Source organism: Solanum pennellii, chromosome 1 (assembly GCF_001406875.1).
Source record: "Solanum pennellii chromosome 1, SPENNV200".
Lineage (NCBI taxonomy): Eukaryota > Viridiplantae > Streptophyta > Magnoliopsida > Solanales > Solanaceae > Solanum > Solanum pennellii.
This window is the reverse complement of record NC_028637.1, coordinates 59,068,983-59,123,862: the sequence shown is the minus strand read 5'-3', so window position 1 is coordinate 59,123,862 and position 54,880 is coordinate 59,068,983. Positions and strand designations below refer to the sequence as shown.

The 54,880-nt window shown below is 36.3% G+C and overlaps 1 protein-coding gene across 3 annotated transcripts; it reads left to right on the top strand.

Annotated features, from left to right (window-relative positions):
- Nucleotides 1–12,683: 12,683 nt before the first annotated feature.
- LOC107018200 (alpha-ketoglutarate-dependent dioxygenase alkB homolog 6-like) lies at nt 12,684–27,995 on the top strand. 3 transcript variants are annotated; one of them, XM_015218795.2, is made up of 8 exons: nt 12,684–12,921; nt 13,018–13,078; nt 13,190–13,228; nt 26,264–26,367; nt 26,867–26,926; nt 27,014–27,119; nt 27,450–27,496; nt 27,604–27,995. In XM_015218795.2, the coding sequence occupies exons 1-8, from the start codon at nt 12,814–12,816 to the stop codon at nt 27,766–27,768; spliced, it is 690 nt and encodes a 229-aa protein (XP_015074281.1). In that variant the 5' UTR covers nt 12,684–12,813; the 3' UTR covers nt 27,769–27,995. The 3 variants fall into 3 exon arrangements, with proteins under 3 accessions (XP_015074281.1, XP_015074211.1, XP_015074139.1); XM_015218725.2 differs by having other exon boundaries at nt 26,867–27,119; nt 27,591–27,995; XM_015218653.2 differs by having other exon boundaries at nt 12,686–12,921; nt 26,867–27,119.
- The last annotated feature ends 26,885 nt before the right edge of the window (nt 27,996–54,880 follow it).

Here is a 54,880-nt window from a genome sequence, read left to right as displayed (position 1 = left end):
AATCACTACTCGGGGTGGTAAGCAAACCATTGACCCACCTATGTCGTCTAATGAGGAAAAGGTGAGAAAGGATAATGATAAGGTGGTAGAGGGTAGTGGTGAAGCAGAAGAAAGCACTAGAAAAGATGTAGAAGTCCCTATAAAGGTAATTCCCATGCCTAGGCAACCACCCCCATTTCCTCAAAGATTAGTGAAAAAGACCGAGGATGGTAAATATCGGTGTTTTATAACAATGTTGAAGCAACTTTCTATCAATGTCACTTTGGTAGAAGCTTTAGAACAAATACCCAGTTACGCCAAGTTTATGAAAGATCTGGTTACAAAGAAAAGATCGGTCACTTTTGAGGATGATGATAGAATGCAGCATTGTAGTGCTATTGCTACAAGATCCCTGGTACAAAAGAAAGAAGATCCGGGTGCGTTCACTATTCCTTGTACAATCGGGCTATTACATTTTGCGAAAGCATTATGTGATCTGGGGGCAAGCATAAATCTCATGCCCCTATGGATTTACAAGAAGTTGTGTTTGAGTGATCCAAAGCCCACTGCGATGCGGCTACTGATGGTCGATCGAACAGTAAAAAGGCCTATAGGGATAATCCACGATGTGCTAGTAAAAGTGGAGTTGTTCATATTTCCGGCAGATTTTGTTATTCTTGATTGTGAAGTCGATTTTGAAGTGCCCATTATTCTTGAGAGGCCATTCCTTGCTACGGGAAGAGCCTTAGTAGATATGGAAAAGGGGCAGATGAAATTTCGGTTGAACAATGAGGAAGTGACCTTTAACAGTTGTAGGTCCATGAGGCAGAGTGGTGAGCTCTAATCGGTATTTGCTATATCCTACAACATTGGTGAGACATCTGAGACACCAATAGAAGAACGTCTAGATGTAGAAGCATTAGCGGCAGTGATAATGAATTTTGATAGTGATTGCATTGAAGAGTATGAATCATTAGTCGTGGCTCTTGATCGAGGTGATGTTCTGTTTAAACCGAAGAAATATGAGTTAGATATCAAGAATCGCTAGTCCCCACCCGCGAAACCATCTATAGAGGAGGCTCCAAAGTTAGAACTAAAAGCTCTCCCACCTCATCTCAGGCATGAATTCTTAGGAAATGGTGACACTTTGCCAGTAATCATTGCATCAGACCTGAATGAACAACAAGTTGAGAGTTTGGTGAAAGTGCTAAAATGGTTCAAAAGAGCTATTGGGTGGACTATTGCAGACATTATTGGGATCCCTCCTGGTATTTGCTCTCATAAAATCCAACTCATGCCTGATCATAAGCCGAGTATTGAGCACCAGAGACGCTTAAATCCACCTATGCAAGAGGTCGTGAAGAAGGAAATCATTAAGTGGTTGGATGCCGGAGTAATCTATTCGATCGCCGATAGTAGTTGGGTATGCCCTGTTTAGTGTGTGCCTAAGAAAGGGGGAATGACTGTGGTCCCCAATGAAAAAAATGAACTTGTTCCAATGAGACCGGTTACTGGATGGAGGGTGTGTATGGATTACCGCAAATTAAATGCATGGACTGAAAAAGACCACTTTCCTATGCCCTTCATGGATCAGATGTTGGATAGACTTGCCGGAAAAGGGTGGTACTGTTTTCTTGATGGATATTCGGGGTATAATCAGATTTCTATTGCACCAGACGATCAAGAGAAAACCACTTTCACTTGTCAATATGGCACCTTTACGTTCAAAAGAATGTCGTTTGGGTTGTGCAATGCACCGGCCACATTTCAGAGATGTATGATGTAGATATTTTCCGATATGGTGGAAGATACTATAGAAGTTTTTATGGATGATTTTTCTGTGGTTGGTGATTCATTCGAGCGGTGTTTGAACAATTTATCTGAGGTCCTTAAGAGATGTGAAGACTGCAATTTAGTACTAAATTGGGAAAAATGCCATTTCATGGTGAAAGAAGGTATTGTTTTGGGTCATCGCATTTTAGAAAAGGGCATAGAGGTTGATCGAGCTAAAGTCGAGGTAATAGAGAGACTTCCCCCACCTATCTCTGTGAAAGGTGTGAGAAGCTTTCTTGGGCATGCAGGTTTTTACTGGAGATTCATCAAAGACTTTTCAAAGATTGCACATCCATTGTGCAAACCGCTGGAGAAAGATTGTAAATTTTGTTTTGATGAATCCTGTCTTAAAGCATCCGGCGAGCTAAAAGAAAAATTGGTGTCTGCACCTATCATTATTTGTCTGGATTGGAACAGTCCATTTAAAGTGATGTGCGTTGCTAGTGGGGTTGCTCTTGGTGTAGTATTGGGACAAAGAAAGAACAAAATCCTTCACCCCATTTACTATGCTAGTATAGCCCTAAATGAAGCTCAAAAGAACTACACAGTGACTGAGCAAGAACTCCTTGCAGTAGTCTTTGCTTTTGAAAAATTTCGCTCCTATTTGCTAGGTACTAGAGTTATAGTGCATACTGACCATTCAGCATTGAGATATTTGATGGCAAAGAAGGATGCGAAACCTAGGTTGATTCGTTAGGTATTACTGCTACAAGAATTTGACTTTGAAGTGCTGGATAGAAAAGGGACTGAAAATCAAGTTGCTGATCATTTGTCCCGTCTAGAGGATGAAGCTATGAGAGAGTTAGGGGATAAGACTAACATTGATGATACTTTCTCCGATGAGCATGTATTGGCTGCTTCACAAGACTTGATTTCATGGTTCGCAGATTTTGCGAACTATCTGGCTAGTGATATTGTTCCATCGGACTTGTCCTTTCATCAAAGAAAAAAGTTCATGTACGATGTGAAGAAGTTCTTTTGTGTGCCAGAATGTGAGATATTGAGTGTGTTAGAAGCATGTCATTCCTCACCCGTTGGTGGACATCACAGCGGTATCCGAACCGCTCATAAAATATTACAATGTGGTTACTATTGGCCAACTCTTCATCAAGATGCTCATGAGTTTGCTAAAGCATGTGATCGATGCCAACGAGATGGCGGCATTTCAAGAAAGCAAGAGCTCCCTCTAAACCCCATTCTAGTGATTGAGTTATTTGATGTTTAGGGTATTGACTTTATGGGCCCTTTTGTGAGTTCTCATGGAATGAAGTATATTCTAGTAGCGATTGATTATGTATCTAAATGGGTGGAAGCCATCGCCCTCGCAAACAATGAAGGGAAGAGTGTCACTGCGTTCTTAAAAAAGAATATATTCTCTCGTTTTGGCACCCCAAGGGCAATTATTAGTGATGGGGGATCCCACTTCTGCAACAGATTGTTCAAGGAGTTATTGGAGAAATATGGGGTTCGCCATAATTTGGCCACTCCATACCACCCTCAAACTAGTGGGCAAGTTGAAGTGTCGAATCGGGAGATCAAACAGATATTGTCAAAAACAGTGAACGCTAGTAGAACGGATTGGTCGAGGAGGCTTGATGATGCTTTTTGGGCCTACCGGACAGTGTATAAGACTCCCATAGGTATGTCCCCATACCAACTTGTATATGGGAAAGCTTGTCATCTTCCGGTTGAGGTAGAGCATAAAGCCATGTGGGCTATGAAGAAGTTGAAAATGGATTGGAGCGAAGCTACAGAACAACGGTTAACTGGGTTGAATGAACTCGATGAATTTTGCCTGAAAGCTTATGAAAGCTCAGCCCTCTACAAAGAAAATATGAAGAAGTACCATGACCAAAAAATTGAAAAACGAGAGTTTATGGTTGGGGATTTGGTGCTTTTATTCAATTCTAGGTTGCGCTTGTTTCCGGGCAAGATCATGTCCAAATGGACTGGTCCTTACTTGGTTACCCAAATATTCCCTCATGGAGCAGTTGAGTTGGAAACTAAGGAGGGTGTGCGGTTCAAGGAGAATGGACAACGCATAAAAATCTATTTCGGGCAATGCTGAATCGGCGAATGAAATGATCGAGGAATACCATCTTGATGAAGTCTGAGTAATCAAGTGTCCTCAGTCGTGCCACGAAGTTAAATCAGGTGCTTGTTGGGAGGCAACCCAATACTTATAGTTTTTCTTTCTAGTAATGGTAGAATTTTCTACTAATGGGTTTTAAATTTGCAGGCACATCACCAGGAAAAAGTTGCAGAAAATCACTCTGCAACAGTCACTGACTGATACATTGACGGACCGTCATGCACGCGACGGACCGTCGCATGAATCTGTCGTGCCAGGTACGTCTTTCTGTTATTTTCAAACTAGGGAACACGCGAAGGAACCAATGACGGAACGTCACAACTGAGACGGACTGTCGTTGGGGACTCATCGCGTCATTAATGAAGCGTACCTGATCCGACCCGGCTGGGGTTTTTTAAAAATTCAACATTTAAAACCCCCACCCCTTCATTTCACCCCATTCCTTCCCTCTTTCTCCCATTTCCCAACCTTTTCAACTTCCAAAGATCATAACCCCCCTCTCTTACAACCGATCACTTTCCCCAAATTCCCCAATTCCTAAAATTCACTATCTACTAGTCAGAGTCTGCCACTGTGGTTCTCTACTTGATCACCAAGTACCTTCCTCGCTTGTTTTTCTCATATTCTCAGGTATGTGTCTCTGATTTCTACCCATTCACTTTGCATTTTTGTTTATCAATTAGTACTAGCCTAGTTCTTATTGATGGGTTCATTCTTTAATACAAATTCTGTATGACCTAGGTTGAGAATCCTCAAAATTGCCGTGTTACAACTCTAGAAATAGGTGCTTTAGCATTGCTAGTTTACTTGGTATTTGGGTTAGACAAATGTAGGTTAAAACACTAACAATTCCATTTGGGTCATAGGGGATGAATGGGGCATCCCTAGTTCTGTCACTGAATGACAGAACGAGACCCCGATGACGGACCGTCGTACCCACGACGGACCGTCATTGGGTCCGTCCCAACATCCCTAACATCCCACTATCCAATTCTCTCCAAGTGTCCACCAACGGTCACATGTGACGGACCGTCGTTCCCACGACGTTCCATCCTGCACAACCGTTCTGGTTGTCAGAGACCCTATTCCTAAGTGTCTCTCACTTTTTTTTAGGTGTCCTCCAACGGACACATGCGACAGACCGTCGTTCCCACGACGGTACGTCCTGCACAACCGTTCTGGTTGTCAGAGACCCTATTCCTAAGGGTCTCTCTCTTTTTCTAAGTGTCCTCAAACGGACACATGCGACGGACCGTCGTTCCTACGACGGTCCGTCCTGCACAACCTTTCTAGTTGTCAGAGACCCTATTCCTAAGGGTCTCTCACCTCTTCTAAGTGTCCTCCAACGGACATCTACGACGGACCGTCATACCCTCGACGGTCAGTCCTGCATAACCATTATAACGGTCAGAGACCCTCTCCAACGGTCTCCATATTTTTTTCAAGTGTTCTCTGACGGACACCTACAACGGACCGTCGTACCTGTGACGGTCCGTCCGGCATATACCGTTATACTTGTCAGAGACATTTCTTCAGGGTTCTCCACATAAACATAGTTTAAGTAAGACATGACGGAACCCATGATGGTCCGTCGTACTCACGACGAGCCGTCACCTGGTCCGTCGTGTTTCACTGTTACTATAGAAATGTCATTACATCTTAACTCTTTTATTTATTTTGTGTGGTTTTGCTTGTCTTGTTTGCTCCTTCTAGTACTAATATTGATTCTTTACAGGTACTATCTATTATGGCACCAAAACAAGATCGAGTCTACGCACGCGGGCGATCAAAGTCTGTCGCCCTGTCTGCCCGCCTGGTCATTTGCTCTGATGATGAGCGTGACCCCGAGTACGTGACCCCAGACACTTCCACCCCATACCGAGCTGCACGTGCTACCAGAGCCACACCCAAAAAGGTGGCGTCTGGCGTAGTCACTGCCTCACAGTCTGATGAGGAGCGCACACTGACCGACACACCTTCTGGGTCAGCTACTATTAAAGAAGGAGCTTCTGGATCCTTAGGAGTTTCGTGGTCGGAGGAAGCCTCCGGATCTGCTGAGGTCCCTGCACCCGCCACCGCTGCACATTCTGCCTCGTCTGATGAGGCTGACAGTTCAGAATCCACACCCGGTTCACCGACTCGTGCTCTCACCCCGGTTGCCGGCCAGCCCAACCAGTGGTATGTCGACGGGCAGTATCAAGTCTATTCCGACGCAAAGTTCCTGAATGACAAAGGAGTCATGACACGACCACTTACATTGGAGCGGCACGTCCTTACGGGAAGTCTCCCGACTATGCCAGAGATCCACAATCTCTTCACCAGACATCGACTGGAGTGGACAGCGCGTTCGTTGGGATGTTATAATGAAGAGTTGGTCAGAGAGTTCTACGCCTCTTACGTGGCTACTCTCAGAACACAGATTGATAGGCGGGCTGCCCCCGCCAAACAGGACCCACTGGAGCATGTCCGAGTATGTGGCATTCAGGTTGATATCTCCCTGCCTGCCATCTGCCAGTATCTATACGGCGAGAATGTTGATGCCAACCGGACCCCTCTCACCGTCGAGTTTGACTACCGGTGGCAAATTGTCAAAGATGGCCAATTCCTGCGTGAGCCATCGCTGAGAGAGACCACCAAGAGGTGGATGTCCTTGCACTTGTCCGTTGATGGAGAGGGTGCTGACTGGGTGACCGAGCCGAAGGGAGCCATCAAGAAGGCTAAACTGACCTTCACGGCGAAGTTTTTGTGGTTGATTGTCCGCCACTGCCTTTCCCCCACAGCCGCTGATAATATAGTCACATGGGATCGTGCAGTACTGCTTGCGGCGATGATAGCCGGGTTTGAGGTGGATTTTTCTTGGCTTCTACAGGTTGTTATGCACGAGAGGGCTTTTGAGGCCACAACTACTTACCCTTTCCCATGCATGATATTTTCTCTATGCAGGTCCGCAGGTGTGCCTATATGGCACGTTGATCAGCTCAAGACCCCGCTGGCACTGTTGATATCGGCCTCATCAGGGATGAGGCCAATGAGTTGGCTCCACGTAGAGGGCCCCGTCCAGAGTTGCCTCCACTTGGTGACAATCTGGCCGATATGGTAGCACAGGCCCGCACGGCTACGCAGGCGACTTCCACTGACACTACCCCGGTCGAGTCTATCCCGGCTAGTAGCACTGCCCCGAGCTCCTCTCGCTCAGCCCATTTCCCCGCTCTGGTCCCGCTTGCTAGGGTCCAGAAATTAGAGGTACAGATGGCTACACTTCTGCATCACATCCATCCTTGGATGCAGAGGTCTATTGCTGAGGCAGAAGAGCGCTTGGAGCGGAGAACGGTCCAGCACACAGAGCGGAAGATCGCTGAGGTTCATCAGCGCTTGGACGCTTTTGAGTTGCGGGTGCTAGCCCGGCCATCCCCTCAAGTGGATGTGTTGACCCTTCAGGCTGCGGTCAACAGTCTTCGCGCAGACGTCGATATGATCTTAGAGGGTAGGGTGCCTGAGTCTGAGGCCCTTTCTGCAGAGCCTGCTGAAGACACAGTGATGGCGGCCCTATTCGCCACTTCTGAGATTCCACCACCTCCCCCTCGAGAGCATGCCAAGAGGCCTAGGGGTCGAGAGGAGGATAAAGCTCGAGCACGGAAGAAGGAGCGCCGTGAGATGGAGGCTACGAGCTTGCTGATGAGGAGGCGCGTCAGATGAGAGTAGTAGAGTTAGCTGCTGGGGCGTCTAGCTCCAGAAATGTGGAGATAGCGGGAGGCACTGCTGATAGTGCTGTTGATGCTGAGGATACTACTGAGGGTGTCCAGATTGTAGAGGTAGTGGGTTCCGGGGAACCGGACTCACCAGCTTGCTGATCGTCGGCGCTTTGCACCCCAGGTTTGCTTCACCTACCACTCTTGTATTTCAATTTTTTATGCATTGGGGAAAATTGCATGTATTTTTGTTGGGGGTGGGGTAAATGGAAAGTGAGTGCTAGGGTGAAGTCTGAGTAGCCCAATTCACTATCCTCTTTTGGGGTTTTCTTGCCTGTGTTCTTTTTCCCCAAGAGACTGATTATTTTTTTTGTTGAACCGGCATGTCTATATCTTGTGTACATAGTCTAATTCTGAATCATAATGGCTAAAATCATATCTTGATAAAATGAAAATGATGCATGACTAGGCATAGTAATTGATAAATGTATGGCTCTAAGCATGACATAGAGGTACACCACTGCATGACCCTAAGTTTAAAATTCGAACTAGGTGTCTGATAATCTGGTAGAGTAATGAGATGTCAAGTGAGTGTGAGGAAGATTTGAATAGTCCACTATTTGTACTGAGCTAGAACTTGCCTGGTTAGTCCTGCTAAAAGTAAGTTGTAATAGACAATTAGGAAAGGATCATAGGCCTTTGTTCAATATAGCCCATTTTTAGCCTAAATAAAGAAAACCAAATGAAATTAATCCTTCTTTGATCCAAATGATTTGAGCTTAAATTAGACCTTTCTTTTTCACAAAAACTGATCTTTTTTGGGAATAATGTGTTGGCCCTGGTCCCTCCTTGGACATGTGCACCTCAGCTTATGCCAAAAGCATAAGTTGAGGGTGGCTAATGCAGTAAACAACCTTTTTATGGCCCTGACCCAACTTTGGGTATTGTGTACTTTGACTCATGGCAAAGCCATGAGTTGAGGGTGGATATTATGAGGAATGCTCTGGAAAGTGGGGTTGAAAGAACAAAGAGAGAGAAAGAACAAAAGTAAAGTGACTCAAGAATTAGTTGAAAGAAAAGTGAAACAAAAAAATACAAGAAATACAAGCAAGAAAAGAAGAGAGTCACTTACACAAATGAAGAAAGAAGGGAAAATAGCAAGGTGAAAGAATATGAGAAATTGGGAGAAATAAAATGATGAAAACAGGTATGTTTAGCCGATATGTCAAGGAGGGAAACAAGTCACTAAAGTATACCTAAATATACCCTACCTAACCCTGAGCCTATATTACAAGCTAAGAAAGTCCTATCGTGATCCTAAAAGTTATATAGCGAACTTAAAGCAGTGAAAATAAGGGCAAGCTTATGGCAATATGTATAAATGAGTGTGAATTTGTTCTGTGAGTGAGTGTTGAAAAGTAATCCTTATACTCAAACTGAAATCATTGTGTGAAAAATGAGGATTTTGTTTTGAAGTGAGGACACTAGTTGCAATACCGGAAATATTAGCACCTTGGTGAGAAATTGAAGAGGATAGGTGTTAGTGCATGGTGAGTCTGTTTCATGGTCTGGTTCCACATAATTCAAGCCTAATAGTGATAGCATGCATAAATATAATGAGATTGATCGGGATTGATAGCCAAATAATTGCGAAGGATAGAACATGGATACTATTGTACAAAGATTTTGTATTGAGTCATAGTGCGTCTCTTGAGGACAACCAACGAATTTAAGTTGAGGGTGTTGATATACCGTGGTTCACGGTATTTTTATTACTTTTTCCTTAAGTTTAGTGTGTCCAAAAGTCTTTTTGTACTAATTTTTATGTAAGTTTCTCTTTATTTGTAGGAAATCTGTCTAAAAAATGAATGCGGAGGTTTTTGAGCAAGAAATACAGAAAAGTACCACCTACGGAGCTTGTGACGGTTCGTCGTGCCCGTGACGGTCCGTAGGTGGCATCGTTGTGTAGCTGCTGAAGGAAGATGGGGAATTCTGACCAAGTGTGGGGTTACGGAGTGCGTGACGGACCATCGTAGCCATGACGGTCCGTCCTACTGGTTCGTCATGAAGATCAGAGAAGTAGTCCAGTACCCAAATTCCAAGAGTTCAAGTGTTTTGGAACGGAGACCCTCGACGGACCGTTGTGCCTGTGACGATCCGTCATACCTGCCGTCGAGGGTAATGAAGAGAGCAGTAGAAGATATTGCACAAGTATGGGAGGACGGAATCCATGACGGCCCGTCGTGACCATGACGATCCGTCGCGAAGTCCGTCGACCTAGCCGCGTTTTGACAGATTTCCAGCAAATAGAGTCCTTACTTAATTAGGTTTTTATTTTTTATAAATAGTTCGAAAAACCTCATTTTTGGGGTTAGACTCTTGATTATTTTTTAGACTCTTAGTTAGACTTTTGGTTATTTAAACTTCTTTTGTGGATTAGACTTGGTGATTATTATTACACTTTTGGAGAATCTTTAGTCTTCAATTAATTGCAGTAATTGATTGTTGGTGATTTTTGTTGATTAATGAAGTGAATTTTGGATTTTACTCTTTCTCATTGAAGTAAGTGCATGAATTTTTATATCATATATTTAAATATTGTGATTATGACTATGGGTAACTAAACTCCATAACGAGGGTTGTGGAAACCATAGGCGAATAATGAGGTAAAACCTAACTAAAATAACAATTCTAGAATAGTGTCTTGCATGTATTGATAATTCTTTCGCTTAAAAGTCTTTTTAACGGATGGCCAACGTTAGAACTCGCCTTAATGCTACTTGTCGGACCAAGGAGGTAGATAATAGGAAAAGAATTATCAACATAGATTTGGTGTATACTATCTAATAGGCTAGTATTGATTGGTACAAGGTAATAACTTAGTCAAATATTGAATACGGTGCTTAATATGAGGTAAAGGTAAGGGTTAGTATAGCAACACACGTAGCCAGACCAAGGTGCGGAGTGAAATTTTTTAGATGCTGGACCAAGGATTTAGAAATACATAACTTATCACTTTGCATGCAAGATACTAGGAAAGAATTGTTATAGTTAGAATTATCAAGTTATGAACCTGTGGGGAACACGTAAACCCTAGTTTCTTTTATTAATTGATTAAACTCCAACATTTGATGCTGTTAGTTGTCTTCTTTAATTTCGCTAGTTGTTTTCATTTATTTAGAAATAGAAAACCCCCCTTTTACCATTTTTGCTTTCCAAGGAAGTAATTGATTGAACAATTGTAATAATAGATTGAAGTTAAGTCTAAACTATTTTCCTCGTGGAAACGATCCCAACCTCATTAGTTGGGTTATTTACTTGACACGACCGCTTTACTTCTTATTTGAGAAGTAAGTTTGAGCGTATCAGGTCTCTCTTTGTGTTTCTTAAGTGAGTCTTAGGATAGCTTTTAGTGTGAAGACTACATGATAGGAAGTGTCTAAAGTGAAGTGAAGGCACTTCACTGTAACAGTCAAGGAATTCACTGTACAATAAATTAAGGTTGCTGTAAAGTGGGTTTTAAAATGTGTTAAATTGCTTAAATGTTATCTTATGTGTTTCTAAGGTGTTAAAAGATATTCTTATGATTATACTAAGATGTTTTAATGAAAAGATGCATATTTCTAATGAATGTCCGTTTTCATGATTTAATGCATAATGTAATACTTAGTACAAGTGTTTGTACTAATTCCATACATTTTGTTATCTCTAAAGGTGTGAGTGAAAGGTGAGAAGGATCGTGAAGGAGAGCTTGGATTCTAGAGTCATTCAAGCAAAGTGAAGTATGTCCGCAATTGACTCGAGGGCATATATAGATGTGTTTTATTTCCTTTATTGAAGTATTGTAATAGACTAAGTATTTCTATATGTTAGAGTATAGGCTGTATCTCAAGTATTCTCGTGTCTAAGTTTTGATGAGATTGAGACTTAGTATTTCCTATGATTTCTAATGAAAGATGTTATTAAAGATATTCTAATGTTTTGTGAAAAGATTTAATTCCACACTACTTTTCAGCATATTAAACCCTGGGATACGGTCCTCATAATTACACAATTTAGGATCAACTTATGCTAGGCTTTCGCCCTTGAGCTGCCACTCTCCTATACTGATCTGGATCGACCCATGCTAGGCTTTCGCCCCTGGGCTACCACCCGTGATTATACAAATTTATTCACTTAGATTCTTTAATCTTTGGGATTGTTGTTTATTAATTCAGAACTCTTTTCGGATTGTTCTTTGGATAATCGTAACACTTTTGAGATCTTGTTTATGTATATGCGATGAACGATACGTAAGGGCTTGTATAAGACCTCCGAGAGGTCGAGTACGTCGATTGCACTCCGAGAGTGACATATCTTCTAAGGTGTGGTCTCGGGATGTGACATCTGCTCTATTTAATTTATCAAGTAAAGGTGAACATTGAACATGTAGAAACGCTTCCTTTCTGGTTTCTTCATGTACCATATTTGCAATTTAACTAGATGATTTTGTTGTTCTTTTGCTCCCACGCGAGTGGTTATCAATGTTTTAGTGACATTTTAAGCAAAATTTTGAACTTGTTTTCAAATTATCATAAGTAAATATTATTTGTAATTGTATTGGCTTGACACTTTCAATCTTAACTGAACATGTAGAAAATTGAAACTATTTCTCAAAAAAAAAAATTCATTATAACATCTACATGCCTGCATAATGATTTTATTTTTGAGAAATAGAATACAAAGATGTTATAAAATCAATTTAATTAAATAATATATGATTTAAGCGCAATTTAATTAAATCATAAATTTTTATGTTAATAATAATTAGGTTAAAAAATATTTCTTAAAATAATAAAATAAGAGAGTTAAGCATCATAATATACATTACAACTGGGGATAAGTATTGCAAAGCTAAACTTAAAGAGTGCTTTGTGTAATTACTCTCTTTAATTTGTTTGTTACAATGATTTCCTAGAAAAAATAGTAGTTTAATTTGACTAATTTTATATAAGAAAATCCACAAGTCAAATAATTTTAGTCATGCAAAACAAAATTAAACACTTTTACAAATAAGTTCTCATGTTTTGAGATATTTACTGGCAATTTAGCCCCAAAATGACACAATTTATAGCATCTCTTATCACTTTAAAGTGGATCAAAGTAGGAGTATTGTGAAATTGACAGGTTTTTGGCTTGCATTTCTCTGATAGTTGGTTCATCTTCTATAACAGAAAACAAATGGAAATGTCAAAAACTCTGAACGAGTTTAGAGTTGGGTCTGTACCCACTGTGTTCTACATTCCAGACTTCGTTACTGAGTCAGAACACCACCACTTATTGAAAACTGTAAAGTTCATCTCTTTACTCAATCACTTTATCTTTTTCTCTTTTCATTTTCTTCACAAATCTCTATTGTTTCATATTTTTTTTTGTGTGTTTTAGATATACGATGCGCCAATTTCTAAATGGAAATCCTTGACAAACAGGAGATTGCAAAACTGGGGTATCTTGTTTTTTTAATATGCCCTAGTTATTCCTCATTTGAAACAAAAAAAAAAATACTATTCGAGACTTAATTCTTTTGTTGGTTTGTGTTGGTATCATCCCATGGCAGGAGGCGTTGTGCATGAAAAAGGCCTTATAGCTCAAGACTGTACGTATACATTGAACCCGTCTCACTGTTAACATTTGAATTCAATATGAACTGCTTCTGACCCCCAAATTTTGGGGTTAACAGTTTTGCTTTTCCAAGTTGAATAAATCTAAGAAATTGTGCAGGTTGCCACACCCACTTCAGTAACTTCCATTAATTGACATTAAACAATTCTCAAGCAAATGTTCACTTAATTTGTGAATGACAAGCAAATTATTTGGAGTGTGATACTTCAGTAGGTTTAACATTTCATAAGCTATGAAGCATTAAGGCCATATTAAACTACAAACTTCAATATTGTGATATGCCTATAGTGCATAGCAGTACAACACGACACTTGTGTACATTTTGTATCCTACAAAAAGTTGAAATTTGTAATTTCTGAAGGCATCAAAAATCATAACTTGAGTATTGAAATTTCATAACACTTGACCAAAGAGAGCATTAAATTAGGGAGGAAACATTCGTATTGTAAGAGGGAAGATGATGAAACGTGTGAGAGTACATAAAGCAAAGAGAGCATTGTGGTACTCGAAAGAGGGATATGGGCTTACTATTTTGAAATTTGACCTTGGATTTCTTATATAGTTTTTATGTTCAAAGCTGTATGTTTTCTAGACTAAACCTCGTGACCTTATAGTTTGTTAGATCTTTTGTATCCAACAAGAAATTTCTTTTATATTTTTCAAATTTTCTGCTATTGAGCAGGCATGTGCATAAAATCAATAGGCTATATAGAGTATTTATTTTTTTATCAATCTTGTTTCAATATGGCCCTAAAAACAACCACAAGATTATGAAAGGAAAACATAGAAGTCTAGGTGATTAAGAGAAGATGGAACTTTGTAATAGCGTCCAGTTCATTACAACAATAGAATCCAAAAGAACCTCCAAACGATTGATAAATTATGCCCAAAATGAGCCCCAATGTTTTATAGTTTTACCTTTAAAAAGCCATAACATTGACCAGAAAGTCCCTTAGTGAATGTTTTCCCATGGATTGCCCATGACACATTGTGCATAGGTCCAATGCATTGTGTCTAAGCCTAGTGGGGTGAGTTGGTGTAACTTCTATGCATGAATTTGGTGCAGTGGTTGTCAGTTTGATAGAGTTGGTCATAAATCTTAAGATAAAAGTACATTAACAGATATTTATGTTAATTTGTTAATGATGTAAGAAGTGTATTAATAACAACGCATCCCGAGGATGCAAGGTTTACAAAAGTAGGGATAGTCAGCTCTAGAAAGGGAAAAAATAAAACCTATCACAATACAAGAGAGTTAACAAAATCCAAGAATTGTTCAGGGTTATACGCAGGAGTAAGGTTAATATAACTTTGACAGAGTATATACTATCTATGCTGTTACCCCATTTGAGCATGTCATTTTTCAGGGGGTTGACAACATTAGAATGCAATCTTCCATAAGTGCTTTAAGTTCTTCAAACTCCCAATCATTCTGGTTCCTTCTCAGTCTAAGGCACCAAGTATGCCCCTCTCAATTTTGTGAAACAGTGGAAAGGTTCCTTCTTAGTCTAGGGCACCAAGTATGCCCCTCCCAATTTTATGAAATAGTGGAATCGGGGTTGGAAGCAATAGAGAATAGGTTGAGCTCCTTCAATAGATTCTGACCAAGCCAAGGTTCTTTCCAGAAGAGGAAATGGTTCCCTTGCATATATGTACAGTTGTTAGAAGTGAAGTCAGTCCACAGTTTCCCGATTTCATTCCACAATCTACAACCATGAGGTAATATACTAGTGTTGGTAACCCAATGGCTATCATGTCCATATTTAGCTTGGACCTCCAAAGTCCCATGCCCTCTTGATTATACCTCCAATGCCATTTCAAGAGCGTGCTTTTGTTATGGAATGCTAGGTCCTTCACTCCTAATCCACCAAGTTATTTTTGGCTACTTACCTTATCCCATTTCATCAAGTGAATCTTGTGGGACTCTTTATTGCCATCCCATAAGAATAAGCACCTAATGCATCTGGTGCAGGGAATAAGGACATGAAATAAGTCGGAAAGCTGTCTAACACTCTGTTAATCAAAGTAAATCTACCTCCAAGAGAGAGAAGTTGTTGTTGCATGGTGGCCAGTCTTTTCTCAAACTTTTCAACCACCCCATTCCATACCTCAACAGATTTGTAGCTAGCCCCCAATGGGGTAGGTAGTTGGGAATGTCCCTGTATTGCAACACATTATCTCTGTCATTTCTTCCAACCCATTAACCATATTCACAGATGAATGATGATAACACTCTCAGGAGTAGTTACGAATCTCCATGAATAGAATCAGCTCGAACGACGTTAAGCAAGAGGGTACCTGTACCCGAAACCGACACAGGTGGGTAGTTAAACATGATGATATGGAGACCAGAAAGAGCCTAAAAGAGCATTAAGGTAATATTGATATATTGAACCTGTTACCTCTCTACAAAATATAAGAGTGTCATCAGCAAACATTAAGTGTGATACAGAGGTTAATTGACCAGTTCTGCTGCCCACATAAAAATCCTGCAACCAATTAAGTTCTTCAGCGTTGTCAAGCATCCTGCTAAGTCCCTCCATTGCTAAGATGAGAAGGAAGGGGGACAAAGGCCTGCTTGCCTTATTCCTCTCTTGGGGGAAAAGAATCCAACTGGGCTCCTGTTAACCAGAACAGAGTATTTAACAGTAGAAAAGGAGAACCTGATCCATCTGATCCACCTATCTCCAAAACCCTTTTGCCTTAAAATAAAGATCAAGCACTGCCTGTTGAGTTTGTCCAAAGCCTTTTCTTCGTCTAGTTTTAAAAGGTGTCCGAGGAACCAATTTTTAGTCTCCAATCGATGCCAGAATATAGGATACAAGCTAGAGGAAGGGGTTGAATCTTCGACCTTGTGGTTAACAACCACACCCTCCAACCAACTGAGCTACTCTTTTTGGCTCATGAGTTTGCTAGTTGATATTTTGGTGAGAAGGCAACTCATTTCTTAGAGTTCTATTTCTTGTTCCATTTGAACAGACCAAAAGGGGACTTTGAGGTATCTGTTTCATTATTGAATTTAGTGGCTATTTTACCCCTTTGTAGTAGATGTTACTCTCTATGATGATCAGGTTATAAGTCAGTTGTATTCGTCTAATCATTTATGGTATTTGTAATAGCTAACTATTCATCTTTGCGATGGAGATGTCTTTACATTCCATATGGCTCTCAATTGAATATCCTAGTAATGTAAACAATTTTTGTTAAATATTTAATAATATATAGAATAAAGACCTGTTAAACCTTATCTGTCTGTGCTCCAAAATTCACTTTTGAACTCAACTCTTTGGCATGTTGAACTTTCTCTTTCAGCCAAACTCTTCCTCAGCCAAAGATTATCTAATAATTATAGAACTTCAGCACAAAGGCTGTACCAGTTTCCATATTTACTGAACAAAGTGACAGCAAAAATCAGTGTATCCTTGATACTACTTACAAGGATTTCTATAAAGATTCTAAAACTTCTATCCAGATGCAGAATCATCTGTGAATATTTATTTACATCAAAAATGAAAAAGTAAGACATAATTCAACTTTATCTTCTTGGTGGAACTGAATATATTTTCATAACATCCATTTCATTCCTTCCAAGTGGTTCACCATATGCAAGCAAGTTCTATTTCCATCTCTTCTTCTGTTTGGTACCTCAGTCCAAGCTGCTCCAACATGCCAATAATACACTAGTCAGCCTTGGCATTGTCCGTCTAATGCCTTTCATGTTAAGAAAATTCGTCAAAGCTGGTAAGTGATTACACAGTGAATAAACAGTTGGCTGTTGCTTTCCGACTCCTGTCTACAAAGATAGCATTTGGAACATAGTTGATACTCCCTTCTCTTCAAGTTTTCTTGAGTCAGGCAGTATCCTTAAGCTACCAACCAAAGAAAACAAGCTACTCCCTCTGTCCCAATTTTTATGTGATGGTGTAAGACATGACACAGTTTAATCATGAAAGGAAAACTTTTGAAACATATGGTCTAAATTAAGCCATAGATATTTGTGTGATTATAAATCATCTCATTAAGGGTAAAAATGTGAAGTTCGACGTTTAATTGTTACTAAATATAGAAAGGTGTCATACTTTTTAGTACGGAGTAAAAGTAAAGAGTGTCACATAATCGAGACAGGGAGTGTACCTTGTATGGAATTTTTAACTTTCCATATATCTTTCCAGGGACACAACGTAGGTTGTTGACTAGTATGGAATAGATCATCATAAGATGATTGACTGTGTATACTTCTTTCCTGTGCTTCGGCCTACGAGCTTGTTCTCTTTTTCCTCAAAGCCTTTGAATTTCTCTAGGACAGAGATAAACTCTTCAACTTTTTGATTTCCCAATTAGGTAGCAGTCTTCTACAATTCAAGTGCCAATCCCAAAAGCTTGATTTAATGTTGCGTCTTGTTGCTGACTTAAACTTGAGATATCTGGAAACAGGATCTTTAATGAGTGAGTAAAGACCGCTATGCCGAGCTAGTTATCTTTTCAAACAGATGTTCTTCTTCCATTTGCCACTTGATACTGGTATTTATTTTAAATAGGTTCATAAACCTTTTATTATTCTCCATACACTTGTGTGGACCTATAGAAGTTTGTAGAAGCATCAAATCTGGTGTCTGAAATATAGGAAAGCCTTGATCTCCTTTGTAAAGCTCTCTCTCGAACTTGTGACCCAGACTACATTTACTGGGTTAACTATTTGTTGAGCCACTGCTATTGGCTGTGGAGCTAACACAAGTGCTGGCAATGGGATCTGTGAGCCTGGTGCAAACTGTTGCAATGGTGTATGAGTAGCTGGAATCTTTCCACCCACTGTATCCTGTTTATGTTAAGTAGCTGGAGGCACTATGCCATCTAGATGCGGAAGAACAGTCTCTAACTCTGATACTGTCCCCTCACTGATAACACTAGTGTACTGCAACTGAGACTCACCAGTTTATGTCCTGGAAATCTCCCTTTGCTGGAAGCTCGAATGGTGCCTGTCTAGTGTTTGGGGGTCCACCTATATCCCTGACTGCTGACTGTGTTGGAGCCGTCCTCATGACCAGGCTCTGCCCCTACTGTACCATGTGTTGCTGGTGCACAGCACCCCCTTGCCTGGCAGATGCGAAAGAATGTTTCCTAACAACCATCTATTCAAGAAAGAAGAGAAGGATTATTTCCTTAATCAATGCTATAACATGATGACAATCAGAAAGAAGGAAAATTTTTCCTAAAATGCTCGTGTAGCCTCCTGTTTATTGATATGGAGCCCTAAGGATCCATAAATAACTTTCTCAAAAAAACCGGAAAAGGCTTAAATTCCCCCTTGAACTTGTCCAGAAAAATCAGTTACACGCTTAAACTATCAAAGCTTAAACTATCACAGTGACCTTTTACACACCTGTACTATTAAAAGTGAATTTTCTGACCCCTAAAACTGACGTGGCAAAAAAAAAGTAAAAAAATAGGCGGGTCAGTTTGAAATTAAAGCAAAAAAAAGTTAGAATCCTCTTTCCACCCCTACCCTTACACCTCTTCTTCTTCACACCCCACCCATTGTCATCTTCTTCATTTTTTATTTTTTTAATCACAATCTTAAAGCACAATTATTATTTTTTTATTCGCAATTAGGTTAATTCTGGATAATGGTATTTTATCTAGAAAAGTTTTGGTTGGTTGCTTCTATCTTTCTCATTTTTTTTGGGCTTTGTTAAAGAAATTTTGGTTGTTAATCAATTTTTGGGTTTGATGGTGATAGCAACTTTATTGGTTTGGTGATGATGGGTGGTGAGTGACAAAAAATTTAAAAGGTAATTGCAGATGGTGAAAAAGAAAAAATCGATATTAATATTGGCGGTGGTGATATTTTGTGTTGGGTGACAAAGAAGAAGAAGATTTGAATGTGATATAGTGGTGGTGAAGAACAAATCAATAGGAAGGTGGCCGGATATGATTTTTCCGGTGAGATGAGAATTGAAATGGGTGGGATATAATGATGAAGAAGATATAGTTATTAGAGAAAATTAAAATGATTAATTAGGGATTAATTAGAGTAAAATATTGTTAACAAAAGAAATGTTAATTAATAAGGACAAGAAAACAAAAAATTATAATTTATGACATGGCGCTGATGTATTGCTAATATCGCAGCAAGTGTAATACATCACATAATGTGAGAGTGTTGTTACATGTCTCAGGGTGGTAATAAATTCACTTTTGAGTAGTAAGGATGTATAATAGGTTACTGTGATAGTTAAAACGTGTAACTAACTTTATTGACTTTTCGGGACAAGTTCGGGGGACCTATGCATTCATAAATAAGACTACTAGATACTGCTCCATGACTCCGAGGAATTTGAGGTGCTAGGCTTTGATACGAAGTTCATCACAATTCAAATTGAGGACTTAGACGTGAACCCTTATCAATATATGCTCATAATAGTGAAATAAGCACGATAGAAGAGATATCGCAACAGTCTAGCATAACGTAAATGCAGAAATAAGTACAACTATCTAATATAGTGCAGAAACCCATACACCCAAAGAAAAGAGACTAAGTCATGGAGCTACTAGTATTTGAGTACAAAGTATCAGACGTAGATCAAAAGTAAAGTCAACATTCAAGCTACTGTCAGAAAGACTTAAGAGAGCTATCGGTAATTTTATTTCTCATAATCAGAATGCTTTTATCGAATGAGTCAAATTACTGACGCTGCAATGGTAACTTATGAAAGCCTTGACAATTTGATGAGAAGGAAGAAAAGTGGGTAGCCTGTAAGATGGATTTAGGAAAAGTACAAGACCACGTCAATTGACATTGCCTATTCAATCTTCGAGGCTGATGAACTTTGGTGAGAAATGGATAGAATGGATCAGGTTTCGCATATCAACTGTGAGATTTCTCATCTTAATAAATGTGACGACCCCTAAGGTTTTTTCAACTCTTATTGAGGCCTGAGACTGGGATCCCTTGTCTCCTTAGTAATGGAAATTCTCAGTACAATGTTAAGGAAAAAAGAGAACCTTTGGTTAAGGGGTCTAAAGATAGGCAGAAAAGATCAGGAAGGTATAATGCTTAATCATATCTTTTTTGTAGATGATTCTCTTTTATTCTGTGAGGCTGATAGAGATCAAATTTTGTATTTGAGAGGGGTCCTTTTGTGCTTAGAGGCATTTACTGGCCTAAGAGTATCAGTTTTAGTATTAATGGTGATGACTGTGTTGAAGAGGTTACAGACATTCTGGGCTGTGAAGTATATAAATTTCCCACTATTTATTTGGGGCTTTAATTAGGGGTGACGAGAAAGGACAGATCATCCGGTAAGTGGTTTGGGCTTGGGACTTCCATGTTGGAGGTCTCATGTTAGAAACCCTTTGCAAGCGAAAGGCACACGGGGTTTGCCTTCTGGGTCGAGCTCGTCGCACTGGGCTAGCCTAGTGCGGATTACCTCTCCTGTGTGGTTTGCAAGCTATTGAATAGGAGAGGAGCGGCTGCGGGTTTCCCTTGCATAAAAAAGGTGTGGAATGAAGTTTGACTCCTTGGAAAAACATTGCTTATCTCTTGCGGGAGGCTTATCTTATTCAACAGTATCTTGGATAGGATCCCAACATATACAATGTCCCTATTTAAAATGCATGTAGCAGTTGAAAAGAAATTGGATTCCATTTGAAGACAGTTTCTAATAAGATGTAAAGACAAACCAAAGGAGAACTCATTTAGTCATGTGGCAGGTGGTTACTGGAGATAAGAAATCATGGGGGTTTGTAATGAGGAATCTGAAGATGCAGATGCAGAATAGAAGCCTACTTAGTACATGGCTATGAAGATAATAGTATTTCGGGAGGGGGGGGGGGGGTAAGGGAGGAAATTTGGCAAAAAATGTGAATGAAATAATTTGGGAGAATCTAGAGTAAAATAAGTGAAGAATGGGTTGAGTTCTTACAATATACAAGGCTGGAGGTTGGCAATGATGCTAGAATTAAATTCTTGATAGATACTTGGAGTGGAGATGAAAATTTTAAGAGCACATTCCCCTATTTGCTTTAAATAGACAGGGTCACTTAATTTATTTCTATCCAAATTCAGGCTGACATATTACTTAAAGGAGAAACTTGAATGATTGGGAATTGGAGCATTTCTGTCAACTGATACAACAACCGAACTGATAATTGATTGATTCAAAGCAGATGTTTTAGTTTGGGTCAGGGATATATTATTCTCAGTCAATAGTTATAAACTGTTTTTACAGATGATTCGTCAGGGGATGCCTAATTGACCCTGGAAGATGATTTGGTGAACCAATGCACCTATGAAAGTAGTCTGCTTTGGCTGGATAGCAGCCAAGGATGCTTGTCCCAGAATAACCTGCAAATTAAGGAGAGCCTACCATATGTGCATCAGATGTTATTCTTTAACAGGGAGCAGGAAACAGTTGAACATCTATTCCTCCATTATAGTTTCTCAAGGCAATGCTAGGCACTTTTTTCTGAATATTATTGGGTGTCTCGGGTAATACCATGGAAGATCAACAATCTGTTGGATGTTTGGCAAGCTCATAAAAGAAGTTTGAACAGATGTGTAGGACTATTCCCATTTGCATATTATGGATGTTTGGATGGAAAGGAATGCATGCTTTGAGAAGAAGAGACTGTAGATTGCTAGAGTAAAAAACAAATGTATCAAAAACTTGTTTATTTGGTGGTTAAAGAAGTACTCTAGATAGTATGGACCAGTATTTGGATTGTTACGGGGAAAATGTATTATGACTGTGGAGATGCTGTAGCTTTGTCTTGTACTTGGTCGTGTACCATCTTGGTATCTTTTACATAAAACTTCTACCTGTCCCCCAATAAAGTCAATATTAAGGGTGTGTTTGGTACATTTTCCATTTCTCATGTATGGTTGACTTAAATGTTCTGGAAAATGTTTTCTACATCAACTTATTTTTCTCAAATTTAAGGACAATTAGTTCTCTTAAGAAATTAAGAAAAACATTTTTCAAAACTCTCCTCCAACTTCAAATCGTAATTTTTTTCTTACCCTACCGCGAACGCTGACCCTCCCCATTCAGATTAAACAATAAAAAAATTTGTTTTATTCTTAAAATTATTTATTTTATCCTTACCCACCGACACCTACCCCCAAATCAACCCCTCCCCCAACCAAATATTCAAGTTTGGGTGTCGGGGTCAGGTCCTGGGTGGGATATCCGCTCTCAAAAGTCGAGAGTCGAAAGTCGGGGTCAGGTCCTGGGTGGGGATATCTTGGGTGTCGGGGTTAGGTCCTGGGTGTGTCGAAAGTCGGGGTCAAGTCCTTAATCAGATCTCAAGGTCGAGTTTTAGATTCGTCGTCGGGTTGTGTTCTACTTCGCATGTCGGGGTCATCTCCTAGATCTATTATCGAGGTTTTGTTTTCGGGTCATGTCCTAGATCTTAAAATTGTTTTTCATTTGCAAACAAAATGTTAAAAACTATTTATAGGAAAATATTTTCTAATCACCAACAAAATATGGGTAAATCATAAATTCACTTGGTTTTTAGGAAAACATTTTCCATCATACCAAGCACACCCTAAGGGCCTGTTTGGAAGGACACCTTGGTAATTGGATTTGGTGTAATTGGGTATAATTACACTGTCTGTCCTGTTTGGTTGGACATGTAATTACTTGGTTAACATGTAATTGGTGTAATTGGTTGGAGGTGATTACACTCTACAATTTACAGGCAGAGTGATTGTAATTACATGATGTAATTATCATCTAATTACTTTTTAATTTCATTTTTTTAAAAATTTTTTTACTTATATTATTTTATGTAATTTTTTATTATTTTAAAAATTTGTAAAAGTTTTTTCTAAATTATTATATTTTATTTTCTTCTTTGTTCTCAACTTTAGTTTACGTGATTCTATACAACGTATTATCTATTTCTTTATGTCATGCTTATTTTCTCATTAGCATAAATTTATTAGTATTATAATTTTCAAATTAAAATTGAATTCATTGTTAAGTAAGGCTATAAACTTACGGTTTCTTTATTAAGAAAAAAATAAAAATAAATCATATTTATGCATATGACGTTGAAATTTGTTATAACAGTATTATGTTTAATTTTTTGTTTTGAATTTATAAATGTTATATAATCAATTTCATTTATTTAGTGATATTGAATTCACATTGCACACCATTTTTTAATTAGACTTGATAGATTATATTTTTGGGCAAATTACAGAAATCACATACTTTTAAGGCAAAATTACAATCTATCCCTTAAAAGTTTATAATTACAGAAATTTCTCAAACAGATACAATAATATAAGCTTTGATATATTAGAAAGAGAGTCAGATACATTAATGGCCAAACAACCAAAGTGTTGATACATTACAAAGAGGGTCGGATACATTCACTGATACATTAAAGAGAGGGTCGGACACATTAATGACATTTTTGACTTAAGAGAAAAATGAGGGATTTTGGAGATTTATGAAACTTATAGGGGATAATGGTAATAAGTAAACTAAAAGGTGGGACTTTTGTAATTATTCCGTATATTTTTGTCAAACAATTATTAATTCATGACATTTTATTTATATATTAATCTTTTTATCTAACTTGCATTTCATGATGTTCATAGAAACTTCATACTTTTAGTTTTTACGATCAATTCAATTAAAATATATTAATTTAAAAAAATATAAATCAATTATAACGTGCACCCACATAGAACATGTCATTTATAACGTTTCTCATTTGTCTAGTATAATTTTTTAAATAATTGACTTTATTTTTAAAATTTAATATAATTTTATGATTGCAATTGTGCACCCACATAGAACATGTGTAATTACACTGTGACATTCAAACATGACTGACATGTGTAATTATACTTACACTGTGACAATCAAACAGGTTAGCGTAATTACTAGGCTTGTAATTACTACCCTAGTAATTACACCAATTCCAATTACCAAGTGGCTATCCAAACAGATTCTAAATGATAACTGAAAAGTATCAAAAATGCCGTTTAACTATTTGAAATCGAATAAGAAGGCCTTCAATTCATAGTTTGGTCTAAGAATGACCTTCAGTTTCCTCAAAGTCAAATTCTTTTACTAGTTCGGGAGTTGCATTGTACTTAAATCTGCGAGATGAGACCCATGCTATCAATAATTTGGTTTTAAAATGCCCCTATTGCTAATAGTTTGGTCTAAAAATGTCCTTTTTCTAACAAATATATATTTCATTTTCATTTTAAATTCTCTTCATTATAAAATTATTACTTTAAAGAATACTATTCTTATTTTTCTCTTTTAAAATCACTTTTACTAATAAATATGTATGAAGTAATAACTTTTTCCTCTAAATTTCATTTGTCAATTAAAATAAAATAATTTTTTGTACTTTTTAACCGATAATATAGGTCATACATATAAGATCAGAGTAACCCCATCATAAATTTTGAATTAGACAACAACAATAAAATCCTAATAAAATAGGAAATATATCATTTCTTAATCTTTTCCAAATTGAAGTAGGATAAGCATTTGCCAATAAAATAAATATTATTATTAAAAGAATGTGCTTAAAAAGAAAATAAATAATATATTTACTTAGAAAAAAGAGTATTTTTGACCAATTAAATAACTATAAATGTAGTTTTGGACCAAACCAATGATAACAAAAGTATTTTTAGACCAAAGTATTATGTGAGGGAATTTGTTCATTTTGACATAGTTTAAGGGCATTTGTCTACCCTGTTTTGAATAATAAAAGACTGTGTCTGAATAAGGCCTCCACGGACTAGTGGCAGCTCATTTCAGCTCTAAGCAGGCCTAGTATAGACTAAAACTCAGAGATCCACTACTGGACCATTCTTTCTTAGTCTTGCACAAAATAACACGAGCACTCTTATCTTACCTCTAGGACATGACTAGAGAAAAATTGTAGTACTGTACGATTAACAAAGACATTGTAGGCATAGAAATCAGCATAGTTATGCAGATATATAATACTCATGAACATAATCACATAGAATAATCATGCTATTACTAGTGTGCTAAAATATTATAGCTGCTACATTGTTATTGGGCATAGGTTGTCAATCCGACCTGCCTGGCATGGTGCATCAATCACATGTCTAACCCATCGTCCGTGCGTGGGTACCTATTTGACCTGTCTACCCCCTGATACAGTGCATCAACCACATCTTACATTAATGGAGGGTCAAATACATTAATGACATTTTTTACTTAACAGAAAAATGAGGTGATGTAAGACCTCTAGTGCAAAAGCACCTCATGATTTTGCAGTTCAAATCACATATAGATTAATTATATCATTCGGTTTAACCGACGGAGGTCATGCCTTGAATCTTAGCTCAAAACTCGGTCAATTCAAATTCCATGCACGAGCTCCAAATCCCCAAACTAGTGTAAAATGGCTATTGAAATTCGAAATAAGGTTTTATGTGCTACAGGTCCTCTTTCATGTTCCTGACCCTTGGGCTCACATTTGCAGTTCAGTCATTGTAGAGGCTTGCACTATTGCAGTCACCATCGCATAGAAGGCTTGATCGGGGTTTACCTGACTTCTTCGTCGTTGCACCCTTGGGCCTGGCAACTGTGATGAAAAATTCCTGTGTTCGACAATGGTGTTGCCTGGTCACGAAGAAAGCACCTGTACTAGAGAAATTTGCAGTTCCAACTGTCCCCAAATGGTGCCAAAGCACCCCCTAGCCCCTCGAGTCCCAACCCGAACATACAACAAGTGTAAAAACATTAGAACCTAAGGAAGTCCTAAATCATACAATGATACGTAAATACTCAAACAGATGGTCCTAAAACGTACTCAAACCTTGTATGCTTTACTGCTTGCTTTGGAATGAAGCAATCCCTCTGCGTCCACAAGAAAAAAACAATAGATACAGGAATAAAGTTTAAAATGGATGTTTATGTTGTGAGTGTTTGTTTACTGAAATCATCGGAGTTATTAGCGAAAAGTTATTATACCACTTTTCCTTTCTTATTTGCAGTGCCTCCTTGGTTAAATAGAATTACAGAGAGAATAAATGAGAAGTGGGGGTTATTTCCATCATCAGTTAATATCAATGAATACCTTCATAACCAAGGAATAATGGTTTGTTCTGAACTCGTCCAAGCTGCGTTGCTCATTTCATTTCCTTCTTATTCTTCTTTCTTCATTTTCCCCCATTTTCTACTTTTATCTCAAATATGTGTTTTGCAAATTTATCTCTATAGTTTTGTAACTCCTAATTCCTCACAAAGCTTTGAACATTGACATGCAGGTGTCTTGTCTTAGTTATAAAGTTACATGTTTAATCATGTTAGTTCTGGTTTCATAACTAGGAAGTCTGTATCGAAACCTATGTTGCTCAGACACTTCAAAAATGTCGACGGGTGCATGTCGGATCCTCCTAAAATAGTGTATTTTTGAAGGATCCGACACATGTAAGGCAACATTTTAGGAGATCCCGAGCAACTTAAGTTGAAACTGCTAGATTTCTTATATAGCCTTATAAACAGGAGAATAGGTTCTAATTAGTGAATCAAGATTGATTTCCTTGATTTTGGTTAACAATACATTAATTTTGCTGACAAGAACGCCTCCACTGCAGCCGCGTCAAGACGGACCAGCTTATTATCCAGTAGTGGCAATTCTTTCTCTTGGATCTCCTGTAGGTATTGCTTTCACTCCTCATTCTAATTTGAGCTGCCGTGTTGGTGCACATGGAAACGGTGCTGAGGAAAAAATGTCTGATCAGGAGGCTGGTGTGATGAATTCTTCTGAATGGCTTGATAACTTCCATCCCTTCTCTATCATATTAATGCCTCGCAGTTTGTTGATATTCAAAGATATGGTGTACTCAGGTAAAACTTTCTGTTAGAGGTGGTTTCAACAGAACTACTCAATTAATATCAAAGTACTTTGAATATATTGTCCTTGAAATTGAACTTCCATTTCTAGTAAAATAAAGGGTCACCTTCTTCCCCCATTCCCTCCAATTTTCTGATTGTTTTATTTGCCAAACCTCCAATACTAGTGGTCCAAATGCAACATAACTTGTCAATAAACTCCCACATCTTTATTTTCAAAATCCATGATTCACCTCTATTGATCTCTGTTTGCATTTGTAAAGACGTCTCAATTAGTTACACATATTTGTTACTAAGTATTTTTGATGTTTCTTGTTGTTCTAGAATACTTGCACGGTATAAAAGATTCTGAGGTGCATGGATGTAACAGGGTAAGATGAAAAGCATTCCTGATTGTGTAGTGGAATTATGCTCGATAACACTTTCTGTAAAATGAGTACCTAAAGTCTTTGTCTAATTGTACAGACTTCTTTCCCAGGTTGTAAATGTTACAAATGTTCAGAATCATGGAGTAGTTCAGCACTCGTCAGGTTCAGTGAAAGGGCTTGATAGTGATAACACTTTTATTTGCAGGGCTAACACCAGAGTTTCTTTGACCTGTCGAGTAGTAACAAAGGTTTATAAAAGTATTTTCAAATTCTAGTTTCATTTAGCTAAGAAACAAGTCAATATATGCAACTAAGGGTGTGTAGAGAATTGAGTCCAGGATAATTAAACCCCCTGCAGTTTGTAATATTAGTATGATTGATGTACGCCAGCTATTGTACAGTGAAAAACTCCATGATTTAACTATATAAACGTAGCGTAGCTAGATTAATCTATTCCTTTTCTTAGTCTGTGCATAGTTATAACCATGTATTTGTTCTCAGAGATCCTTTCTTGTTTCATTGCCTTCAAGAATTTTTTGTTGGACTTGCTGTCTAACCATGTGCAGGGAAATTTTTAGGTTTTATTACCTTCAGAACTACGGAGGACTTGATGGTGTTTGCGCCTTTATGAACATCAGCCAGACAAACACTTCATTAATACCCAAAAGTAAAATTTGTGGTCCTAGTTATCAGCTAGCAAACACACCCAGGTTGAGTGAGGTAACACATGACCCGATAGAACTTTTCCGAGGAAAAACGTTTTTTATTTCCTGTTATTAATGCACTTGTAATATAACTAGAGAGTTGCTCGAATGGTAAACACCATCCACTTCTAACCTTAAGGTTGTACGTTCAAGGAACAAAGAAGGTGGGTAAGTTCAAGGAACAAAGAAGGTGGGGAGAGGGGTCGAAAATAATGTACTTGTAATATGACTGCATGGAACAAATTCTATGAGTACAGTCGACAATATTTTTTCACGTTCTGAATCGTAGTTTGCAAACTAGTCTGACCTATTACCTGCAGTAGATCTGCACCTAAACTTTCGTAAGGCGTAGGGACTAGGGACAAGTATCTATTTTATGAAGAGATTAGCTTGGTTAGAAAACTTTAGTTGGAACCGTGAGATATTATTATTTTGTAGTTGTATTACTTAATCAATAAATTGATAATAATAGATTTATAGAGTGTTTTGAGACTCAATCTTGTGATGTTGGGATAATAAAATCATTCAGAACGTATTATCAGAATATATTTATTGTAGGATATCAAAAGACTAGGAAGTGAGACATGAAATTGATCCAGATTTATGTTTTGCATACTATCAATTTTTGCTATCGTGGCTTGGAAGACAAATGTACAACAAGAGTTAATAACAAATTATTTTATACTTTGCAAAATTTGTTTGGAGGATGAATCTCAAAGGACTTAAATGAACAACATTTGTGAACTTGAGGTGATGATTTATAATTTCAGTTACCTCAATAAAATGGATGTCGATAGCCTAATGAATTATCCAGATAAAAATGATACCTAGAGGTCTAGAGCTTAGACGAAATTTTGTATACAACAAAAAATAGTGTTGATGATGAAGTTGTAGATTATACAATACCGAAATCAATTACGTGTAAGGAAACACTTACCGTATCTAGAATGTCACAACACTAGAAACTTTTGAATGCAATAAGAAAAGCTAGAGATGAACTTCAATTAAATTTAAAGTTTAACAAACGACAAAACACAATAGAATCACATTTCATGAAATTGTCTTAGATATGTTTGTACTTTTAAAGAAGGGAAAATTACGCGGATAAGCAAACTTATACTATTTAATTACTCATCATAGCTATAGTTTGCTAAAATTACCACTCGCGACTAATATTATACATTAATTACGTGGACTGACTTCGAGTTTGTATAATTAGTCATGTTTGTATATGTATAATTTGTCAAGATATATAAATAAATATGCATAATATACAACTTTTTAGCCTATATACATATACAATTCACCTCTCTCCTAACTCACTCTCCTCTCTCTTTCCTCTCCCAATCTCTCTCACCTCTCTCCTCACTCTCCCAATCTCGCTTGCCATTTATACAAATGTATATGTATACTATACAATTATATATATATACAATTATATACATATATAATTCACCTCTCTCCCACTTTCTGCCCTCGCTCTCTTGCCTCTCTCCTCCCTCTCTCGATCTCGCTTGCCTCTATCCTCTTTCTCCCAGGCTCACTCGCCTCTCTCCTCTCTCTTCCTATATCTATTGCCATATATACAATTACATATGTATAATATACAATTATCTAACCAATAAAATATATATACAATTCACCTTTTTCCCACTCTTTTCCCCTTCTCTCTCGCCTCTCTCCTCTCTCTCCCAGTCTCGCTCGCCTCTCTCCTCCATATAACATGTAGCTACAAATTGTAATTATCAAACTATAGCTATGTAGAGTAATTAATTATTTTTAAGTGGCTATATGTGAAAGTTTCCCATTAAAGAATTATTAATTTAATAAATATTAATGGGACCATATATTTATATAAGGGTCTTCTTTAAACGCATTATCTTATAGATATAAGTAATTTTCTCCACTGTCCAAATTGAAATCGGAGAAAAATATTATCTTAGAGAAATTATTAATTTACTGATTATTAATTTAGTGAAATTTTGTTGTATTTGTTGAAGTGGGAGAATTGGAAGTTGTGGCAGGAATGGTTAGCAACTTAGCATGCTATAAGTCTCTGTTGGGGAAATATGTCATCACCCAAATACCTTAGCCGCTACTGGCACCTAACGAGTTAACATGCACTTGGTTAAACCATTTTCTCAAGTTACTTTTTCTAACGCAACTTCCACTACACCATCATGTCATAGACTATATAAAAAGGGTTAAAAACATTTTTGAATTCTATGAATATACATATATATATATATATGTATATATGTATATATGTATATATGTATATGTATGTGTTAATTTATTATAATACCCCCAATTAAAAACACCTATTTTAGTATATCGTATATATTTTATATTATATTAATTATATATTGTATTAAAAACAAACATCTTTTCTCATTGAATAATTGTGGTTTTTTCTGAAAGGTTGAAACTTTTTCTAAAGGTTGTACCTTAAGACTTTTTGGAGGTTTGAGGTATTACACAAGCAATGATTTAACAAATTGTAGCAATCATATTTTCTAAGTACACTAGGCTGCAATCATAGTAAAAAAGATCAATAAATGTGAATATGATGAGGTGTTATTTAAAATCATGCATCCGAAGTTGGAAATCGTAGCAAAATTGATTTTGTCTATAATTTTGGTATGTGACTTTATTCTTTACCTAAGTTAATTTTATTTGATTTATCTTATGTATCAACCTGCTACCCTTTTAATATTTTAGTTATATTTTTCCGAACTATTCGTGGATTAACCTCGAACAATGGTTTCTACTTATTCATATGCTCACTATCTTGATCCAACAATATTTGAATAAGGTACTTAGGGGGGGGGGGGGGTTGAATTGCCTTTTTCAAAATGACTTATAAATTAAAAGTAAAAAGTCATAAGTGGGAAACAAACCCAACTTTTGGCCTTTTTGGATACTTTTCAGCTTTAAGAAAAGTGCTTCAAAACACTTTTTGTGTTATAAACAAGAAAAAAAGTTTTAAAGCCAAAAGCCACTAAAACAAATTAATCCATACACCCACTAAAAGAAATGTTTTTTTGCCCTAAATTCTGATTTCACCTTTAAAAAAAAAATATATTTTCATGTTCATAATTTGAAATTCAGACTAAAGTTGTAATAGTACAGCTCAAGGTGTCAATATTCATCCTCTAAAATCATTTTACCTCTGTTTTGATGCCTTAAGCAATCACTTTATGAACATAAACAAGCACCCATTCTATACAGGACAAACTAATGGAATATTACAGTTTATGAAAAAAGAATTCATTCATACTCACCAAGCGGTGATTAGCCGACTCCTCACTACTAAAAGTGGCCGTCAGCTCATTTCCTAATTCTAATATAGTATAGGTTGGATAAATTATTAGAAGAGGACGATTTAATCCTAGAAAGAGCGAAAAAATAAGATTTCTTATCACAAATCTTTTCGTATTTCTTAGACGTTAATTACTTCTTTGTGATGACAATAAATATCAATCTAATAGGGTAATCATTCATCAACTCATACTTGTGTTTTCGTCTAAGATTTTTTATTACATACATACTTCAATACTATTTGTATCATTGTAAAATGTGAACACAAACAACTCTCAAATGTAACCAATTAAAAGAGACATCGATCATCATCAATAAAAAATACCAAATTAAGAGTCAAGATCAAATCCCACAGAGAATGGTATATCATATAAAATTCTTTAAATAAATTTGGATTGTATAGTCATTAATTTGTAGTAGTAAAAACAAGTGGGTGAATTTCACTAATTTAATAAAAATATTTGATCAATGGTCACAACTAAACTAAAATTTTGGGAAATTTAAGAAGTAACATGTAATCTAGGGGTGCGAGATTGGAAATCAATATCACATAGGGGTAATTATATTTCTAGATGGACATTCATGAATAGGTTGGGTCATCTTCAATAACACTAATCTTCTTTTGATCTCATAGCATCTTTCCGTAAAATTTCCTTTCGGTATAATCTGTGTTCTATACTAAACAACCCAATACCTTACTTATTGTCTCTTTCACTACAAAAATAAAGCAAATAGATCCGACCATAACCTCTATTTACAAAAAAGTTTACAAATTATAAAGCTAAATTGTTAGTATCATATTAATTACCCACTCCATTCAATCTCTTTCAAGCATCGAAGGAGATTGAGAGTAGGAATTAAGCTTGCAGCCTCAACCAATAAGTTAACCCTATGCTAATTTAGCCCAAATTCATATCTGAACAAAAACAAAATAGAGCATAACATAATACCCATTACATTAAATCAACGCACAACCTCATAATTGCACCCCTAGATCTTGGAGTTTTTGCCATCCATCAGAAAAAGCCAAAAATTTATACCTTTCATGAAAGAAACCATGAGTAACATGAAATTAAGAAATTACATGCAAACCAACTTTCGATTAAACTTAAATTTATTAATTTAAAGAATAAAAGTTGAAAAATCCAAAAACCTAGAAAGTGTTTTTCACTAGGTAAAAGTGTTTTCTCTCAGGCTTCTCGCACCTAAATTTTCTCACTTACACTATCTATTCCCCCCCCTCCCCCCCAAAAAAAAGCTACTTTTTATCTCTCTTTAGGATATTTTTAATTTACCAAAATTTGGACCAAAACTCAATGCATGACCCATTGAGCGATGTTAGTTGGGCTTGCCAATTACATTGTACGGATTGCCAAATGATATCCAGCTCACCTTTCTCTTGCTCTATGCTTCAGGTGTTTAACCTCAGTCAATGAGCTTTTTTGAGTCTAGCTTTCACATTTGATGTATCACTGAGTACCACCTTAGTTTGCCTTTCAAGCCTTCAACTTTTCTCCTTCCACTATCTTTTTTGGCGACGATCAACACATTCTCCTTCTCATTCAGCGAGTTACCTTTCCGTTTGGAGTTCTCCGACTTGACTCAACAATGAAAGTGTTGTGCACTGTTAATTTGGGTGAGGTCATACCGGTTAGGCGATCTGCCTTTCTTGTTTGGTGATTAACAATGTAAACTTTACACTTCTTTTTACATTTTTGGCCATTCATTCAATCATTCTTTCTTTTCTTGTCCTTTAGCTTTAGTAGCTACAAATCATCATAATATCACTAGAATATGACATAATTATTCGTTGAGGACACTAATTGATGAGCTAACTAGCTCTTACATGACTGTAAATCTACCACTCATCAACACCCCTAACTTAAACTTTGCTTTTCTTCAAGTAACTTAAGAACACAATTAGCTCAATAATGGTGTCTACAGTAGTATTCAGTGAGAGCTAACATGCAAGTTCTATTACAAGAATACTCTCAACAACATGCAATACTCATTCATGATAAAAAGCTTCAAATGATGACTAGTCGGTGTCAACACAAGCTCAAGCTCACTATAGCTTCTTTACTAATGCAAGACTATGTTTAAACATTTTATTTCTAGTGCCCTCATATTAAGAACGATTTCATGCTCTCACAAAAAAACAGAGAAACAAGAAATCAATGCAACTTCATCTTTTCAAAGCCTTGTTTGACTCTTCACCTGTTCTCAAGTTCTTGTCCTTCTTTTTAATTTGAGAGCTCAAATTTTGACTCGTCAATCACTTTATTCGGAACACCCTTTGTTTCACAAACTTTTCCTTTTCGTTTCAAATTTTCAGAACTACTCATCACAATATTTTTATTTTATTTTAGAAGGAGGGATTACTTCTTTTTGTAACAAACTTCAAAGTTAAGTCTCATTTCATCTTTCTTTGCCCTTCACTTGATCTTCATTCCTCCTTCCTTTCCACATACTCAACTTAGTCTTTTGGCCTATATTGGCTATTAAAACATAACAATACTTCAAAAAGGATTTTAGGTGAGAAGGTGGGAATAATTTTGGCTCAAGAGGTTTCAATGTGGTTTTGTCAACAAACAATTTAGGCTCAAATAGTGCCAAAATGGATGCACACCCCCACTATGTAGTCACAAAGGATATGGAAGTATGGGTTTCCTCTTTGAATTGCTGCCTAAGATCATGCCTTTCACTTACCAAGACTTAGACAATTAGACTAACAAGAAAAATGCAAGGATTCCACACATATGATTTGAAGTGAGATCTCACCACACATGAAAATTCAAATTCACTCATTTAGCACAACTTAGAATGATAAAAGATGTATATGCAATATTCATTGCAATGTTCACATCAAAGTGCAACTAGTCAAAAAAAGATTCAAAGAGATCATTCAAAACTGAAACCACATCGATTTTATTCTTTCAACACCAACACAATACATCATTCTAATCATGAGTACTATTGAAGACATCAATATAGAACACACTCAATCCTCGAATAGTTATCAATGAAAATGCAAGAATTTCTCGATTTTTCAAAACTAATGGGGTAGTTGTAAAATTTGAGAGAAAACAAAAGATATAACAGAAGACAAGCCAAACCAGTCTTAATACTATATAAACAAAAGTTATGTAACACCTCAAATTTGAATAAAGTAAAAATTGTCAGTTTTCTAGAACTGATGTCTTTTACCGACAGACCCCATCGACGGATCGTAGGCTCACTGTAGGAGGAAAGTTATATGATTTTCCAATGCAAGTTTTAATACCATTTTTAGGATTCACATGGATGGTCCGTCGTTCAATGTATGAGTATTAGGTAGGTCTTGTAGGCAATCCGACTTAGTGAAACTTTGAGGGTCAAAGTTAATACTATGGTTGGGATGTACGGTTTGTAAGTGGACCAACAAACCATTCATAGGTCTTGTCATTAGAAGGTCCGAATTCAAGTCCCTTCTCTGCAACAACAGTTGACATGGATGGTTCATAGTTGGACTTACGGACCATAAGTCGAACGTTGGTGGAGGTTCGACAATTATTTTTGAGGGCTTTTTGGTCTTTTCCCTAATTGTTTTAACCCTACAATATGGAGTTCTCCTTTTACCCGAAGCCCTATATAATTATTTTCATTTAACCCTAATTTACCCAATTTTAATTCATTCTTTTAAATTCCAAAAAGTAGCTCAAGTTCATTCTCTTAAGTGTAAGGAAAAAGAAGAAGCCAGGGTTCCATTCAAGCATCATTTTCAACCATAGCTTTTGTGCTTTGAACTCCAAGGTATGATAATATTCAACTATGGAGATCTTTCCTCCACAAGGTTTCCTAAAGCCCCAATTTTGTAAAGCTAGATCCCCTAATAAAATTAGGGTATTATTCAATTGCCATGGATTTCTTTCAATTATGATCAAATTGATTGATTATGTCTTTTCATACATGAATTAAAGTAATTGCATGTTTTTAATTTGAATTTCCATGAACTTGATTTCTGGAGTATGATAATATGATGTGAGTTTTAAACTATGAAAGATAAATTTGTGAAAATATGCATGTTTCTTTATGAAATTGATGAAAATGGTTTAAGGTTGATTTGAGTATAAAACATCAATGTTGTTATTTTTGTGAAAGAATTTCTCACATACGACTCGAGCATGACTGGGAAAGGATTTTCTCATACAAAGGGTTCGTAAGGTTGAACGAATTTTTAAGGTTGAACGAATTTTTCACCTAAAATGAATCATGATTAAGGAGATGTTCTAATGAATTCTATCTTGGATTGACTACTTGATGTGCACTTCCATAGATGATTGGACAAGTGACAATTACCCATATTGCAACATGACAATAAAATTAAGATTAATGACTTTCTTTTAGGATTTATGCTTATCACCGAGTGAACAAGTGGTGATTACCTATGTCCAATAACAATGTGTCACAAAGGTTTGTCTTAGATAGACACTAGCTAGTGGATTCACTTAAGATAGAAGTTTATAGTTCTTACCTTGGCAAGTAAGGAGATCTCTTTTCAGTGTGGGATAGACACAAGATTCCATGTCATAGTTCTTATTGTGTATGTCACTTAATGGAATTTTCCCCACAATAATGAACTAAGGTTACTTCTAGAAGTATTTTTAGAACATTTTAAAGGTGTTTAACTTGCATTGACCAAAATATTGAGTTATGTTTTCTAACATATTATTTTATGATTTAGTTTTGTCATTGCATGTCATACAAAGTCCTTTTAGCATGATTTCACGACTTATGTATTGCTATCATACTTGGTATATTCTATGTATTAACACATACTTTTTCATTTATTATTTCACTAATGCAGGGTCCGACATTTTTTTGAATACTCATGGCTAGTGATCCCTTATTGACATTGAAGATTGGTGAATCCTCATGTTCTGAGGACCAATAATCATTTATTGCTTTCACATCCTTTTATTTCAGATCTTTTATGTATGTGATGCATGGGTTATGTCCCAATAACTTTTTGGTGTAATAAATGACTTTAAGACTATATTAGACTTCTAGTACTTTTTGTCAAACTCTTTATGATATTCAAACTATCTTTTGAACTCTTTCCATTGTATTATCTTTTATGATACATGCTATGTTTCTTGGGTAGGGACTCTCGGGGTCTTATACACCATATTACGATTAGGCTACACTTTGGGTCATGACAAACTTGTTATTTAGAGCGCAAGGTTTGGAAAGGTTCTAGGAAGTCTCTAAGCCAAGTGAAGTAGAATTTTTTATGAGTGTGAAGCGCGCCAAATTTATGAATAAGAAGCTATAAGATCATTACCTAAGTTGTGCGCTAAACTATATCTCTATATGACCTTCTCCTAATTTGAACATGATGCTTTTAAGGATATGGCCCCTTGAAGAGAATATGTTAGAAAAAATGCAAATGAGAGGGCTGATTTCCAAGAACGAGAACCTCCTCCTCAAGATCCTCAAGTTCCGGTTCATCCTTTGGGTTAGCAAGTGACTAATTTGAGTTTAAGGTTGATTTTAAAGTAATTGCCCAAGCCATGATGGCTTAAGACGATAGAGAGGTTGTTGTCTCCTTGAACCCAAATGTGTACGTCAACATCTGTAGTGAGGGACTTCACTTGAATGAATCCTCTAGAATTCATGGTTCCAAGGATTAGGAAGATCCTCAAGTGTCTGATGAACTGTGTTGATGATCATGGGAGTGACACTGGTGGAAAAGAAGGAATTGGTCGCTTACCAACTTAAGGGTGTTCGTCAAGTTTAGTTTAACAAATAAAAAGGAAAGAGGGCTGTTGATGCAGGTCCTCTCGATTTGGAAAGGTTTATAGTTGCTTTTCTTGATAGGTTCTATCCTATCGAGAAGAGGGAGGCAAAGGTAGTTGATTTTATCAACCTTCTTCAAGGAAACATGAGTGTGAAGGAATATTCTTTCAATTTCACACAATTGTCTATATATGCTCATACTATGGTTGTCAATCCTAGGGAAATAATGGTAAGTCTATTTTGGGAGTGTCTGAGATGGTAGTTAAAGAATGTCGTACCACCATGCTCATCAATGATATGACATTTATCCTAATTGTGCATGCTCAAGAAATAGAAGAAGAGAAACCTAAGAATTATATAGAGAGGTAAAAAAGGAAAGAACCGGTGATGGTGACTTTTCACATTCAAGGTCTACTGGACATGGTCGTTCTAAGTCTCGACAAAGGTTTTTTGGTCAAGGTTCCTCTAATGCTCCTCCTAAGTTCAACAAAGATAGGGTTTCTAACCCTAAACCTCAAGGAGGAATTGGTGGTGGGTATTCATCATCTAATTTTTCTAAATGTGGAAGAAAGAATGAGGGCAAATGCCTAGCCGGTGCTATTGAGTGTTTTGTTGGTGGAAAGACAAATCACAAGATAATATATTGTCCCTCAGTTTACTAAGTTTAAAAGAATTAATCGTTGATAGACTCTACCATATCCTTCATCAAGTTCTAGTGGGAGTTTGAAGCAACATAAATTTTATGCACTCCAGACTCTTCATGAGCAAGAGGGTTCTCTCGATATGGTTACTGGTACATAAATAGTCTTATATCTTAATGTTCATGTTTTCTATGATTTTGGTACTGCCTTGTATATTTTTAATCCATATATGGCTATGAGGTTTGATATTCTTCTAGAAGTATTGTTAAACCCTTTTCCGTCTCTATTTCTATTGGTGAATCTATTATGGCTAGATGAGTCTATAGAAACTGTCTCATCTCCCTATCTTATAGAGTCACTCATGTTGATATTATAGATCTTAATATGTTAGATTTGAATGTTATCCTTTGTATGAATCTGTTGCATTTTTGTTATGCTTCTATTGATTGTAGAACCCGTGTAGTCAAGTTTCATTTTCCAAGTGAACTCATCCTAGAGTGGAAGAAGGGAATTTCTTTGCCGAAAGGTCAATTTGTTTCTTGTATTAAAGCAAAAAATATTAACCTTCTCCCATATATGCAACCTATCTCTATTTACTGCAGATGGACATAAGGAATTAAGTGTGAAATTGGAAATTTGTTGGATAATAGTTTCATGAGGTTGAGTATCTTCATGCGTTGCTCTAGTTTTGTTTGTTTGAAAGAAAGAGGGTTCACTTTGAATTCGCATTGAGTACTGTCAGTTCAACAAGGTAACCATTAAGAATAAGTATAATATCCAAAGGATATATGACTCTTTTGATCAACTTCAAGGAGCACATTACTTCTATATGATAGACATCCAATTCGTCTATCACCAACTGAAGGTGAAAGAGGATGAAATTCTGAAAAAGACTTTTCAACCTTGATGCTCATTGGGTTGACTAATGCTCCTGCCATATTAATGGGGTTTATGATTAGGGTGTTTAGGTAATACATTGATATATTCTTAATCCTATTGAGTAATGATATCTTGATCTATTCAAGGAGTGAAGATGAGCATAAAAATCATTTGATGATTGTGTTACAAGTCATCAAGGACCGAAAACTCTTTGTAAAGTTTAGAAACTCTGAGTTTTGGTTAAGATCTATTGCTTTTCTTGGACTAAGAAGATGGATGCGGTTAATATTTGGCCTATAACTCTATAACATTCATATATTAGAAGTTTCTTCAATCTACCTGATTATTGTAGAAGGTTTATAGAAGGGTTTTTTTCGATATCCTCTCTGCTGATTGCATTGAACCAAAAGAAAGTCAAATTCTTATGGTTGGAAGGTTGTTAAAAGAGTTTTTAAAGAATTGAAAAATAGGTTCACTTCCTCCCCGATATTTTTATCGAAAGAAACTAATGGGTTTGTAGTTTATATTTTAATGCTTCAAGAACTGAGTTAAGAATTATCCTACCCATGACTTAGAACTAGTGGCAATTGTATTTTCTTTAAAGATATGGTGACATTACTTATATGGAGTTCATGTAGATATTTTTAGCAACCAAAAAACATTGCAATATGTGTATAAGAAATAAGACCTAAATCATCACCAAAAAGGTGACTTGAGTTACGAAAGGATTATCAAATGTGTGTTCTGTATCACCTTAGCATAGCGAATTTGGTAGTGGATTTTCTTAGTCGGTTATCATTGGGAAATGTTACGCATATTGAGGATGGTAAGAAGGAGTTGGTTCGAGATATTCATAGATTGGCCCGATTGGGTGTTGGATTAGTTGATTCCACCAAAGTCGGTGTTATGGTTCACAATTTTAACATCACATATTCGAGAAAGGAAAAATTCCATATTTTCAAAAGTTGTTGGTGCCATCGACGGAGGCCACATATAGAATGTCAATTGACTTACGCCCCGCGAGTCAACTCTGTCAATGTTCCAATTGACTTTTAGTTTCAGAACCATGATTTCATCCCTCTGACAGCCAAACAATAAATGACCGGACGGACTGATACGCTCAAACTTACTTCTCAAATAAGAAGTAAAGCGGTCGTGTCAAGTAAATAACCCAACTAGTGAGGTTGGGATCGTTCCCACGAGGAAAATAGTCTAGACTTAACTTCAACCTGTTATTACTATTGTTTGGTCAATGACATCCTTGGAAAGTAAAAACAATAAACTGGGGGGTTTCTAGTTCTAAATGAATGAAAATAACTAACAAAATTGAAAGAGACACTTAACAGCTTTGAATGTTGGAGTTTAATCAATTAATCAAAGTAACTAGGGTTTACGTGTTCCCCACAGGTTCATAACTTGATAATTCTAACTATAACAATTCTTTCCTAGTATCTTGCATGCAAAGTGATAAGTTATGTATTTCTAAATCCTTGGTCCGGCATCTAGAAAATCTCACTCCGCACCTTGGTCCGGCTACGTGTGTTGCTATCCTAACCCTTATCTTTACCTCATATTAAGCATCGTATTCGATATTTGACTAAGTTATTACCTCGTACCAATCAATACTAGCCTATTAGATAGTATACACTAAATCTATGTTAATAATTCTTTTCCTATTATCTACCTCCTTGGTCCGGCAAGTAGCATTAAGGCGAGTTCTAACGTTGATCATCCGTTAAAAAGACTTCTAAGCGAAAGAATTATTAATACATGCAAGACACTATTCTAGAATTGTTATTTTAGTTAGGTTTTACCTCATTATTTGCCTATGGTTCCCACAACCCTAATTATGGAGTTTAGTTACTCATAGCCATAATTACAATATTCAAATATATGATATAAGAATTCATGTACTTACCTCAATGAGAAAGAGTAAAATCCAAAAGTTCGCTTGATTAATCAGCAAAAATCACCAACAATCACTGATAAAAGTCTAAAGATAACCTAATAATACAGAGCATAACCATGGTCCAGAGTCTAACCTAATAATCAAAGGTCCATACTCCGACATCTAAAACGAGTTTTTTCGAACTATTTATAGAAAATAAAAAACCTAATTATACAAGGACTCTATTTGCTTGAAATCTGTCAAAATGCGGCTGGGTCGATGGACCACGCGACGGATCGTCATAGTCACGACGGACCGTCATGGAATCCGTCGTCCCATACTTGCGCAATTTCTCCTGCTGCTCTCTTCATTACCCTCGACGGCAAGTATGACGGACCGTCATAGGCACAACGGTCCGTCGAGGGTCTACGTTCCAAAACACTTCAACTCTTGGAATCTGGGTACTGGGATTACCTCTCTGAACTTCATTACGAACCTGCAGGACGGACCGTCATAGACACGACGGACCGTCACAAGCTTCGTAACCCCACACTTGGTCAGACTTCCCCATCTTCCTTCAGCAGCTGCACTACGCTGCCACCTACGGACCATCACAGGCACGACGGACCGTCATAAGCTCCGTAGGTTGTCTCTTCTGCATTTTTCGCTCAAAATCTCCGCATTCATCTTTGGACAGATTTCANCACGACGAACCGTCATAAGCTCCGTAGGTGGTCTCTTCTGCATTTTTTCGCTCAAAATCTCCGCGTTCATCTTTGGACAGATTTCATGCAAAACAAAGAGAAACTTATATAAAACTTAGGACAAAAAGGCTTTTGGACACACTAAACTTAAGGAAAAAGTATTAATAATACCGTGAAACCATGGTATATCACGGACCATAACTATACTTAGGGCTCATCAGTCAGATCTATCGATGGGCCAATCAACTTTTAGTTTAGGGGTAATAGGGTCTTTTCCTAATTATTCAATCCCTGAACTAATTCACTTTGGTCAGATTTAGCCCATTATTCTAGTTAGATTTTACCCTAAACTGTAACAACCGAGAGCATCTCCTAGTCATCACACAGAGTACTTGAACTTGAAGGGTCTTATTAATGTACCGTGGTTTCACGGTATTTTTAATGCTTTTTCCTTAAGTTTAGTGTGTGTCCAAAAGCCTTTTTGTATTGATTTTTATGTAAGTTTCTCCTTATTTGCAGGAAATCTGTCCAAAGATGAACACGGAAGTTTTCGAGCGAGAAATGCAGGAGAGACCACCTACGGAGCTTATGACGGTCCGTCAAGCCTGTGACGGTCCGTAGGTGACATCATAGTGAGGAGAGAAGCTGCTGAAGGAAGTTGGGGAAGTCTGACCTAGTGTGGGATTACGGAAGTCCATGACGGACCGTCATTGCCACGACGGTCCGTCCTGCTGGTTCGTCGTAATGATCAGAGAGTAGTCCCAGTACCCAAATTCCAAGAAGTTAAAGTATTATGGAACGGAGACCCTCGATGGACCGTTGTGCTTGGAACGGTACGTCATACCTGTTCGTTGAGGGTAATGAAGAAAGCACCAAGAATTTGTGAAGTATGGGACGACGGAGGCCATGATGGCCTGTCGTGACCACGACGGTCCGTCGACCCAGACACGTTTTGACAGATTTTCAGTAATTAGAATCCTTCTTTTATTAGTTTTTTGTTTTTATTATAAATAGTTCGAAAAACCTCATTTTTGGGGTTAGACTTTTTGATAGTTAGACTTTTTGATAATCTTTAGTTCTCTTGTTCAAGTATTGAAGGATTAATTTTAGCAATTGTTACACTATTTCTAGAAATGATTGTTGGTGCTTTTGTTGATTAATCAAGTGAATTTCTGGATTTTATTCTTTCTCATTAAAGTAAGTGCATGAATTCTTATATTAAATATATGAATAGTGTGATTATGACCATGGGTAACAAAACTCCATAACTAGGGTTGTAGGAACCATGGGTGAATAATGAGGTAAAATCTAACTAAAATAGCAATTCTAGAATAGTGTCTTGCATGTATTGATAATTCTTTCTTTTAGAAGTCTTTTTAACGGATGGACAACGTTAGAACTCGCCTTAATGCTACTTGCCGGACCAAGGAGGTAGATAATAGGAAAAGAATTATCAACATAGATTTATTGTACACTATCTAATTGGCTAGTGTCGATTGGTACGAAGTAATAACTTAGTCAAATATCGAATACAATGCTTAATATGAGGTAAAGATAAGGGTTAGTATAGCAACACACGTAGCCGGACCAAGGTGCGGAGTGAAACTTTCTAGATGCCGGACAAAGGATTTAGAGATGCATAACTTATCACTTTACATGCAAGATAGTAGGAAAGAATTGTTATAGTTAGAATTATCAAATTAGGAACCTGTGGCTAACACTTAAGCCCTAGTTACTTTTATTAATTGATTAAGCTCCAAGATTTGAATCTGTTAGTTGTTTACCTTAATTTAGTTAATTATTTTCATTAATTTAGAAATAAACCCCCATTTATTGTCTTTTGTTTTCTAGGGAAATAATTGACTAAATAATAGTAATAATAGAATAAAGTTAAGTCTGAACTATTTTCCTCGTGGGAACGATCCCAACCTCATTAGTTGGGTTCTTTACTATATACGACCGCTTTACTTCTTATTTGAGAAGTAAGTTTGAGCGTATCAGATTTTGGCGCCGCTGCCGGGGAAAGTAGCTTTTAGTTTAACTTAAACTTATTACTAAAATTTAGTCAATATTTTCTTAATTTTCCTTTTCTATGGTTTTTGATTCTTGCAGAACTATCTTCCTTGTATGCCAAATACACGAAGAGGAAGAGAGCCCTTGTTTCCCTACGACCACGAATTAGAGCGTACACTATGCAATATGAATCGAAACTTGGGTATTAACGTTGATGATCCAAACCAGAACATCCCAGCTCCGGTTGATGTTCATGGTCATTTATTACCTGATGATCCTGGTGAAAATCAACAAAGGGGACAAAATCCCGCTCCACGCCCTCAAGAATACTACTGAGGTTATGATAATATTGCAGACTCTGATGGGAAACTTGTCTTGCCCCCTCTACCACAAGGCCACACCTTTGTGGTAACTAGTAGTCTGATGCAAATGCTCACTGATAGTGATTTGTTTTCAAGGCTACCTTCTGAGGACACACATGCCCATTTAGCTAAGATAAGGGCAGTGTGTAAAAGCTGTGTAGGGAGGCCTGATTTGGATTTGGATGTAATAGGGCTAAGAGTATTTCCTCTCTCACTAACGGGAGAGGCTGCTATTTGGTTCACTAAGCTCCCTTATAACTCAATTTTCACTTGGAACCAACTAAGGGGCGTTTTCTTAGCACGTTACTACCCGGTCTCCAAGAAACTAAATCAGAAAGACAGAGTGAACAACTTTGTGGCACTACCAGGAGAGTCAGTTAGCAGTTCTTGGGATAGATTCACTTTATTTTTGAGAAGTGTCCCCAATCACCGCATAGATAATGAGTCACCGAAGGAATACTTCTATCGAGGACAGGATGATAATAATAAAGCGGTATTGGATACTATAGTGGGTGGTTCTTATGGGGAGTGTCCTTATGCCGAGATAGCCTAAAAGTTAGAGAAAATTTCCCAAAATAATAAAGCTTGGAGTACTAGGAAGTCAGATACTGGAAAAAATACCTTCACAGTGCAATCCACATACAACCCAGCCACAGATGAGATTCGTGAAGAGATGGCTCAGATGAGAACTGAGCTTGGGTTGGTATTAAAACATATCACTAGGGTGCAGAAAAGATAAATGCAGTTAACTACTTGTCTAAACCACCACCACCAAATGACGAATGTTATTATGAGGAGGATTCCTATGCGGTAAATGAGCAGACGAGGGGTTTTCGATCGAGTGCCCAAGGCTCAAATCAGGAGAATTGGCACCAAGGTCAAGGAAACCAAGGTAGGATCTATGGTAACTATAACCGTGAGGGTCATTCTGTCCGAGATGGAAATTACAACTGCGACAACAACTTCAACAGGGGTAACTATGGTAACTAAATGATAGGAATGGTCCCTATGTTCCTCCTCAAAATCATGAAGTTACTTCTAGGGATGGTGGAGGTAGTATGGCGCGAGTTAAGGATATGTTGCACAAAATGATGAGGAGGTTCGATGCTAGTGATGAGCACATTAAAGAGTTAAGGAGTGATTTAGCGGGTATTGGGCAGAAAATGATTTAGCGGGTATTGGGCAGAAAGTCGTGACCACGATGGTCCGTCACGAGGTCCATCGACCCAGACACGTTTTGACAGATTTTAAGTAATTAGAATCCTTCTTTTATTAGGTTTTTGTTTTTATTATAAATAGTTTAAAAAACCTCGTTTTTGGGGCTAGACTTTTTGATAATCTTTAGTTCTCTTGTTCAAGTATTGAAGGATTAATTTTAGCAATTGTTACACTTTTTCTAGAATTGATTGTTGGTGCTTTTGTTGATTAATCAAGTGAATTTCTTGATTTTATTCTTTCTCATTAAAGTAAGTGCATGAATTCTTATATTAAAAATATGAATAGTGTGATTATGACCATGGGTAACAAAACTCCATAACTAGGGTTGTGGGAACCATGGGTGAATAATGAGGTAAAATCTAACTAAAATAGCAATTCTAGAATAGTGTCTTCCATGTATTGATAATTCTTTCTTTAGAAGTCTTTTTAACGGATGGACAACTTTAGAACTCGCCTTAATGCTACTTGCCGGACCAAGGAGGTAGATAATAGGAAAAGAATTATCAACATATTTATTGTACACTATCTAATAGGCTAGTGTCGATTGGTACGAAGTAATAACTTAGTCAAATATCGAATACAATGCTTAATATGAGGTAAAGTTAAGGGTTAGTATAGCAACACACGAAGCCGGACCAAGGTGCGGAATGAAGTTTTCTAGATGCCGGACAAAGGATTTAGAGATACATAACTTATCACTTTACATGAGAGATACTAGGAAAGAATTGTTATAGTTAGAATTATCAAAATAGGAACCTGTGGGGGAACATTTAAGCCCTAGTTACTTTTATTAATTGATTAAGCTCCAAGATTTGAATCTGTTAACCAGACTCAGTGACAACAATGGAAATAAGAAGGCTTGTATTAAATATACAAAATTTTACATTTACAATTGAGGTAATAAAAACTGACGAAAATGTTATTGCAGACTACCTATCAAGACAAAAGAACCCAAACTGAGCCAGAAAAAGATAGAATGGAAGAAATACTCAAAGCCATTACTACACTTTCTACAAAAGTGGATAGTATGGATAAAGAGTTACAAAAGACGAAAAAGATAAGTCAGCAGCATGACTATAAAAATGCAGAGCTATGTCGATCGGAAGACAGAAAAATTCCAGAGCTACAAGGAGACGTTGGGAAACTCCATAAAACCCATGACAATGTTTGTTTAAATGCAGCTACAGCCAGCACATCTACAACAAAAGGAGTCAGTGGAATTGCCTAGAATATAAATTACAGCATGATATAAGTTACAACATGAATCATAATGAATAAAGAAGAATTTGCAGTAGACGAAAAAACATATGAAAATCAAGACGGATTAGTAATAAAAATAATATTTTCAAATTTAGGAAGACGATTTAAAAAAAATAGGAAATAACTTGTATTTAATGTTAGAAAAGGAAACAACAAAATTAGAAGATAGTTTAACAGCTATGGTAAGAATAACAAAGGAAAACGAAGAAATAGATAAATCAAAAGAGATTGAAAAAATAAAAACACAAGCAAAGCAGGAAGTACAACATCTAGAAGAACTAAAAAAATACAAAAATAAGTGAATTAGAAAAAGAATTAGCTAAGCGAAAATTATTATATGAAACCAAACAAAAAGAAAAACAGATAGAAAAAGATAAAGAACTTGAATTGACTAATGAAATAAATAAGATGAAACAAAAATTAAATGAGAATCTTGAAATAGACGAAATAGGCGAAACAAATGAATCAGATACAATAAACGATAAAAAATCAGAAATAAGTGATATAAGCAAAACATACACAATTTAGGGGTGGAAGCGGAATTAAAAAGAAGTGAGAGTTGCTTTGAAGGACTTATTTTATTATGAGGGGAAACCCTCTTTTTATACAAGAGAAAACTTACTATTTTGGCCAAGTGGCCGACACTAGAAAACAAAAACTTTTACATAATGACTCTTATTATTTACATATGACTCTTACTATTCACATATTTTACATAATGACTCTTACTATTTACATATGACTCTTACTATTCACATATGACCTTTCATGAACGACCTTTTCTGTTCATAACTTTTTCTTTCTTTCTTTTCTTCTCCTTATCTTCTTTGTTGCAGCTGTCCACGTCTCTATGTCCTTCTTTTTCTGCTTTCCACGTATCTTTATTCGATTTGGACATCTGGTATGACATTATCTTCTCCCTGACATTTTGAACATATATGGTCGGGGTATTTTTGTCCAATAATTTTGCAATATCTTGTTAATAATTCTTCCGAAATAAACTCTTTCCTTAATGCTCTTGTTGTTGGTTTTTGCTCCGGCTTGAGTAAACTGAGTATCCATTGGCGTATCTCCTCCATATCTTGTTCTCGAATTTCCCTAGAATTTTAATATATCATAACTTGTTCCCGTACATAATAGCTCCATACTGAATTTCCGTTTAAATAATTGTTAGTTAGTTCATTTAAAATAGTTGCGAGTCCAATAACTCTCTTGTTGGCGTAGAATTCTGGTATCTCAATTCTTTGTATTTCTTGCTGTGTCCCGATATCTTTCGAAATTATCATATCTCTGGTCAAACCAATTTTTATAACTTGTATAATTGGCTTTATCTCATCAAATAATATCTCTGCTGGTGCTGAATAAAACTTTATATAAAATAATGTTCCTTTAGTAATTCTTTTATAGTTCATAAAGGCTTTGTATAGCTCCGGAATGGTCGATATTTCATCTCCTGTTTGGGTATAAACTGTGTTGAGTAATCCATAACTATAACACGTTTTTACTAGATTTGCATTGGTGCCTGGTTGCGCTATTAACTTATTATATCCTTGTAGCTTTTGGGTTATAAAATCAGTATGAGGGTCTTTGGCAGTTGGAGATCTTGGTGTTGAGTTTAAATAATTTTGGATTTTATAAAGGTTTTCAATATATGAGCGGGTTATGTGGTTGTAGGCTTTTTTTTATCTTGGTTTAAACTTTCCGAGTAAGTAGTTGTTTGTGGTGGCATAAATAATGGGTCTTTTTGTTTTTTTGGAATAAATGGTTTATCAAAGATTTTGTTCATATTTGAATTTGTATATCTTACTCCACTGACTCCTTTTGTTGTAGATGTGCTGGCTGTAGCTGCATTTAAACAAACATTGTCATGGGTTTTATGGAGTTTCCCAATGTCTCCTTGTAGCTCTGGAATTTTTCTGTCTTCCGATCGACATAGCTCTGCATTTATATAGTCTTGCTGCTGACTTATATTTTTCATCTTTTGTAACTCTTTATCCATACTATCCACTTTTGTAGAAAGTGTAGTAATGGCTTTGAGTATTTCTTCCATTCTATCTTTTTCTGGCTCAGTTTGGGTTCTTTTGTCTTGATAGGTAGTCTGCAATAACATTTTCGTCAGTTTTTATTACCTCAATTGTAAATGTAAAATTTTGTATATTGAATACAAGCCTTCTTATTTCCTTTGTTGTCACTGAGTCTTGTATTTTTCGCGTTATCCACCATTTTACTTGCGTATTATCTGTTCTTACAATAAATTTGTTATAAACAATATATGGTTCAAAAGCTAATACACATTTATACAATCCAAATAGTTCTTTTCTATTTATTTCCCATTTTAATTGTGCTTCTGTATAGGATCCTGAGTGATATCTGCAATGGTGTTCTATTTTTTCTTTGTCATATTTATATTTTAAGAGTCCTCCATAACTGTGATTGCTCGAATCTGTTTCAACAATATAAGTAAATAATTTATTTTTCATTGGGAAAATATAGTTTTGGTAGTTTTTTGCATAAGTTTTTAATATGTCTTATATGTTCTTTATCTTTATTGTCAAAATAATATTCGACATCTTTCTTAAGTTTTTTGTGTAATGGTTTTAAATAATCTGCTAATTTTGGTATGTATTCCCTTACTTGGTTTACTAATCCTAAGAAGGATTGTAGTTTCTTCTTTGTATCTACATTTTCATCAAGGGTAATTATTTTCTGTACTATGTGGGTTTGCATCTTTATCCCATTTTTTTTATCTATTTGTATTCCTAGAAATTCTATCTGAGGTTTCATAATTTCTGCTTTCTTTTTACTTAGGCTTATACCAGAATGTTTAATTATGTGTATAAATTTTTCTAGTAACCTGATATGTTCATCTTGTGTTTTTGAGTATAATAATATATCATCTATATAGACAATACAATTTTCTAATTGATTAAAATATTTGTCCATGAAATGTTGATATCTTCCATGTGCATTTTTATATCCAAATGGTAGAACATTCCATTCATAAAATCCTTGTGGTACAGTAAATGCTGTTAGTTGTTTAGATTCTAATTCTAGTTTCAAGTGATAAAATCCTGATTTACAATCGAATTTACTGAAATAATTATATCCTTGTATCTGTCTTATTTTTAGTATCTTATTTGGTATTGGGTAATTATATGTTTTAGTTTTAGCATTCAAGTTGCGATAATCGATGACCATTCTACTTTTACCTCGTTTTTGTTCACTATGTTTATTAACTATAAATGCTGGACTTGTATGTTTACTATTGCTTTCTTGTATATAAGTATTCTTCAATAGTTCATCTATATGCATTTTAAATTCTTTTAAATCATCAAAATTATATTTTAATGGTTTTTGTGTTATTATACTATTTTCATCTATTAATTCAATATTTACTTTCATCTTATGCTTTTCCCATCCTGGTAATGGATTTTCACTATATAATAATTCTAGTTGTTCGTTAATTATTTTAACTTTATCTATTGTAAATATGATAATTTCTAATTGTGTTATTTGATTTTTACTTATATTTTCCATTTCCTGGTTTATTTTTTCACTTCTCTTTATCCATTCTGTGGGTTTACGTTGCTTGTTATTTACTCTTTTTGCTCTTATTTTATTTCCACATGGTGTAGTAAACCACCAATGTGTTTTTGTCATAATATGTGGGTAAAATCTTTCTAAAAACGGCATTCCTAATAACATATCTTTGGTTGTAAATTCAAAATTGTACATTTCTTCTATTGTTAGTATTCTAACCATTTTATTCCTAGGGTAATGTTCTGGCTTCCTTGGTAGATTTTAAATGGTATTCCTCCTATAATTATTTCTTTTTCTGTTATTTCTTCGTTTGTGGTTACTATCTCACTAGGCAATCCGTGGCATAAATGTCCTATTTTTATAATTTCTGTTTCTAACACTAATTCTCTCGTTATATAATTCTCTTCTTGTCCTGTGTTTATTAAAATTTTATATCTTCTCTGGTCTATTATTCCTGTTACAAAATAGTGGTATGGTGTTATTTCTTCTCTATTTAATGAATTTTGCAAAATTTCATAGTTTCTTTTAGATGTGCTCATTCTTGATGAGGTAGTTCCAGTTAATGTATTCGGTACATTTGAAGTACTCAATCTTTCTTTTACAATTTCTAAATCTTCTTCTATGTCAATTTCTTTATAGCTATAGTCATTGTTGTCTATTATAGTAATTATTCTTTCAAAAGGATTTTCTATTTTTATTTTATCAATTTTATTTCTTGCCGTTACTTTATGTTTTGTTGTTAGTATATATAAGTTTTTACATCTTGCTGTAAATATTTTACTGCCTGGTGCTAGTTCTATTCCAGACATTTTCCAATATAGAACTAATGATTTATCTATATTCCTATCTGTTAATGCTACTGAGTAGTTGGCACTTATTATAAATTTAAATTTTTGGTATATTAAGTTTCCCCCCTTTACTGTCTTTTGTTTTCTAGGGAAATAATTGACTAAATAATAGTAATAATAGAATAAAGTTAAGTCTGAACTATTTTCCTCGTGGGAACAATCCCAACCTCATTAGTTGGGTTCTTTACTTGATACGACCGCTTTACTTCTTATTTGAGAAGTAAGTTTGAGCGTATCACTTATACGAGCCTTTACCATAATAATCATTGCATAAAGACATTGAATAATCCAGTCAATGTCAGAGTCTATCATATTAGATAATTAGTGTCTAAATGTCGTCTCATGAAATTATCTAGTACAATATCGAGTCTCAAATAGGGAACATATCCCTTACAATACAAAAGTCTTTTAGAAAAGAGTACATAAGTAGTCTATTACAACAAAATAAAACATAGTGGAATTATAAAGTCCTCGTATCTTGAGGACATACCCATGTCTTGGAGAATGAAATCCAAGCCTTCCTTCCTTGAAACAAGAACCTAAAAGCAGAACCTACACTTAGTAAAAGAATATAAGAAATATGGGTTAGTATGGACCACATGTACTAAGTATGGAAGCAATGCAATTAAAAACAATTAAAAACATGCATAAAAGAGACCTTTCTTGGAAACATGCTATTTCAAGTTAAAACCTATAATGCACATTCAAGGAATATACAATCAACCCAAATAATAAGATAAAAAGACATTCATTATCATACGTAACATTATACAATGCTATAATTCACATCTTACATGCTTGAGTTCATTTAATATTACACCATAAAGACACCACCCATAACCCCCTTTGAAGCTCGCTTGTGCAATGTACATATGAAGTCCCATACCCTCACATATACTAAGTAAACCATCAAGAAGTCATATGTATAGACACATTCTTCATCAATAATCACAATAAGTGAAACAATTCTTAACATCATTCATAAGTTTCCATACATAAAGAACTCACACAAGAACCCCTCTTAAGAATCACTTGTGCAATGCATAGGTAAAGTCCCATACCCTCACCTACACTAAGTATCCCTCAAGAAGCCCTAATTAGAATTCATGTCTTTATCTTAGTTTATTCTTTAACTTTAGGGAGATTCTTGCCATAACCGACATAGACCATGTGATCTTACATGGGATGAAGTGTCTTCCTCCAACACCAAAAAGAGAGTGTCCTACTTGCCAAGGTAGGGTATACATAAATTATAGCATCTAGGTGGATCCACTAGCTAAAGTCCTATGTTGGCACATATTTGCGGTATATGGAGATTGCTATTAAAAACCTTATACTTGCTAACGTGTGGGTATCCATCTCATAAGATATCATAGTGGGAACCTCCCTTACTTTGGGATGGATCCCATCTTACTTACATATCCACTTGGTGCTAAGCACAAATTCCCTTTTTAAAGTAACCTTCATCCTTTACTTAACATTAGTTCTTACCCCTCATATATCATGTAACTCAAGGGTTTCAAAGATGAGAATAGCCTTTCATCAAAGAACCAACATCATTTGATATTACATCTTTCATATCATAGTCATACAGTGTTAATGAGAATTACCTCCTATTCACATAAAAACACTGCCATAAACATCTCACAACATTCATATTCATAGCATATCATTCTTGACCATAACTAGGGTATAGGGAAGATAAATCATAATTCAACTTCACAATACATTAATCTATTAAGCACCTCCACCATAAGTGGATCAATAATTCAACATAACAAACCCATCACATTGAAGGCCCTTACCATACACTTCAAGGACTCCTTCAAGATTCAACCCTAGTTCATTGATATTCATACAAACTATAACAATATCATCAAATAATAATGCATTACAAGATAACATACTAAATTCTCATCCTTTAATCATCATCCAACACAAGCTAGGATTTAGAATTGAGAAAGAAGGGAAAATCATGGGTCTTTTGGTGAATTCTTCAAAAACCAACAATACTACATAAATTCATCAAAACATTCATATAAAATCATAAATAGTCAATTTATATGAATAAAATTATCTTTAGATAAGGTCAAAGAATTGGATTGAAAACCTAGAAGTTGGCGAACTTTGTAATTACATTATTAGAGGGACTCTTGGGTAAAGATTCCCAAGATTTTAAAGCATCCATAACTGGATAAAATCCTTTTAAAACAAGAGAGAAAGTAGTGGTCTTGGAGTCCTAGGTGAACCTTGGTCTTCTTCTTCAATGTACTTGTAACACAGCGGAAGTTTCATGACATAGACTAGAGCTTCACCTATTAAATAATGTTTAAAATGATTTTTATAGACCTAGATTAATTAATTAAACTCAATTAGAAAAGGTTATATCTAAAACGACAAAGAAAGACCTTGACGTTCGGAAACTAGCTAAATTGAACTAGTAGACGTCCCTATGTTTGGTGAAGGTTTCGGAGTTGAAATTAAGTTCAAAACATGTAAAAAGACTTTAAATAGGTAAAATATATTACAAAGGGTTCAAAATTCTGGACTCGCGAAGGACCACCCGAAGGGTCCTTGAGGAGGACCCAAACATTGGCGAGCAAGCTGCCAAAACAGCATGCGATAGCCAATATATGGAATCCCTTGCGCGTCGCGCAGCCAGCACTGGGTAGGCAAATTTTTCCTCGTGATGCAGGTCCTACACGAGGCTCACTGCCTCGACCCAAAGTTTCAAAAAAGGAATTGAGATTGGGCCCACGACGCGCAACACTTCCCAAATTCGTCTGCATCGTTTTTAAGTAAGTTTAACTTCACAAAAAGGCAAAATTAAGGGATGGGTCTTTTGAGTAATTTTAGGGAAGATTTTATGTTGGGTTTAGGTCAGTTTTATACCATTTACACGCACTCCAAATCGGCATTACCAAATCCCTCTCATCTCTCTCAAAACTCTCTGTCCATTTAACCACCATTGAAGAACAAGAAAGCTTGAGGAGGCAGACAAAGTCTCCAAGGTTTTTATTCAAAATTCATGGATAAATTCATAAATAAGGTATGAGTTCTTCACTCTTGGGATTCCTTTTAAAAAGAGGTCCTTTCAAAGACGATATTTAGCAATTCTAATTCCTAGGGTTTTTACTCTACAATTTAATTATGCTATAACTTTCACTTAATGTCATGTAATGTTGGGAATGGAAGGATTGTTTGAATAAACTCATAAATGAACCCTTTCCCTTACCCTAACTATAGAGTTGTCTTGTATATGACTAGAGTGGTTTGTATTGGTCATGTTATTGTGTAATTTCCTAAATTATTGAATTACTGTGGTGAATTGAATGTAAGTTCTTGATGAAGATTCTTTGAAGCAATTGGTAAGTTCCCTAAAGTTATGATTTCTCTACTATGTTGAGGTTGGCCTATAACTGATGTTGTTATGCAACTAAAGTATGTATGGTGTTTCTATGCATATATGTTGAGCTATGAATATGTTAAATGTGAGATAATGGTAAGCATATGATATTACAAGTTGATGAGGCCCTCTTGTATGCCTTACACAATATGACTATGATATGTTAATTTCACTAATGAAGGGTTGTAATGAAAGGAAATTCTCATTCTAAACCTAATGAACTATTTATCATGTTTATGCAAGGATTTAGTCTCCTATGGACTATGATAAGATTTATGATAAATGATAACTTAAAGGTTATTTAAAAAGGGACATTAGCTTAGCACCGAGTGACCCAGATATGAGAGGTGTCCCTTCCCAAGTTAGAAGGTAGGTTCACAATGACTCTCATGAGATAGAGATGCATGTAATGTGGAACTATGGGTCTCTAATATATCTCTTAGTTGTTAAACTATGTTGCCTCCATAGGAATACTAGCTAGTGGATCTACCTATAATGCTATGTTCATGTTCTGGTTCTACCTTGGCAAGTAGAACACCTTCTCTCGATATGGGGTTTGATGACACCGGATTTCATGTTTAGCTCACATAGTCTAAGGTAGGTTAAGGCGATTGTTCTCTCAAGTAAAATGAAAGGCTAAAGCAAATGGATATTTGTAACGACCTGTTTAGTCGTTTTGAGCAGCAGATTTTATTTCTGGAAAAACTGAGTGAGTCGACGGAACCCACGATGGACCGTCATGGGCACGACGGGCCGTTGAGGGTGTCTCGTTCCAAAAGACTTAGACTTCTGAAATTTGGGTACTGAAATCGACTCTCTGAACTT

Bases quoted from the DNA above. Each gene is read 5' to 3' on its own strand.
- LOC107018200 (XM_015218653.2), top strand. From the start codon at position 12,814: ATGGAAATGTCAAAAACTCTGAACGAGTTTAGAGTTGGGTCTGTACCC. The intron at 13,229-26,263 runs GTACGTATACAT...TCTTATTTGCAG, and splicing joins AGGCCTTATAGCTCAAGACT to TGCCTCCTTGGTTAAATAGA. The intron at 27,497-27,603 runs GTAAGATGAAAA...CTTCTTTCCCAG, and splicing joins AGGTGCATGGATGTAACAGG to GTTGTAAATGTTACAAATGT.